Source organism: Trichomycterus rosablanca, chromosome 18 (assembly GCF_030014385.1).
Source record: "Trichomycterus rosablanca isolate fTriRos1 chromosome 18, fTriRos1.hap1, whole genome shotgun sequence".
NCBI lineage: Eukaryota > Metazoa > Chordata > Actinopteri > Siluriformes > Trichomycteridae > Trichomycterus > Trichomycterus rosablanca.
In genome coordinates this window covers 21312553-21373500 of record NC_086005.1, presented here as the reverse complement: position 1 = coordinate 21373500, position 60948 = coordinate 21312553, and the positions used below count along the sequence as shown (strand labels likewise).

The 60948-nt window shown below is 40.8% G+C and overlaps 2 protein-coding genes across 9 annotated transcripts in view; one reads left to right on the top strand and one right to left on the bottom strand.

The window, feature by feature from the left end:
• Positions 1–2057: 2057 nt before the first annotated feature.
• Positions 2058–29161, top strand: clip1b (CAP-GLY domain containing linker protein 1b). Of its 4 annotated transcripts, XM_063013831.1 has the most exons (22): positions 2058–2136; positions 3697–3833; positions 3922–4421; positions 7632–7756; positions 8218–8410; positions 8591–8788; positions 9591–9694; positions 10250–10310; positions 11216–11320; positions 11647–11772; positions 12583–12699; positions 13534–13591; positions 14022–14272; positions 14852–14914; positions 22110–22216; positions 26620–26740; positions 26834–26883; positions 27267–27327; positions 27687–27843; positions 27939–27991; positions 28151–28263; positions 28799–29161. In XM_063013831.1, the coding sequence occupies exons 2-22, from the start codon at positions 3728–3730 to the stop codon at positions 29025–29027; spliced, it is 2898 nt and encodes a 965-aa protein (XP_062869901.1). In that variant the 5' UTR covers positions 2058–2136; positions 3697–3727; the 3' UTR covers positions 29028–29161. The 4 variants fall into 4 exon arrangements, with proteins under 4 accessions (XP_062869901.1, XP_062869903.1, XP_062869904.1 ...); XM_063013833.1 differs by lacking the exon at positions 11216–11320; XM_063013834.1 differs by lacking the exon at positions 12583–12699.
• An 18225-nt stretch (positions 29162–47386) lies between these two features.
• LOC134332144 (membrane-associated phosphatidylinositol transfer protein 2) overlaps positions 47387–60948 on the bottom strand; it is a 98475-nt gene continuing 84913 nt past the window's right edge. For 3 of the 5 annotated variants that reach the window (XM_063013646.1, XM_063013647.1, XM_063013648.1), the window contains exons 15-26: positions 60242–60412; positions 58228–58353; positions 57025–57189; positions 56643–56861; positions 55435–55583; positions 55162–55278; positions 54407–54523; positions 54175–54323; positions 52477–52626; positions 52166–52349; positions 51241–51369; positions 47387–49804 (exon numbers count right to left, since the gene is read on the bottom strand). In XM_063013646.1, the coding sequence (XP_062869716.1) occupies positions 49454–49804; positions 51241–51369; positions 52166–52349; positions 52477–52626; positions 54175–54323; positions 54407–54523; positions 55162–55278; positions 55435–55583; positions 56643–56861; positions 57025–57189; positions 58228–58353; positions 60242–60412 (2027 nt within the window). In that variant the 3' untranslated portion in view covers positions 47387–49453. The remainder of the gene's footprint in view (positions 49805–51240; positions 51370–52165; positions 52350–52476; positions 52627–54174; positions 54324–54406; positions 54524–55161; positions 55279–55434; positions 55584–56642; positions 56862–57024; positions 57190–58227; positions 58354–60241; positions 60413–60948) is intronic. The other 2 variants (XM_063013649.1, XM_063013650.1) reach the window with 2 other exon arrangements.

The window sequence follows — 60948 nt, the reverse complement described above, 5'->3', positions numbered from 1 at the left end:
TACCCTGTTTTATTCTATTTTATAGTAACGTTAAATTACTGCACAAAAGCTAACCTGGTTAGCCAGCTCACTGGGCGTAAAATGATGGAGCCCAATAGCTAACGCAGGAGTTAGCCTGTTAGCTGCGGTCAAACCTTTAGCGTCAACGTCAACACATCAGCCTGGCAGCACGATGCCTAAGGGAGTCGATTCTTTACTTCAGGGGTCGACTCTAAAGATTAATAATCATTTAATAATTAATAATCAAAAAAGAAATCAAAGCAAATTATAAAGCATACCACAGACATCTCGATGATTCATGATTTGGTCAAGATTATCATATAAGCCAATGTATGAAACCAAATAAACAGATGTGACTGCGTACGTTTTAAATAAACATTTTATATGTGCTTTACATAATAACACATCATCTCAAGTTGTTATTGTGATATGACAAATGTTTGATAAGATCCTTGGATTTTATAAAAATATATTTTTTTCTTATATTATGAAAAAACAATGTCTTACTGCCTTATAAAAAAACCCTGTAGTGTTGTTTTAATGACATGAATCACAATAAAACAACTAAATTACATTGCTTTCAAAAAAGCTGTAATAATATCTGGGGCATAGAAACCAGTTGGATCAAGAGGGACGCTTCCCCCAAATAGGTTGTTTGAAGTGTCTTTCAGGTGTCTCAATAAAAATTACTGGCGTCCGGGGTAAGTTCATGTTTTGACCCTGACCACGATAAAATACATACATACATGCATACATAAATACATTCAACATACAACTTGGCCATTGAGAGGTGCACTTGTCAGTCGCAGTCCCCAGCCCAGATCTGTAAGGCATCTGTCATAAAACTGTGCCAAATTATAATAAACGATAATTATAAATCAAATGTAGCAAATAAACAATAAATGAAATTACATTTGGTCCCTTAATATTCAACTTTTTTTGACCCCCTGAATGATATTGTGGAGAGCAGTTAGATCATTGTACACCAAGACACAAACAGTCGGTCACCTTGACCCCCACTGGGATGCGATAATTTCCAGAATGCAGCACATTGCCGGCTGAATTAGTGATTAAGGATGTAAATATGTGTAAAAGTATGTGTTATGAAAATAAATGTGAGATTAATTTGTGATGTTTTTACTGTCATTTTAGTGTAATTTGTTTTATGATTGGTGTGTTTTTTTTATTCTTTTTGTGTGTAACGGTGATTTTAGTAGCCCTGGCCACTTGTAAGTGACCAGAGTATAGCCGTTTCCACTTTGATTTGGTTTCCCCCACTCCTTGTGGGTAGCACTGTTGCCTCACAGCAAGATGGTCCGGGTCCTTTCTGTGTGGAGTTTGCATGTTCTCCCTGTGTCTGCGTGGGTTTCCTCCGGGAGCTCCGGTTTCCTCCCACAGTCCAAAGACATGCAAGTGAGGTGAATTGGAGATATAAAATTGTCCATGACTGCACTGTGTTTGATATTAAACTTGTGAACTGATGAATCTTGTGTAACGAGTAACTACCATTCCTGTCATGAATGTAACAAAAGTGTGTAAAACATGACGTTAAAACCATAATAAACAAACAAACAAACAAACAAAGTCCACACGCCTTGATTTCACATCAATAGCAATTCCCTTAATAAAGGAGCACAGAATGTTTTTTAACCTTACCGACACCGCAATATGAATTATTAATTCAGTTGTAGCCTAGTGGCTAAGGTACTGTTCCAGTAATGAGAAGTTTGCCGGTTCAAGCCTCACCACTGCCAGGTTGCCACTGTTGGGCCCTTGAGCAAGGCCCTTAATCCTCAACTGCTCAGACTGTATACTGTAACTGTAATGTAAGTCGTGCTAAATGCCAAAAATGTAAATGTAAATTAATTGAGATAAATAATGTAATCTATTATGGATTAAATTAATAGTTTAGTGTTTATTTTAAAAATCTGTTTTTGTAATGTATTTGGAAGCAATTTTGTGTGAACGATTCCTACTCTAATGATTCCCAGTTTGTAGAATCGTTTATGGAATCGACTCCGAGTTTTCAGGGAATCGAACAGTGTGTGAGGAAACTAACGGATCAAACCACAGTGATGTAGCTGATGGCCATAACATTCTTTCGTTCTCGGGATGGGGTGGTGCCTGGCAGTAAAGGTTTGATATATAAGCTCTTCTTTCGAATAATATTGGCCATTTTATGTTTTATAAGTGTAAATAATCCAACATAGGTAGCTAGCGAACTTAAATTTTCATATGTTTACGAGACTTAGCCACAATGGCTTTAATAACAGTGTCGTTAGGGTAGATACGCTTATTGTGATGTTGCTTATGTGGCTAGCATGTAAAGTTGCAATAGAGAGCCTTAAATTGAACAATACAAATGAAACATGGTAGAATTTCATGTTAGTTTAAATGAATACGTTCTTTATCCAGTCGTTAGCAGGAACAAAGCTACAAGAAGAAATAAATGCGTCAGTTGTTTTGGTGTAACTATATGGAAGCAGCTATTTAAGTCTCGAATTAGCTTGTCCCTAGATGCACAGGGTGGACAGTGGACACAATAACAGAAACAGCAGATCAACTGTTGCAGATCAAGAAAAGCTTGATTTTGTACTGACTGTACTGGCAGCACGTATCATCTTAAGGAACGATTATTGCCAGTCAAAGCTCACTGCCAGAGATAGATGGACAGGATACAAGATTATAGGATGTTTGTTCAAAATCCCTAATGATAGGTTAGTGGCTTAAAAAGCAGCCATAAATGTAACTGTATTAAATCAGTTACCCCCCCCCCCCCCCCCCCCCCTACATATATAATTTATGTAGCCTAGTGGTTAGGGTACTGGACTAGTAATCAAAAGGTCACTGGTTCAAGCCTCACCACTGCCAGGTTTTTTGCCATATATATATTTACATTTTCAGCATTTAGCAGACACCTTTATCAAAAGGCTGCATACCAGACTGTCATTCGTAGAGCACTTATTTAACATACTATTACATTAAAATGAGGTTTGGGATACAGGCTGTCAAGTTATTCCTGGGGCACTGGTTTTAGGGCGGTCTTGGTTTGTTTGTTTGTTTGTTAGGATTTTAACGTCATGTTTTACACTTGGTCACATTTGCATTTTCGGCATTTAGCAGACGCCTTTATCCAAAGCGACTTACATTACAATTACAGTATGAGCAACTGAGGGTTAAGGGCCTTGCTCAAGGGCCCAACAGCAGCAACCTAGCAGTGGTGGGGCTTGAACCAGCAACCTTTAGATTACTAGTCCTGTGCCTTAACCACTAGGCTACGGCTTGCATTCATGACAGGAACGGTAGTTACTTATTACACAATGTTCATCAGTTCACAAGGTCACATCGAACACAGTCATGGACAATTTAGTATCTTAAATTCACTCAAACTGCACACAGAAAGGACCCAGACTGCCCCACCTGGGGATCAAACCCAGGACCTTCTTTTAGGGGGGTCTAGATTGGCTTGTATGTTAAACTGAGTTTGGTCCCATCCAAATAAGATTTCATTCCCAGTAACAACCTTTATCAACTAAAAGCCTTGCCATTTTAGAGATAAATTCTGACCAGGTGAGAATCTAAGGTGTTAGCAAACAATTTCAAACCACTGCAACAGAAACCACTTTAATAACGTAACAGCAAATTACATTGTAAATCTGTATACATCTTTTCTAATAAGAATTATTTTCTTTCAAGGAATAACATCCATCATTGTTGCGAAAGCTTAATGTCAGAGCATGCAAACATGAGTACAGGAAAGCCAAGTGGTCTCAAGCCACCTACTAAGATTGGTAAGCCTAGTGCTCTACCAACCAAGACACCCTCTTCCTCAGGTAAGAATATACGTTGATGTTTTTTGCATTAACCTGTGACATGACATGTACTAGCCCTAAACTGGTTCTCTTTATGTGTGCTTTACAGCTACACCAAAAGCTGTACCGTCCCCAGGTGCTGGCACCTCGGTTGGTAATGACTCAGTGACAGATTTCACTGTGGGCGAGCGCGTGTGGGTGAACGGAAACAAACCTGGATATGTTCAGTTCATTGGTGTGACCCAGTTTGCACCAGGCCAGTGGGCCGGCATAGTTCTGGATGAGCCTATTGGAAAAAATGATGGCTCTGTGACTGGAGTGCGCTATTTCCAGTGTGAGGACTTGCGAGGCATTTTTACCCGTCCCTCCAAACTATCTCGTGCTCCCACTGCAGAACCTGAGGCCAATGGGGCACAGACCTCCACCAGCCAAGCATCATCTGCTGTCAAATCTACTCCTGCTGCTACTGATGAACAAGCTGCTACTGCTGCTGCTACCAAGACAAAAACAAATCTAGCTAAAACAGCCAGCAGTTCTATCTCCAACCTTTCTGAGGCAGATTCGGCTATGAAGGCGAAACGGGAGCTGAAACTTGGTGATCGTGTGTTGGTGAGGATTATGTACCTGTATAAGACTATGGATGTGTTTAAAAATTTTCATTTTAAAATACATATTTTTACATGGTGAAGCAAAACTATATACTCGTCAATCTAATGTATAGTTTAGCATATTCTGCCATTCTCTGCCAGGTATTTTGGAGGAAACTATCATGAATTGCCCCTAGGTGTGTGTGAGTGTGTAATGCCCTGAGTGCCTGGACTGGTGCCTTGTTTGGGTGTGTTCTCACCTTTATCCTGTTGTTTCTCTGGACCCACCATGACCTTAACTAGGATAATGCAATTACAGAAAATAATTGAATGTGTAATGACGTATAGATTACTGCAGTGTTCCTCAGGAATACGTATAGAAAGACCACTAAGTGGTATAGCTGGTTAAGAGTTTGATGTAATATTAAATACCATGTCCACTCGCTGTCCACTCTATTAGACACTCCTATGTAGTTGGTCCACCTTGTAGATGTAAAGACATGGACGACCGCTCATATATTGCTGCTGTTTGAGTTGGTCATCTTCTAGACCACAGGGCGCTATTGGCTGGATATTTTTGGTTGGTGGACTATTCTCAGTCCAGCATTGACAGTGAGGTGTTTTAAAACGCTATCAGCATTGCTGTGTCTTATCCACTCATACCAGCACAACACACCACCACCGTGTCAGTGTCACTGCAGTGCTGCAAATGACCCACCACCCAGATAATACCTACTCTGTAGTGGGCCTGGGAGAGTCCTGACCATTAAAGAACAGCACGAAAAGGGGCTAACAAAGCATGCAGAGAAACAGATGGACTACAGTCAGTAATTGTTGAACTACAAAGTGCTTCTATTTGGATAGTGGAGCTGATAAAATGGACAAGGAGCGGTGTATGTACAGTGTATCACAAAAGTGAGTACACCCCTCATATTTCTGCAAATATTTCATTATATCTTTTCATGGATCAACACTATAGACATGAAACTTGGATATAACTTAGAGTAGTCCGTGTACAGCTTGTATAGCAGTGTAGATTTACTGTCTTCTGAAAATAACTCAACACACAGCCATTAATGTCTAAATAGCTGGCAACATAAGTGAGTACACACCACAGTGAACATGTCCAAATTGTGCCCAAATGTGTCGTTTTCCCTCCCTGGTGTCATGTGTCAAGGTCCCAGGTGTAAATGGGTAGCAGGGCTGTTAAATTTAATGTTTTGGGTACAATTCTCTCATACTGGCCACTGGATATTCAACATGGCACCTCATGGCAAAGAACTCTCTGAGGATGTGAGAAATAGAATTGTTGCTCTCCACAAAGATGGCCTGGGCTATAAGAAGATTGCTAACACCCTGAAACTGAGCTACAGCATGGTGGCCAAGGTCATACAACGGTTTTCCAGGACAGGTTCCACTCGGAACAGGCTTCGCCAGGGTCGACCAAAGAAGTCGAGTCCACGTGTTTGGCGTCATATCCAGAGGTTGGCTTTAAAAAATAGACACATGAGTGCTGCCAGCATTGCTGCAGAGGTTGAAGACGTGGGAGGTCAGCCTGTCAGTGCTCAGACCATACGCCGCACACTGCATCAACTCGGTCTGCATGGTCGTCATCCCAGAAGGAAGCTGACGCACAAGAAAGCCCGCAAACAGTTTGCTGAAGACAAGCAGTCCAAGAACATGGATTACTGGAATGCCCTGTGGTCTGACGAGACCAAGATAAACTTGTTTGGCTCAGATGGTGTCCAGCATGTGTGGCGGCGCCCTGGTGAGAAGTACCAAGACAACTGTATCTTGCCTACAGTCAAGCATGGTGGTGGTAGCATCATGGTCTTGGGCTGCATGAGTGTTGCTGGCACTGGGGAGCTGCGGTTCATTGAGGGAAACATGAATTCCAACATGTACTGTGACATTCTGAAACAGAGCATGATCCCCTCCCTTCGAAAACTGGATAACGACCCCAAACACAACCTCCAAGATGACAACTGCCTTGCTGAGGAAGCTGAAGGTATAGGTGATGGACTAAACCCAATTGAGCACCTGTGGCGCATCCTCAAGTGGAAGGTGGAGGAGTTCAAGGTGTCTAACATCCACCAGCTCTGTGATGTCATCATGGAGGAGTGGAAGAGGATTCCAGTAGCAACCTGTGCAGCTCTGGTGAATTCCATGCCCAGGAGGGTTAAGGCAGTGCTGGATAATAATGGTGGTCACACAAAATATTGACACATTTGGGCACAATTTGGACATGTTCACTGTGGGGTGTACTCACTTATGTTGCCAGCTATTTAGACATTAATGGCTGTGTGTTGAGTTATTTTCAGAAGACAGTAAATCTACACTGCTATACAAGTTGTACACTGACTACTCTAACTTATATCCAAGTTTTATTTCTATAGTGTTGTCCCATGAAAAGATATAATAAAATATTTGCAGAAATGTGAGGGGTGTACTCACTTTTGTGATACACTGTAGGTATGTATGTTTTAGACTATACCACCATCTAGTGTACAACTTTTCTAAGTGACACTTGCCTTCCAGCCTCAAACGCTGTAATAGTACAAATGGAGTACAAAAGGGCTGTTCAAGCTAAAGATTTCATCTAATTTTGTGTACGCTCCCAGATTTCTTACCAGAAACAAGTAGAGCAAATGATTGTGCTGGGATGTGCAGTTTTATATGGTAGACTCTAGTCCATAATTACACTTGTATTTCCTTCAATTTAAAATACTCACTCATGTTTAATATACTGTACATGTTTTAAAGCTCGGTCTGTGCTGGTATCTACCCTCACAACTGTGACTCATGATTACAGTTTTAAATCTCAGAAAATAATTTTTTTTTTGGGGGGGTTACTAAGTACTTTGTCTAGAAGGATAGGGTAGGGTGACCCTAAGATTACCAATATTGTTTCCACTGGTACAGTGTTGCCATTGGTTCTGCACTATGTTCATTAAAAAAAAAAATCATTTAATTTTCATCAACCACTTTATCCAGTCATGGTCATGGTGGGTCTGTAGACACAAGGCAGGTGTACTCTGGATAGGACACCAGTCCGTTGCAGGGCTTCCCCCCAACTTAGCCAATGCTACTTTACTACTGTTGCTGGGTGGGAAAGCTAACATAATGCCTTTTTCTATAATCAAAGCAGTGTGTATAGAAGGAGCATAGAGAAAATTACACTGTATTATTATGACCATGCAAAAACCTGTTGATGTTACATTTATTCTTTCAGATTAGTGGAACAAAAGCAGGTGTTGTGCGGTTTTTGGGGGAGACTGACTTTGCTAAGGGGGAATGGTGCGGAGTGGAGCTTGATGAGCCGCTTGGCAAGAATGATGGAGCAGTGGCTGGCTCAAGGTATGACACCACTACTAAATATCATAGCATATGCAATAAAGTCAAAAGTCTTAGACCACTCGTGAAAATGCTTCTATTTTTCATATTTCTTGAATATTTTATAATTTTGTATCAATACAAATATTCAACCTTTGCAACAACTACTAAAAAGATCAAAAAAGATAAAAGAGTGCTGACTGTCATGGACATTTCTTTTCAGTCACCTGACCTAAACACCATCAAGCATTTATGGTGGCATTTGAAGATGGGGAAAACTAAGCATTCAGTAAGATCACAAGATGCTCTTTGGGATATTTTAAAATAAAGCCGAGATTACATAGATGATCAGAGTTTGTATGCCCTTGCAGAATACCAGCTCGGCTTTTCAAGTCTGAGAAAAATGCAAAACTGAATCATTTTCACCGGTGGCCTCAGACGTTTGCTCTCACTGTGTCCATAATCCAATGTGGTATGTTTACTAGGTATTTCCAGTGTATGCCAAAGTATGGCCTGTTTGCTCCTACACACAAAGTGACCCGCATCGGCTTTCCCTCAACCACCAAAGCCAAAAGCTCGAGGCACAGGTCCACATCGCAGCAAAGCCCCAGTGCCTCTTCAGTCAGCTCCATGAGCTCCGTTACCTCTTCTGTAGGAAGACCCAGTCGTGCAGGCCTGGTAACGTTTTCAACATTTTAATACTGAAATTAAACAACTATGCTCTGCAAATATCGTTTTATTTTTGGACGAACTATTCCTGGAACTCCTACTAACAAACGACATTCATTTTAATCTTTCCTTTTTAGTAAAGTATCTTAAAAATATTCTGTTTCATTTACTTTCTTCTTGATGATCTAGCTGACCGAGACCTCATCCCGCTATGCACGAAAAATCTCAGGGACCACAGCCCTGCTGGAAGCTCTAAAGGAGAAGCAGCAGCACATTGAGCAGCTCCTGGCCGAGCGGGATATAGAGAGAACTGAGGTGGCCAAGGCTACATGCCATGCAGGAGAGGTGCAGCAGGAGTTGGCTTTGCTCAGGAAAGGCCAAGAGCAGGTTAGTTTTCATTTAAATGTTTATATTCTTAGTGTGCCATAATTTCCTCGTGCCACCTCCTTGTTTCTACACTCGCTGTCCATTTTATTAGCTCCACTAAACCATGTAGAAACACTTTGAAGTTCTACAATTATTGACTGTAGTCCATCTGTTTCTTTACATACCTTTTTAGCCTGCTTTCACCCTGTTCTTCAGTGGTCAGGACCCCCACAGGACCACCACAGAGTAGGTATTATTTGGGTTTTGGATCACTCTCAGTTAGTGTGTGTTGTGCTGGTATGAGCAGATCAGACAGGATGGAGTTTTTTGTAGATGTAAAGTCAGAGACGATCGCTCATCTATTGCTGCTGTTTGAGTTGGTCATCTGCTAGACCTTCATCAGTGGTCACAGGACGCTGCCCACGGGGCGCTGTTGGCTGGATATATTTTTGGTTGGTGGACTATTCTCAGTCCAGCAGTGACAGTGAGGTGTTTAAATACTCCATTAGCGCTGCTGTGTCTTATCCACTCATACCAGCACAACACACAACCATGTCATTGTCACTGCAGTGCTGAGAATGACCCACCACCCAAATAATACCTGCTCTGTGGGGGTCCTGACCATTAAAGAACAGCATGAAAGGGGGCTAACAAAGCATGCAGAGAAACAGATGGACTACAGTCAGTGATTGTAGAACTACAAAGTGCTTCTATATGGTAAGTGGAACTAATAAATTGGACAGTGAGTGTAGAAACAAGGAAGTGGTTTTAATGTTATGGCTGATCGGTGTATAAACATAACTGATATCCTGATATGTTCCAGTATGTTCTCGAGATGGAGGCTAAGCTGGACCAGTTACGCCGGCTTGTGGAGACTGCAGACAGAGAGAAAGTGGAGTTGTTAAATCAGCTTGAAGAGGAAAAAAGGTGAGGGTTTCCATAAGAACTGAAAAAGGGACAGTTGGAGAAGTAAGAACTGCTGTTTTAAGCACTACATAATGTAATGGGATCAGTTAAAACAGAAAAACACAATGTAAACAGAACTGTCCAATTCAACACTTCCCCCCTTTTCTCCCAGACTAGTCGTTGTACCAGTCTTATTCTGATCAAGGAGGTCTGCATTCTAGCTTGCACCTCCTACAGTACACATGCAGTTGGCGACTGCTTTTGTTCACCTACCAGAGATCTCCAAAAGTGGCCTCTCATACAGAGAGTCACGCTTTGCATTTTGCGAGTCATCCACCACTCGTGCAGGTGCCTCAGCCAGCTCGCAGAGGCTGCATTTGCAACAGCAACGAGGACCCCTGTCAGCCTCAGCCAGTTGTGCCTGTTCAACGCCTGTATAGGTCAATAGCACAACTGAGATTTGAACTTCAGTTTGAACTTGAGACCAGTGTGCCAGCAGCAGCATTCTTTTAAAATGTCTGATTAAAATAAATGCACACATTAATGCTGATTAAAATGCTTTACTATTTTATTCAGGAAAGTAGAAGATCTTCAGTTCAGTGTAGAAGAGGCTTGCATTACCAAAGGTGATCTGGAGGTAGGATGGGGCCTAATTACTCAATTACTAAAAACTAGTGGTAGTGGAGCTCAGAACATAATTCTCATAAAATCTTATATCAATCTCCAGCGCTTTTACTTGCTTTCTTGTGAAGCATTCATGGCCAAAAGTATGTGGACACTTGACCATAAGCTTGTTGTCCATTCAGTCAAAAGAGCATTTATGAGCTCAGGCATGAAGGTGTTAAAAGGGGTTGAAGTTAAATTACTTGACACCAAATTTGTCAAATTATGTCTTTATGGACCTCACTTTGTCGTGTTTATTAGTTATATAATATTATATTGATTTTATATGCCTGTTGGCAGTGACTGATACACTGACACTTAATGCTTATTAGGGGTGTTTAGATACTTATGGCCATATAGTGCATATTTGTTCTTGTAAATATGCATTTTCCTTTTTACTACTTTGACTTCTGATTAATTGCATATGCAAAAATGGCATACTAATGTTCTCTGTGGAATGTTTAAAAAGACATTTAACTCAGTTTCCTTGTATGCTAAATAATGCTATCATTTATGCTTGATGTTTTATTTATTTATTTATTTATTTATTTATTTATTTATTTATTCACTCATTCATTCCTTAATTCATCCCATTGTTTGTGTTTATACTTTTTTGCTTCTTCAAATATTCCTTTTTTTTTTAGTTCTTTTATTTTTTGGACTTTTTTTCCATGCCCACTTCTGCTGTCATTGTAGTCGTCTTCTTCTGTCGTGTCCAGCTGCACAAACGTAGCCATTGTGCCATCTCTCTCTTTGTCCTCATTCATAGAAGAAGCTGATGTCAAGGTCTGCGTGAGGCTCTCCGTACTTGGCTTTGAGCTTGCATGTGACCGCAGCACTGCTGTTCTTTCTTTTTTCCCCTTCTTTCTCTACTAATAGACGCAGACCAAACTGGAACATGCCCACATTAAGGAGCTCGAACAGAGCCTTCTCTTTGAAAAGACCAAAGCTGATAAACTCCAGAGGGAGTTAGAGGATACTAGGGTAATTCAGTCTTACACTATTGAATAAAGAAGGCATCATTATGAGCAAGTTTGCACAGTAGTAGTCTTTCGGGATTTCAGTGTCACTGCTGCATATTGGTGACGCTGTGGCTATTTTTGCAAGATGGAGCCAGGTAGGTTTGGATTTTACTTCAGAAAACCTCTTGACAGGACGACGCAGCATCATATTGAACACTAGATATCCATTCAGAATCTGCATATGCTAATTACAATGCTGCATAACTGTGATGAGAAACTTATATGGCCTCTTTTTTTGTTTGAGATTGTGCAAAATAACTAATAGTGGTGGGTAATGTCATGTTATAGCTGGCCACAGTGTCTGAGAGGTCCCGAATCATGGAGCTGGAAAAGGAAGTGTCGGAGCTGCAGCTACGCCTGCGATCTCAGCGAGCAGAAGCGGGGTTAGGTTCTCCCCCATTACAAGACAAAAAGGTCAGAGTCTTTTTCATGGTTCACAACTAAAGGATTACATTTAGTAACAGTCGCTAAATCAGAGTTTTTTATCATGAAACTTTTGTGTGCAATGTCAGCTATTATGTGGTGCCCTGGATATAATATCTATTACATATTCATGAGTGGGTTAAGGGCCTTGCCCATGAGCCCAGCAGTGGCTGCACGGAGCTATTGGAGAGGCTGTTGCTCGCGACGGCGCCTGGTGAATGAGCTGAATTATTTACCCTCAGAGCTGTTGTTTACCCACGTAACTTATTTGTTCCAATAGGCGATATAAGGTTAAATTTGTATTTGATCTTTACAGACACCCTGAAGTCCACCCATGGACATCAGGTTAAGAACCCCTTGTCTAGTTGTTGTCTACTATTTTGAGACCCATTGTGGCATAGAAGATAAAATGCTTAAAAACTGGGCCAAATGAATAAAACCCATCATAATCTGTATATTTGTTTATCTGTATAACACTGTATACATACACTATATGGAAAAAAGTGTTGGGACACTCCTAATTCTTGAATTCATGTGTTTCAGCCACAACGATCACTAACGTGTAATAAATCAGTTATATAGAAATATGCCTCCAACTTGCAGCAACAGATTAGTAAAGGCCCTAGGAACACTAATAATGAAAATAACAATTATAATAACAGTAACAATAACAAAACAATAACAATATCTAAAATAGTATTAATAATAATAATACTAATAATAGCAAGAAGAAGAAGAAATGATGACAGAAAGGATAATTTTACCCTTCCGCTGCTGTTTGCATCCTCTTTGATCTCACAGGTTAGGGAACTCAGCAGTGAGATAGAGGCCAGACAAAAGGAGGTGCTGCTCCTTCAGCAAAGACTCAGCTCCTCTGAGCAGGAGAACTCATCACTTCAACATCAGCTGGAGGAAGTGGTATGTTGCTTTTTTACAATAAATATACAACAATAGGCTGAGTCACAATACTTTATCATTTTGAATGATTTTGTTGTTATCTGTTATAAATTACATTTTTTAGACTTTTTAAGGCAATTTACGGCAGTTTACAGACACTTTTATTCAAAACGACTTACAGTTGTTACAGTATACGATCCAAGCAATAGAGGGTTAAGGGCCTTGCTCAAGGGCCCAACAATGGCAACCTGGCAAAGGTGGGGCTTGAACCGGCAACCTTCTGATTACTGGTCCAGTACCTTAACCACTAGGCTACAGCTGCCCATACATTATAATGTTGATTATAACATTTGCACCAATTATTGGGTTGTAAATAAATACAATTAAAATGCCAGGATGCAAGCCTAAAACAACACTATATGGCCAACATTTTTGGGCCCCCCTCCTAGTCCAGATGTTTTAACTTTTTGGCAATAGTATAACAAAGGCTCTTTGATGTTTGTGACCCTGTGCACAAAGAAAGGTACATAATGACATGGTTTAACAATTTTGGTGTTCAAAAGCTCCTGTGGCCTGCAAAGAGCCCTGACCTCAAACCCATGGAACACATTTGGGATGAACTGAAACCTGCACAGGTTTTAAAATGGGATGTTCAACAGACTCATGGTTAAGTGTTCACATACTTTTGGCCATGTAATGTCCAACCCCAATTTCCAGAAAAGTTGGGACGTCGTACAAATAAAGCGCTGTGACTTGTTAATTCTTTTGAATATAACTAATAAAAGCACGTGTTTTTACTGATCAACTTCATTGTATTTGGTATATAAACGTACTTGTATTTAATTTTTACTGCAGAAGCAAAAACTCGATACTGAAATGGAAGAAAATAAAAGGACAGCAGCGTCCATGCAAGGTAATTAAATTTTTATTTTTGTTTGCATTGCAGAGAGGTTGCAATGGTATTTGTATGTGTTGTGGTGGAACTCCGGTGCCCTGCACACGGTAACACCTTTGGAATGAATTGGAACGTTGATGATGAGCCAGGACTTCTCTTCCAACATTAGTGCCTGACCTCACTGATGCTTTTTTAAATGGGCACAAATTCCTATAGTCACACACAAAAATCTTAATAAAAGCCCTCTCAAAGAGTTGGGGGCAATGCTTTATTAATTACTATGTAGAATGCCCATGAATATTAATGTGATAGTTATTGATATTAATAGTTGTTGACAAGCTCATAGCCAGATGTCCACACATTTTTGACCATAATGTAGATTTTCAAGCCTAGTTTAAGTAAATATAATGAGTTTAGACTGAATTGTGTATTCCTTTTGTGTCTGTAGAGATGCAGTGTAGTATGCAGTCAGACAGAGAAAAACTGGAGCAGCTGCACAGTAAGAACCAGAAGCTGGAGCAGGAGATGGCCTCCAGGCAGCAACAGGAGGAGCAACGCAATAAGGAGCAGAAGCTTCAGGAGAGAGAACTGCAGGAAAAACTTGGACAAGCAGAGAAGGAACTAAGCAGGAAGCAGGAAAGAAACCTTGAACTTGAGCAGAAGGTGACAGAGCTTACGCTGCTCACAGACAAGGCACAGGTGAGAAATGACTGGAAAAAAATTGTATCTTGGTCAGTGATGCCTTTTATAACCATAAGCAACTAGATTCAGTTTCAGAAAACATGGGTCATGCTTTAGAATGAGTTTCTGAATGAGCTTTCTGAATGATTACAGGTAGCTCCCCTGTTTGGCTTAGTAATGGAAAATACTGTATAATGTCAGAGCATTGTGGTGCAGTGTGTGTGGTAGATCAGACTAGCCCGCCCCCTCTCATTATTGTTTCACAGACGCTCACCATCTTATGGAGCTTGAGAGTATCTGTCATGACAAATGGGATAAACTGCCTAAATCAAGGGGTGCAAAGCAGGCAGCACTTTTATATTTTACTCTTTGGCATAGCGTGACTTTTTAATGCGTACTGGCGTACTTCTCTCAAAAATTCTAGTAAAAGACAAGTAATGTTAAGGCTAGTCTAAGTAATGTTAAGTCAGAATGTAATACTGGCTCTAGGAGTGCACACTTTTTCCACTTCAAACAGGGTTTATATGATTCTATTATTTTTAATTTACTGTCAGATTGTGCTTTACCTCTAGTTACCTTTGTTTACCAAATTTCCAGAGTATTGAGTCAGCAGAAGCCCTACAATCATTCAAACAAAAAAATCAAGAGCTGCATCAAGAGGTAAGAACGTTTTTAAAGAATTTTTGTTTTTTTCAGATTGTGTCTAATGTTGGGTAAATATAAGTGGGGTACATCAATGGACGCTGTCCTGTCCAGGGTGTGTTTCCTGTTTTGCGCCCAGTGATTTCAGGGAATTCATGCCCACCACAACCCTAACCAGGGTAAAGCAGTGGCAAAACATGAAAATGAAATAAAATGACACAAAATCCATTATGTCTTATTGTTATATGATGAAAAGCTAACTTATAGTAAACATGTTTTAGCATGTACAGTATGTGTTAATATATAAGTGCACATATATAAGTATACATACACACACTCAAACATACACACACACTACATGGCCACTGTTTTGGACACCTTACCATAAGCTTGTTGGACACCCCCATTTCAACACAAAATGGTATTTAAAAAGTGTTTTCTATGTGATCTTTTTGGCTATAACTACTTCTCACAGGATTAAGAAGTGTGTCTGTGGTAACATGTGCCCATTTATTCAAAAGAGCATTTGTTTGGCTGGGTACTGATGCTGGTCAACTTCATTTTAAAGCTGTTCCGTGGGGCTGAGGTCAGGGACCTGTGCAGGCACCATGGAATTTCTTTAAATCAAGCTTTTCCTCATGTCTTGTTGTATAGAACTTGCTTTGTTCACAGAAGCACAGTCAAGGAACAGAAAAGGGCCTTCCCTATATTGTTGCTTCAAAGCTGAAAGCATATACAGTATATACAGTGCCTTGCAAAAGTATTCGGCCCCCTTGAACTTTTCAACCTTTTGCCACATTTCAGGCTTCAAACATAACGATATGAAATTTATATTTTTTGTGAAGAATCAACAACAAGTGGGGACACAATCGTGAAGTGGAACGAAATTTATTGGATATTTTAAACTTTTTTTAGAAATAAAAAACGAAAAAGTGGGGCGTGCAATATTATTCGGCCCCTTTACTTTCAGTGCAGCAAACTCACTCCAGAAGTTCAGTGAGGATCTCTGAATGATCCAATGTTGACCTAAATGACTGATGGTGATAAATAGAATCCACCTGTGTGTAATCAAGTCTCCGTATAAATGCACCTGCTCTGTGATAGTCTCAGAGTTCTGTTTAAAGCGCAGAGAGCATCATGAAGACCAAGGAACACACCAGGCAGGTCCGAGATACTGTTGTGGAGAAGTTTAAAGCCGGATTTGGATACAAAAAGATTTCCCAAGCTTTAAACATCTCAAGGAGCACTGTGCAAGCGATCATATTGAAATGGAAGGAGTATCAGACCACTGCAAATCTACCAAGACCCGGCCGTCCCTCTAAACTTTCAGCTCAAACAAGGAGAAGACTGATCAGAGATGCAGCCGAGAGGCCCATGATCACTCTGAATGAACTGCAGAGATCTACAGCTGAGGTGGGAGACTCTGTCCATAGGACACAATCAGTCGTACACTGCACAAATCTGGCCTTTATGGAAGAGTGGCAAGAAGAAAGCCATTTCTCAAAGATATCTATAAAAAGTCACCTGGGAGACACACCAAACATGTGGAAGAAGGTGCTCTGGTCAGATGAAACCAAAATCGAACTTTTTGGCCACAATGCAAAACGTTATGTTTGGCGTAAAAGCAACACAGCTCATCACCCTGAACACACCATCCCCACTGTCAAACATGGTGGTGGCAGCATCATGGTTTGGGCCTTTTCTTCAGCAGGGACAGGGAAGATGGTTAAAATTGATGGGAAGATGGATGGAGCCAAATACAGGACCATTCTGGAAGAAAACCTGTTGCAGTCTGCAAAAGACCTGAGACTGGGACGGAGATTTATCTTCCAACAAGACAATGAACCAAAACATAAAGCAAAATCTACAATGGAATGGTTCACAAATAAACGTATCCAGGTGTTAGAATGGCCAAGTCAAAGTCCAGACCTGAATCCCATCGAGAATCTTTGGAAAGAGCTGAAAACTGCTGTTCACAAACGCTCTCCATCCAACCTCACTGAGCTCGAGCTGTTTTGCAAGGAAGAATGGGCAAAAATTTCTGTCTCTTGATGTGCAAAACTGATAGAGACATACCCCAAGCGACTTGCAGCTGTAATCACAGCAAAAGGTGGCGCTACAAAGTATTAACGCAAGGGGGCCGAATAATATTGCACGCCCCACTTTTCAGTTTTTTATTTCTAAAAAAAGTTTAAAATATCCAATAAATTTCGTTCCACTTCACGATTGTGTCCCACTTGTTGTTGATTCTTCACAAAAAATTACAATTTCATATTGTTATGTTTGAAGCCTGAAATGTGGCAAAAGGTTGAAAAGTTCAAGGGGGCCGAATACTTTTGCAAGGCACTGTATCTATTATTTTAAAAAGAATATTTTTAAGGATTAAAATGACCAGTTATCTAAACAACAGTTTTATTATCAGCTATATGATAATAATGACAATCACAGTTCTCAGTATTATGAGATGAGTATTTAAATGACAAAAATCATGGTAACACTTGCGTGGTAAATAAGGTAACAGATCAAAGTGATTACGGGCTCAGCAATGCTTAAAAATCTATTTTTGCAAACCAGATTAGCAGTGTTTAGGTGAGTGTGACTGCTGCACTGCTTATAATGAGTTTTGTTTGGAAATATATACAGTGTATCACAAAAGTGAGTACACCCCTCACATTTCTGCAGATATTTAAGTATATCTTTTCATGGGACAACACTGACAAAATGACACTTTGACACAATGAAAAGTAGTCTGTGTGCAGCTTATATAACAGTGTAAATTTATTCTTCCCTCAAAATAACTCAATATACAGCCATTAATGTCTAAACCACCGGCAACAAAAGTGAGTACACCCCTTAGTGAAAGTTCCTGAAGTGTCAATATTTTGTGTGGCCACCATTATTTCCCAGAACTGCCTTAACTCTCCTGAGCATGGAGTTTACCAGAGCTTCACAGGTTGCCACTGGAATGCTTTTCCACTCCTCCATGACGACATCACGGAGCTGGCGGATATTCGAGACTTTGCACTCCTCCACCTTCCGCTTGAGGATGCCCCAAAGATGTTCTATTGGGTTTAGGTCTGGAGACATGCTTGGCCAGTCCATCACCTTTACCCTCAGCCTCTTCAATAAAGCAGTGGTCGTCTTAGAGGTGTGTTTGGGGTCATTATCATGCTGGAACACTGCCCTGCGACCCAGTTTCCGGAGGGAGGGGATCATGCTCTGCTTCAGTATTTCACAGTACATATTGGAGTTCATGTGTCCCTCAATGAAATGTAACTCCCCAACACCTGCTGCACTCATGCAGCCCCAGACCATGGCATTCCCACCACCATGCTTGACTGTAGGCATGACACACTTATCTTTGTACTCCTCACCTGATTGCCGCCACACATGCTTGAGACCATCTGAACCAAACAAATTAATCTTGGTCTCATCAGACCATAGGACATGGTTCCAGTAATCCATGTCCTTTGTTGACATGTCTTCAGCAAACAGTTTGTGGGCTTTCTTGTGTAGAGACTTCAGAAGAGGCTTCCTTCTGGGGTGACAGCCATGCAGACCAATTTGATGTAGTGTGCGGCGTATGGTCTAAGCACTGACAGGCTGACCCCCCACCTTTTCAATCTCTGCAGCAATGCTGACAGCACTCCTGCGCCTATCTTTCAAAGACAGCAGTTGGATGTGACGCTGAGCACGTGCACTCAGCTTCTTTGGACGACCAACGCGAGGTCTGTTCTGAGTGGACCCTGCTCTTTTAAAACGCTGGATGATCTTGGCCACTGTGCTGCAGCTCAGTTTCAGGGTGTTGGCAATCTTCTTGTAGCCTTGGCCATCTTCATGTAGCGCAACAATTCGTCTTTTAAGATCCTCAGAGAGTTCTTTGCCATGAGGTGCCATGTTGGAACTTTCAGTGACCAGTATGAGAGAGTGTGAGAGCTGTACTACTAAATTGAACACACCTGCTCCCTATGCACACCTGAGACCTAGTAACACTAACGAGTCACATGACATTTTGGAGGGAAAATGACAAGCAGTGCTCAATTTGGACATTTAGGGGTGTAGTCTCTTAGGGGTGTACTCACTTTTGTTGCCGGTGGTTTAGACATTAATGGCTGTATATTGAGTTATTTTGAGGGAAGAATAAATTTACACTGTTATATAAGCTGCACACAGACTACTTTTCATTGTGTCAAAGTGTCATTTTGTCAGTGTTGTCCCATGAAAAGATATACTTAAATATCTGCAGAAATGTGAGGGGTGTACTCACTTTTGTGATACACTGTATCTATCAGTCTTTGTCTGTGCCAGCTCTCTCTACATGATGTAATCACGTAGATACTGTTGTGAACCATGGCGGCTGGCTGCTTCTTTTCATCTGGCTGAGCAGATCATCAGCAGATAGAAGCTTTTATATGTGTGAAAGCAGCAAACACATGCTTAACTTCTGTGCCTCTTTCAATTAAATTCTGATTAGTGTAATTCCCTCATTAAAATGCCTTATGATGGGTTTTCCTTTTTATAAACACAGTTTTGCTCCTGAATATACTACACAAGGCATGTTAAAGTCTGCCAAATATGGCGGACTGTGGGATTAAAAAAGCACAGTGATGTGGTGCACAGACAGATTTTGTGAATCAGCTCCTAGTAAGATGATTGGTAGAGAACAGCTTCTGGATGCTGATGCAGGATCCCCATCTTTAAGGCTGTGGATGAAAAGGCAGGGATGGGATACAGAAGGGAGAGAGACACACAAGAGAGAGAGAATGAGGTAGATGGGGAGGAGCTTGGTAGCATTTGCGTAATGAAGCCACCCAGCGAAACATGTCAGAGAGGGTGGGAATGTGAGCGCTCGGGACAGCAGCCGTTGGAGAACGTGAGCTGCTCTCGCGTGCACATTCGCTCAGCAGGGGGGTCTGTGAGAATGCATTATTGATCTGGCTGATTTATCTGCATGAAGAGAGTCCAAGGATATCCACACATGGATGTGGCAGCCCTGCAGCAGAGCTACTCAGGAAGCATGTATACCTCTCATTTCCAGGTAGAGTGATCTCAGCATCATTGTGGAGTGTACTGTGCATTTTGTGTTGAATAGTTGTCAGATGGCTAGCAAATGGTACTGGATATGTGTTTCTTTACCTGATTGTTGGAGTTCAGTCTTGATAGTAAAAATACTTTTCTTTGTTGAATCTTGTGTTTTGCTCTTGCTGCATACATTAAGATTTGTAAACAGATTAATTGAAGAATTTCTGTGTGTTTGTGGTTGTAAGTGTATGAATGAAAAGTTCTTGTGGATCAACAACTTGTAGAAAAGTCTGGTCTGGCAAAACAGTTGTTTTAAATTAATTGTGATGATGTTTTTTTTGGTTTCTCAATTTAAAACAATCACCAGCTAATTTTATTTTCACCAACCACTTTATCCTGCATTATACCCTGTGATTCTAGGGAAGCCTGACCCACTGTGACCCTGACCAGGATAAAGCAGTGGTCAAACCAAATGAGTGAAATCAAATGAAATGACACCCTTACTAATGAATGAACTCAGGTGTTTCAACATTTGTAAATGTATAAATTAATTGTATAAAATAAATAACACTTCCAGATTTGCTGTAACAGTTTTTTCTATTTCACCAAGACATTGCCCCATGCATAATGTGATGTACACCGATCAGCCATAACATTAAAACCACCTCCTTGTTTCTACACTCACTGTCCATTTTATCAGCTCCGCTTACCATATAGGAGCACTTTGTAGTTCTACAATTACTGACTGTAGTCCATCTGTTTCTCTGCATGCTTTGTAACCCCCCTTTCATGCTGTTCTTCAATGGTCAGGACCCCCACAGGACCACTACAGAGTAGGTATTATTTAGGTGGTGGATGATTCTCAGCACTGCAGTGACACTGACATGGTGGTGGTGTGTTAGTGTGTGTTGTGCTGGTATGAGTGGATCAGACACAGCAGCACTGATAGAGCTTTTAAACACCTCACTTTCACTTCTGGACTGAGAATAGTCCACCAACCAAAAAAATATCCCCCCAACAGCACCCCGTGTGCAGTATCTTGTGATCACTGCTGAAGGTCTAAAAGATGACCAACTCAAACAGCAGCAATAGATGAGTGATCGTCTCTGACTTTACATCTACAAGGTGGACCAACTAGATAGGAGTGTCTAATAGAGTGGACAGTGAGTGGAACTCCAGCAGCGCTGCGGTGTCTGATCCACTCATACCAGCAGAACACACACTAACACACCACCACTTTGTCAGTGTCACTGCAGTGCTGAGAATGATCCACCACCAAAATAATACCTGCTCTGTGGTGGTCCTGTGGGGGTCCTGACCATTGAAGAACAGCATGAAAGCAGGCTAAAAAGTATGTAGAGAAACAGATGGACTACAGTCAGTAATTGTAGAACTACAAAGTGCTCATATATGGTAAGTGAAGCTGATAAAATGGACAGTGAGTGTAAAAACAAGGAGGTGGTTTTAATGTTATGCCTGATCAGTGTATTTCCACAGGTATACTCCAAAATTATGTTGAAAGCCTTCCCAGACACACATTTCATGTCTTGGGATTCCAATGATTTAATACAATAATTCCATTTTGGTCCAGATACCATTCATCAACTTCAGTTATTAATTTGTTGGTGTAAGTAATGAGGTATTAATGAGGGTGGTTTGAATAAAACCCAATAGAAACTATATGGTACAGTAGTTTTTTGCCAAGGTCAGAAAGAAAATCCAAAATCTGTGCTGTTCGAAAATTTGTCCAGCTGGTCAGATGTAATTCATGTATCACAAATGCTTTGACATTACTGTATTTATTACATATTATAATAAAATATAATAGTTGCTTCTGAAATAAATAACATGCAACATAATAATAATCCTTTATTGATTAAAATAACATTTATATCATTTATCAACATAGGCTGTTTTTACTAGTAACACTTTATCACTGTTATATAATGACCCAGTTGATTTGTCACAAAGAAATTGGATTAAACCAGGGATCTCAGAAGAAAAATGAAAACCATTACTAACTGAAGTAAAACCATTTGCTTGTGGCTTGAATCTGTCTCAGTTTTTATATCAGTTGTAAAACTGCTCCAGTTTCCTGTCCCACATCTGTGTCTGTTATGTTTGGCTAATTTTAACATTATGTCAGAGGTCAGTAGGATTAAGACAATCTGTTTTATCTATTTTCTTCCAGCTTGAAGCCCTGAAGAAGCAGAACTCCAACTATCAAGAAGAGCTTAGTTTGTCCAAGAAGCAGCTCAGCTCTGAGAGCCAGCACATCGGAAGCCTGTGCAAAGAAATGTGAGTAGATTTTTGATATTCACCCCATGCAGACATGCAGACAATCTTAACCGTGTTTTGGTCAGTGTGCTATTTTAAAGACGACCCCACCAAAAATAGCTTTTTATTCCGATGCATTATTGTAAAGAATCACAAATTAAACATCATGCTAATTAAGGACTTGCTTACTTCAAGATTAAAATCATAGCAATACATTTTAGTGCTGTTTTTTTTCACACACTGTATTCCAACACATGCATCACCAAATAAAATGTCATGGTTACAGGAAGCTTTAAATTCAGTAAACTGCTTAAGATAAAAAAAAAGATTAAAAGCAACTGTGACCTCATCTGCATCTTAGGTGATCCCACACGGGTTAACGATAATGCGCTGCAACTGGGAGAGCCCTTTAAATACCGGTCCTCATTGAGCTTTTGATTGCTGGTCACTTATTGTGATCTTATTGTTGTCTACCTTCCTTTGTGGTCATGTGTTCATCTGTGGGAGTGTCGCCAGTGTTCCTGGGGGTTTGAGCACATGGCTACTAGTTGACTACCAGTTTTCCTACATAAAAAGAGATGGATCATTAGGTATTTTTTAAAGCTTTGTTCTAGATTAAGTTAATGTTCAGTTTTTTTCCTACTCACTTAAGGTAATTTACTTAAGTTTTTCTAATTTCCAAACAGTCCAAACAGTGGGGCAGTGGTAGTTCAGTAGCTAGCAATCATCAGAACATTGCTGGTTCAAGCCCCACATCTGCCAGTTTGCCACTGCTGGGCCTTTGAGCAAGACCCTTAGCTCTCAATTGCTTGCAACATATGGGGTCACAATTGTAAGTGGCTTTGGATAAAAGCGTCTGCTAAATAGCGAAAATGTAAATGTAATGTAAATGTAGATATACCCAGTTCAGCCATAACATAAAAACCACCTCCTTGTTTCTACACTCACTGTCCATTTTATCAGCTCCACTTACCATATAGAAGCACTTTGTAGTTACTGACTGTAGTCCATCTGTTTCTCTTCATGCTTTGTTAGCCCCCTTTTACTCTGTTCTTCAATGGTCAGGACTCTCACAGGACCACTACAAAGCAGGTATTATTTGGGTGGTGGATCATTCTCAGCACTGCAGTGACACTGACATGGTGGTGGTGTGTTAGTGTGTGTTGTGCTGGTATGAGTGGATAAGACACAGCAGCACTGCTGGAGTTTTGAAACTCCTCACTGTCACTGCTGGACCATCAACCAAAAAATATCCAGCCAACAGCACCCCGTGGGCAGCGTCCTGTGACCACTGATGAAGGTCTAGAAGATGACCAACTCAAACAGCAGCAATAGATGAGCGATCGTCTCTGACTTTACATCTACAAGGTGGACCAATTAGGTAGGATTGTCTAATAGAGTGGAAAGTGAGTGGACACGGTATTTTAAAACTACATCAGCATTGCTGTGTCTGATCCACTTGTACCAGCACAACACACACTAACACACCACCAACTGAGAATGATCCACCACCTAAATAATACCTGCTCTGTGGTGGTCCTGACCATTGAAGAACAGGGTGAAAGCAGGTTAAAAAGTATGCAGAGAAACAGATGCGACTACAGTCAGTAATTGTAGAACTATAAAGTGCCTCTATATGGTAAGTGGAGCTGATAAAATGGACAGTGAGTGTAGAAACAAGGAGGTGGTTTTAATGTTATGGCTGATCAGTGTATATGTGATGTTTGCCAGTAAGCTGAATCAAGAAAAGTGTCACAGTATGTTTAATTAATTTAGGAATACAATAGTTATTATTACAGTTAAAACAGGATTAATCATGGAGAGATGTTTTGCCTTATAATAATGCATGGAATGCATGTTTATGACTGTGCTGCCAGTGAAGATCCTGTACGTCACAGAATGATGAAATGTTGACGTAAGTCAGATGGCCAAAGCATCTTTCATTTATGATTCATACCACATGGTTATTTCTCATAGTCTTCATTATATAGTTTAGCTATAAATTGTACAAGTCAGGTTTTATGAGAATGCATGTGCCACTTGCCACTTATATTGCAGAGCCTAAATTATACATGTTTGAAAGGCTTAGTTCTGTAGCAGATTGCTGTTCCAGGATGCTTTACGTAATCTCATTTCCTTCTGCTCCAGTGACTGTTTCCAAGCATATCTGCCAGTGTTTTAACAGTAGTTAACAGTAGTTCTCTAGTCTATAGCTGCTCTTGATTTCAGCTTATTTTTGAAAATATGTAATGAATTCAGTTGATGAATTCAGTGACTGTAATGAAGTCGGTTCAATTTAGACTTGGTGTTTTATTTATTTTAATGATGCACAGATGGTAAAAATAGAACAGCACATTTGCTGCACATGAAGGGCAATAATGACTCGAATGGCTAGATTCAGTACAATTAGAATAAGGCTACAAGTATTAGTGACCATTCGATAGTGTTTTTAATATGTCATATTACAGTTTTTTGTTATTGTCAGAGCAAGAATCTTCTAAGAATCTTCTCCTGCCTTGCAATCAGTGTTTCTGGGTGACCAGAATAAAGCAGTTAGTGAAAATAAATGAATCTGCTTGGGGAATTGTGAAGCCCATCAGTTTTTGATGGGGTTAAGGTCAACACAATCTTGGAAACTGAAGACCTTATTTTTCAAACCAAGCCAGTATTTTGTTTTCATTGTTCTTTAAGTCGGGCGGCATGGTGGCTCGGTGGGTAGCACCGTCGCCTCAGAGCAAGAAGGTCCTGGGTTCGATCCCCAGGCGGGGCGGTCCGGGTCCTTTTTGTGCAGAGTCTGCATGTTCTCCCCGTGTCTGCGTGGGTTTCCTCCGGGAGTCCAAAAACATGCAGTCAGATTAATTGGAGACACTGAATTGCCCTATAGGTGAATGGGTGTGTCTGCCCTGCGATGGACTGGTGTCCAGGGTGTTACTGTGTGCCTTGCTCCCATTGAAAAGCTGGGATAGGCTCCAGCACCCCCGCTTAGATAAGCGGTTAAGACAGTGAGTGAGTGAAAGAGTGTTCTTTGAGTCAGTGTGCATAAACATGCTTTCCAGTTTGGGACGGATATCTTGTTTTGTGCAACATTTTCATGCCAGTTAAACACTGAAAGCTACAAAATTCTACTTTCTATCAGCACACAATTTTATCTAAGACAAAGATGAAAAGTAGTTTAAATGAATTCTCAAAATGTTACGACTTGATCTGTGCCTTGACACAATATTGTTTCTGAGGTCTGCAGATAATTCCTTTGATAATTCCATGGCTTGGAGTTTGCTCTGATATGCACTGTCAACTGTGGGACCGTATCCTTATATAGGCAGGTGTTGGCAATCCCCAATCATGTCCAATCAATTGAATTTACCACAGGTGGACTCCAATTAAATTGTAGAAACATCTAAAGCAGTATCAGTGAAAACAAAATGCACCTCACCTCACTCTTGGGTGTCATATCAAAGGGTGTGCACACTTGTGTACATATGATATTTTACATTTTGATTTTTAATAAATTAACACAAATGTCTAAAAACCTGCTTTGACTTTGTCATTGTGGGCTATTTTGTGTAGAACTTTGTGGGGAAAAAATTAACTCAACCTATTATAAAATTAGTCTGTAATGTAATAAAGTGTGTAGAAGGTGAAAGGGGTGTGCAGACTTTCCGGCTTGACTGCAATTGGCCTGAAAACGGCCGTTGTAGTCCTCTTTTTAAGTTCTATAAAAGGTAATGAACAAAAATAAAGATGATAGGTCCACCTTAGCAGCCAGCAAACAGCACAGAGAGGGTTATCACTAAGCTAAATGCAAATCATCTTTACAAATAATCGCTTTATCACACAAGCTATGTGTACAATACAATGTGCTCGATGTTTTATTCTCTCCTCTGATACTCTACTTGGGTTACACCTAAACATATCCATGAAGAACCAATATTAACTATTTTGAATTACAATATTGAATATTCTATATTTTCAAAACTGTGTAACTTGAATATTCAGTAAACTTTTTACTCTTACCCAACATTTGAGTGTTCTGCAGGTATTACATTTTAACATTAGTTTATATTTACAAAAAAATAACCAAGCTGGTCAGCCAAAACATTAAAAGTCGTTTCTTTTAGTTTTGTCAGTTAGATGATTTTATTAGAGTTAGGTTTAATTTTACAAAATGATTCACTTCATGTCCTTTATTACAGCACTATAATGAATACTAGCAGCACATGCCATCATTGCAAACATTTGATTAGATTTTTTTATCAGGGCACGAGGGAAAAAGGCAGCAGATTATTTGCACTTATTGCAGCTGTGTGTGCTGGAGTGAACATTAAACCCAGCCAATCATTCTTATTCCTGTATCTGTTGTACTGTACAGTATGCGTTCGATCACCAAAGTGTTCACTACAGAAACGTGTACTGTCATCCTGCAGTGAGGAGCTGAAGCTGGCAGCCAGTCAGAAGTCACTTAAGCTGGTGGCGCTCCAGGAAGAGAATGGGAAGCTGTCTCAGGAGCTGGACAGCAGCCGGCTGGAAGGCCATAAGCAACGGGCAGTCAGTATTAACTACATAGTGTCCTCAGATGTCTTAACAACATCTTTGTTAGGTCAGATATGAATTAAACAGGGTTTTGTCTTTGCTTTCCAGTTTGAGGGCGAGAATCTGCATCACAGCAACCAGTCAGAGATCAAAGAGAGGTACAAGACTATACACACCCCCATCAGCATTATTCCTCAGCTCTGTGCAGGCGCCATCAGTCAGCCAGCAGGGGCCGCAGTTGCACCAGTTATGAGGACCTATGATCCGACTTTTTACCCCTAACCCTGAACAACAGCCAACCGTTGTTCTTGCAGCCGCCCAGCCCAGTCGGAAAGGCAGAGTTGAGATTCGATAAGATGTATTCGAAACCCCAACTCTGGTGTGCTAGCGTACTTTTACTGCTGCGCCACCTGAGCAGCCATCTATTTATTTTTTAACATATAAAATAAAGATATGTATCAAAATTATATAATATGTTTACAAATATATAAAAGCCTATTTTTTACTAGCTGAGTATTAACAGTATGGTCTGCTCTTGCAGTGAAAACTTCAATATGTTAATATCTGAGAAGGACAAAGAATTGGAAGCATTAAGAAAGGAGGTGAGTGCAAATAATTTTACTGTTCTGGCATAACTGAGTGAGGTCCATAAGGACATTAAGAATGGTGTCAAGAAACTCCAGTGTGCTGCACATTTCCCTGACCTCAACCCAACTAACCACATTTAGGACGAATTAGAATGTTGATTGTGAGCCAAGTCTTGTGGAAAGGCTTCTTAAAGAGCAAAGGCTGTTATAGCTGCAATAGTGTGGGTGGGGCACAACTCAATTTTATGGTTTTGACTTGTCCAACCAGCTCATAGGAAGAAATCCACATACTCTGGGCCATATAGTTTATATATTTGTTGTTGCATTGTGCACGTGTATTGTCATAGCCAGTGTTAAAAGTGCTGTTCTCTCAGATTGCGGTGTTGCGTGGAGAGAATGCCATGGCTAAAACCCTGCAGGCAGCGGTGGAATCTCTGGAGCAGGACAAGGTGCAGCTACAGAGCAAAGTGCAAATCCTTGAACTGAAGCTGGAGGGCAGACTGAACAATGATCAGGTGGAAAATTCCTCAGGTAAGTCAGGGTGCTAAAGCTGTGATGAGAATGCATAATAATGCTATCATGGTTTCTGTTGTTGCTAATGTAATATATACATTATCTGTTCATAGGTGATACAGCCATGAACGAGCTCAAAAAAGAGAAAGAGTTTGCAGAGGGACAGGTATAACACAACACGATGTACAATTTGGTGGTTTCTTACATAATAATACATTATATAGTATCTAATTGCAGAAAATCTGGGACGTTTTGTAAAAATATATATATATAAATATATATATATATGTGTGTGTGTGTGTGTGTGTGTTCTCTTTTTTATCAGGTCAATTTCCTCAACTCGGTCATTGTGGACCTTCAGAGGAAAAATGAAGAGCTAAGGGTGAAGCTAAAGAAAATGGCTTTAGCTGAGTTTAATGGAAACGATGGGAATGATGGGTAAGATGACTTAATTATAACGGCTCAACTAGTATATTTGTTTAACTGTTAAAATCAGGACCAGTGGGCCGCTCAGGTGGTGCAGCGGTAAAAACACACACTAGCACACCAGAGCTGGGATCTCGAATACATCGTACCGAACCTCGGCTCTGCTATCCGGCTGGGTTGAGCGGCTACATGAACAGCGATTGGCCTGTTGTTCATATAGGGGTGGGGTATTAAGCCGGATAGGGACTCCTCGTGATACAGCTGCGACCTCTGCTGGCTGATTGATGCCGCCTGCACAGAGGCGGCGAAAAAGTGCGTTGATCAGGGTGTGTTTCTCCGTACACAAGGCTGATTCGCATATACAGTATGCACTCGCCTAGTGTTGGTGAACAGATGCATATGGCTGCTGCACATGTGTCGGAGGGGGCGGAAAACTGAAAACATGGTCATGATCGTGATGCTGTATTATGAATGTCCATATATACATATACACATACATACATAAACATATAGATGTTTATGCTTCTCTTTATTTACCCTGATATAGTTTGGATGAGGGCAAGAAGAAAAAGAAAGCTCCACCACGGGTTTTCTGTTACATTTGTGACTGTTTTGACCTGCACGACACGGAAGACTGTCCCACCCAAATGCAATCTCCAGACTCACCACCCCACAGCACCCACCGTGGCAGCCGCGTGAAAGAACGGCCCTACTGCGACATCTGCGAGGCCTTCGGCCACTGGACAGACTCCTGCAACGATGACCAAACGTTTTAAATCTCTTTTTTTCCCCTCAATTTACAAAACAACAAAAAATGCACAAAAGATCTGTAAGTAAGCTCTTATTTTTGTATGCTGTTTGTAGAAAGATGTAGATTACTTTTACTGAAGACTATGATGACACTGCTTTATTGGAACTGCGCAGAAGATATGAGATATCCTCGTCATGTGTTCAGTATTGATTGTGTGTAGTGTAGATAGATACACTATATTGACAAAAGTATTCACTCATCTGCCTTCACACGCAAATGAATATTCTTAATCCATAGGGTTTAATATGATGTCGGCCCACCCTTTGCAGCTATAACAGCTTAAACTCCTCTGTTAAGGCTTTCCACAATGTTTAGGAGTGTGTTTATGGAAATTTTTGACCATCCTTCCAGAAGCGCATTTGTGAGGTCAGACACTGATGTTGGACGAGAAGGCCTGGCTCGCAGTCTCCACTCTAATTCATCCCAAAGGTGTTCTGTCGGGTGGAGGTCAGGACTCTGTGCAGGCCAGTCAAGTTCTTCCACACCAAACTCGCTCATCCATGTATTTATGGACCTTGCTTTGTGCACTGGTGCACAGTCATGCAAATCCAAAATCTCTTGGTATGCTGAATCATTAAGAGTTCCTTTCACTGGAACTAAGGGGCCAAGCCCGACTCCTAAAAAACAACCCCACACCATAATCCCCCCTCCACCAAACTTGGCACAAAGCAGTCAGACAAGTACCGTTCTCCTGGCAACCACCAAACCCAGACTCGTCCATCGGATTGCCAGACGAAGAAGCGCGATTCGTCACTCCAGAGAACACGTCTCCACTGCTCCGAGTCCAGTGGCGGTGTGCTTTACACCACTGCATTTGACTCTTTGCATTGCACTTGGTGATGTAAAGCTTGGATGCAGCTGCTCGGCCATGGAAACCCATTCCATGAAGCTCTACACACTGTTCTTGAGCTAATCTGAAGGCCACGTGAAGTTTGGAGGTCTGTAGCGATTGACTTCGTGGTTGAGTTGCTGTCGTTCCCAATCGCTTCCACTTTGTTATAATACCACTGACAGTTGGCTGTGGAATATTTAGTAGTGAGGAAATTTCACGACTGGACTTGTTGCACAGGTGGCATCCTATCACGGTACCACGCTGGAATTCACTGAGCTCCTGAGAGCGACCCATTCTTTCACTAATGTTTGTAGAAGCAGTCTGCATGCCTAGGTGCTTGGTTTTATACACCTGTGGCCATGGAAGTGATTGGAACACCTGAATTCAATGATTTGGATGGGTGAGTGAATACTTTTGGCAATATAGTGTAACACGACATGACTGCCCTGACTAAAAGGACTGTGTTGACACAGGCACCAGTGCTGCACTCAAAAAGAGGTTTAAGCTGAACAATATTAACTTATTGCACTGCTCACTTTAAATGCATTCCTTACACAATAAGCACATACTTTTAACTGCCGTTCCTCTTAACTCTTGTGTAACTTATTCTTTTATAATGTCAAAAATTGTAGTCATCATACTTTGTCTTATTGATGACTTTTTAAATGTTTTACAGCTTGTCTACTAGGAGTATTGAAACATAGATTTGCTTTCTATTCTGTCAACTTGTATAGTTGTAATATTTACTGGCTAATAATGATAATGTTTACAAGTTATGTAATACACTCCAAAATGACATTCGGGTTTCTGCAATTAAATCATGCGAATTATGCAAAGATTCTTCATACACTAAAGGTCAAAAGTATGGATATGAACAGACATTCCAATCGAAATGCTCATATTTTATACTTCAGTCAATTTACCAGCAAACAATGCAGCATGTTTAGTGACGTGTCACTGTATGTGTACTGCAGGACAGGATTTACAAGCTTCTGTTGTCCTGCTTGAACATGTGTCCTGCCACTAAGAAAACAATAGGTCCAAAAAGCACACCTGCCGTCCTCAAATAGTCCAACTGACTTCATACACAGTGCACAAAGTTAGTTTTGAGAAAAAGTTATTTAATATTTTTATACTGTGCAGCACACACACCATCCACGTTTTGAAATGACAATATTTGCGAATAGAACAACTGGCAAGCCTTGAATAATTCAGTCATGGCTTGCCAAGGTTACGAGTAGTAGCAGGTATGATGACCACACTACTCTCATTTTATTTTTCCACTGCTTGTGTCGGGACTTTAACCAAACAGTGTTAGTCCCTGTTGCAGCAGCAAGGAGAAAATTGCCCTTCCTTCCCTCAGACATTTGTCTGTACCCAGCCAGGCAGGTGCACTAGTGTATTAGACCAGCGTTTCCCAACCTTTTTTGGTTAGATCCCATAAATAGCCATCCCCAGGTTTCACTGGCCTGGCTGGGGGCTTGACAGACATAATTTTCTGTGTCTGAGGGAAGGACTGTCCATTTCTCTCCACTAGTCGTGGAGTAATATTGACAGCATAGCATGTTGCAGAGCAGAGTTAATGCATGCTGTGTTTACAATAATGTCATCTGTGTATGTGATGTGAAGGAGTGGGAAATTAAATGACCGTGTTCAAAATATAAATTAGGTGTACACATGATTTTCTGCTGTTGGGGGATTGGGGTGGGTTGGGGTGGGGGGCTCAAACACTATTTACTTTGCAAGAAAAAGGTGCCAGTTGAAATCTATGCACATTCATGTGTGCTGCATCCAACACATACTGTATATACTGATGCAATACAGGGAATTTTAGGATTGACAGGAACATAGAACTCCCCCTTGTGCTATTGACTGAACATGACCTGTTATTTCTATTTATGAAGAAATTTTCAGAATTAAAATAAAATAAATAAAAAGGCTGTTTGCACATTAGCTGCATTTATGTGAATCTTTTGGTACTGTTAAACATTTTTCTAAAAATGTATTTTTGCAAAGTTAGACTCGCTTCCATACTTTTGACCTGTTGTATCATTGTACAGGTACATCTATGTGCAATTATGAATAGATTTGTAATAACAGCGTAATATGGTTAAATTATATCTAGACAGAATGAAGATCTGTAATTACTGTACTGTTTGTGGTGTGTACACAATAACTTAATATAAATCCTTCTGAAGAAAGCTTTTGCATTATTTTGTTTTATAGTGATGTTTTACCAATGGTTTACAGCCAATGTCATGGCACGGTCGACAATGATCAGAAAAACAGTGTTCTAATTTGTATTGCATGTTTATACATAGTATGTAGTGTTGATCTAGAATATAATTTTTTGAAGGCTCTTTTTTGAAAATTAATTTGGCTCAAGTCAGTCAATGAACAGAATGACAAACTCAAACAGCAGCAATAGATGAGCGATCGTCTCTGACTTTACATCTACAAGGTGGACCGACTAGGTAGCAGCATCTAATAGAGTGTTGTTTTACAACCCCAAATCAGAAAAAGTTGGGACAGTATGGAAAATACAAATAAAATAAAAATACAGTGCTCCTTACATTTACTTTGACTTTTCAGATCTGCAACACATTCCAAAAAAAGTTGGGACAGGGCAATTTAGGACTAAAAGGACCATCCAGACTGTTATCAGCAACAAGTCCAAAAGCCAGGGGCTGTGTCAGTACCCTTGGCAAAGGTCATTTACACTTCTGTGATGGCAACATTAATGCAAAAAAAGTACATTGAGATCTTGGAGCAACATATGCTTCCTTTGAGACGTCATCTTTTCCAGGGATGACTGCTGTGTCTTATCCACTCATACCGGCACAACACACACTCACACACCACCATCATGTCAGTGTCACTGCAGTGCTGAGAATGACCCACCACCCAAATAATAACTGCTCTGTAGTGGTCCTGTGGGGGTCATGCAGTGAAACAGATGGACTACAGTCAGTAATTGTAGAACTACAAAGTGCTTCTATGTGGTAAGTGGAGCTGATAAAATGGACAGTGTAGAAACAAGGAGGTGGTTTTAATGTTATGGCTGATCAGTGTATTGACGTATACCTACTAAACACATTATTAGTTTTAATTTACCAGTTCATCAGCATAGTGATCAAGCATTTTTTATTTCTGCCATTAACAATATTCTTTAAAACACAGCTGCACAAAAAGCCTGCTCAATTTTTTATGAAAACTTATTCAGTGGAGTGAAACAGAACAAGAGCTGAACAAAGCAATATTCAGGTTATGAAAAATGCATGGAACTGAATACAAAAGGATGTTAAAGAATGAAAGCATAGACACACACTAGTTCCACTTAATGCTAATCTTTCATCTTTTATTTTTAATTTCGATTACAAGTCATTTATCATGGTGTAGAAATACTTTCTCTTGATTTCTATTTTCATGAACTGCTTTTTCCTGGTCAGGGTTGCTGTGGGGTGGCACAGTGGCTCAGTGGGTAGCACGGTCACCTCACAGCAAGAAGGTCCTGGGTTCGATCCCCTCCTCCTTTCTGTGTGGAGTTTGCATGTTCTCCCCGTGTCTGCGTGGGTTTCCTCCGGGAGCTCCGGTTTCCTCCCACAGACCAAAAACATGCAGTCAAGTTAATTGGAGACACTGAATTGCCCCGTCCAGGCTGACTGCGGTCAAGCCAGCCACCACTTGGAAATGCTCAGTCAAATCAGCCCCCACGTTGTTTCTAAGGATGTGCGTATACTAAACATTACGGTAATAGCGTCTGGTAAAACTGATAAAAAAAAGTCACTGACGACCTAAAAATATATAAATATATAACTTAAAAAATATGAATATATCAGTTAAAAGATATATAAAAATATCAGTTAAAAATATGAATATCAGTTAAAATATAAATATATCAGTTAAAAATATGAATATATAATCTAAAAAAAATACATAAATATATCAGTTAAAAATATATAAATATATCAGTTAAAAATATATAAATGTATCAGTTAAAAAAAATGTAAATATATCAGTTAAAAAAATATATAAATGTATCAGTTAAAAATATATAAATGTATCAGTTAAAAAAATGTAAATACATCAGTTAAAAAAATATATAAATATATCAGTTAAAAATTGAATAATTAAATAAACCAATTTCTTCCTGCAAACTGTATTTGGGATAAAATTTCAAGCTTTAAAAAAAAAGTTGCTAATAACCTGATATTATGATTTTACTTTAAATTTAAAGTCAACTAAAATTTTATCTTAGCTCTTTCATTTTTATTGTTATTAAAAGGAATCTACTTGTTTCCACACAACAATTCCAGTTTATAATGATAGTACACCATCTGTAGATGTCACTCAGTTAATATCAAGCAATTCTGATGTATCATTTCTAAATAAAGGCCTTTATATTGTCACATTTCTATTATTTTAACTCTAGACTGTAATTAAAAATAATTCTCTAGTTTCCACAAAACAATTCCACTTCATAATGATAGTACACCATCTGTAGATGTCACTGTTAATATAAAAAAATTCTGATGTATCATTTCTAAATAAAGGCCTTTATATTGTCAAATTTCTATTATTTTCAGACTGTTATTAAAAGGAATTCTCTAGCTTTCACAGGACAATTCCACTTTTTTAATGACAGTACACCATCTGTAGTTTACACTACTAAAGACCTTTATTTGAAAATGATACATCAGAATTGCTTGATATTAACTGAGTTACATCTACAGATGGTGTCCTGTCATTATGAAGTGGAATTATTGTGTGGAAACTAGAGAATTCTTTTTAATAACAGTCTAGAGTTAAAAGAATGGAAATTTGACAATATAAAGGCCTTTATTTAGAAATGACACATCAGAATTGCTGTCAGGTTATTACCAACTCTTTTTTTCAAAGCTTGAAATTGTATCCCTAATACAGTTTGCAGGAAGAAATGGGTTTATTTATTTTTTCATTTTTAACTGATATATGTACAGTGTATCACAAAAGTGAGTACACCCCTCACATTTCTGCAGATATTTAAGTATATCTTTTCATGGGACAACACTGACAAAATGACACTTTGACACAATGAAAAGTAGTCTGTGTGCAGCTTATATAACAGTGTAAATTTATTCTTCCCTCAAAATAACTCAATATACAGCCATTAATGTCTAAACCACCGGCAACAAAAGTGAGTACACCCCTAAGAGACTACACCCCTAAATGTCCAAATTGAGCACTGCTTGTCATTTTCCCTCCAAAATGTCATGTGACTCGTTAGTGTTACTAGGTCTCAGGTGTGCATAGGGAGCAGGTGTGTTCAATTTAGTAGTACAGCTCTCACACTCTCTCATACTGGTCACTGAAAGTTCCAACATGGCACCTCATGGCAAAGAACTCTCTGAGGATCTTAAAAGACGAATTGTTGCACTACATGAAGATGGCCAAGGCTACAAGAAGATTGCCAACACCCTGAAACTGAGCTGCAGCACAGTGGCCAAGATCATCCAGCGTTTTAAAAGAGCAGGGTCCACTTAGAACAGACCTCGCATTGGTCGTCCAAAGAAGCTGAGTGCACGTGCTCAGCGTCACATCCAACTGCTGTCTTTGAAAGATAGGCGCAGGAGTGCTGTCAGCATTGCTGCAGAGATTGAAAAGGTGGGGGGTCAGCCTGTCAGTGCTCAGACCATACGCCGCACACTACATCAAATTGGTCTGCATGGCTGTCACCCCAGAAGGAAGCCTCTTCTGAAGTCTCTACACAAGAAAGCCCGCAAACAGTTTGCTGAAGACATGTCAACAAAGGACATGGATTACTGGAACCATGTCCTATGGTCTGATGAGACCGAGATTTATTTGTTCGGTTCAGATGGTCTCAAGCATGTGTGGCGGCAATCAGGTGAGGAGTACAAAGATAAGTGTGTCATGCCTACAGTCAAGCATGGTGGTGGGAATGCCATGGTCTGGGGCTGCATGAGTGCAGCAGGTGTTGGGGAGTTACATTTCATTGAGGGACACATGAACTCCAATATGTACTGTAAAATACTGAAGCAGAGCATGATCCCCTCCCTCCGGAAACTGGGTCGCAGGGCAGTGTTCCAGCATGATAATGACCCCAAACACACCTCTAAGACGACCACTGCTTTATTGAAGAGGCTGAGGGTAAAGGTGATGGACTTGCCAAGCATGTCTCCAGACCTAAACCCAATAGAACATCTTTGGGGCATCCTCAAGCGGAAGGTGGAGGAGCGCAAAGTCTCGAATATCCGCCAGCTCCGTGATGTTGTCATGGAGGAGTGGAAAAGCATTCCAGTGGCAACCTGTGAAGCTCTGGTAAACTCCATGCCCAGGAGAGTTAAGGCAGTTCTGGGAAATAATGGTGGCCACACAAAATATTGACACTTCAGGAACTTTCACTAAGGGGTGTACTCACTTTTGTTGCCGGTGGTTTAGACATTAATGGCTGTATATTGAGTAATTTTGAGGGAAGAATAAATTTACACTGTTATATAAGCTGCACACAGACTACTTTTCATTGTGTCAAAGTGTCATTTTGTCAGTGTTGTCCCATGAAAAGATATACTTAAATATCTGCAGAAATGTGAGGGGTGTACTCACTTTTGTGATACACTGTATATATATTTTTAGTTTTTTTTAACTGATACATTTATATATTTTTAACTGATATATTTATATATTTTTTAACTGATACATTTATATATTTTCACTGATATATCTATATATTTTTAACTGTTTTCTATATTTTTAACTGATATATTTTTGTATTTTTAAGTGATATTTATATATTTTAACTAAAACATTTATATATTTTTTAACTGATATATTTCTATATTTATGATTTAGTAACCGATATATTTTTAGCTGATATATTTATAACTGATGGTCACGTTCAGGTCGCTATTACCGTAATGTTTAGTATACACACATCCTTATGCCTAGTTCACACTACACGATTTTTGCCCTGATTTTCGCTCGGCGGCTGGTCGGCGATTGATTTTCCGGGTCGGGAGCAACTCAGCGTTCACTCGGCGATCAAAACTCGGCTCTCAGTCGCTAAGTGTGAACTATCCAACAACTCGACCAGACCGGCTCGCCGACCGGATCGAGTTTTCTAGCACGTCAGATATCTGATCTCAGATGGGCAACTGGGAATGAGTGACATGTCGAACAGCCAATGAGAACGCAGGATACAGCGTGAAGGGAAATGCAGAAGAGGATATAGTTTATATCAGGATACACCGGCACACACACGTAGTATTTCTGATTTGATCGTCCTCTACAAAACATAACACCCACGCTGCATTACAAAGTTATTAATTAACATCCACTTTACTACAGAACAAGCCATATACTGTTCGTGTGGCCAAATCCACTCAGATTCATTTATTTCCTCTTTGATTTTACGCTGCACATCAGACCACAAAAACTTTGATCTCTCGCTACTTGTTGACGTGCATTTTTGGACGTGGTGTCATTAAAACCCTCGTGACTTCTCACGTGTGTTTTTGTAAAGAAGAAAAAAAAGGAGACCAGAGAAGCTCGCCTGCGATTCCAGTTGCTGATGGATCGTGTAGTGTGAAACCCCCTGTCGCCGATCAGTCGTGTAGTGTGAAATATACACCGACTGAAAGACTCCCGAGTGCAGGAGATTCAGTCGTGTAGTGTGAACTGTACAGCGACCTGACGACTTGGAAAGTCGTGTAGTGTGAACTTGGCATTAGAAACAACGTGGGTGCTGATTTGACTGAGCATTATGAAGTGGAGGCTGACTTGACCGCAGTTCAGGCTGTTACTGTGTGACTTGGGCTAGGGCTGGGCGATATGGCTAAAAAAAACTCATATCTCGATATGCTTTTGAGAAGTGGTGATATACGATACGATATGATACAATGTAAACTTGAAGTACAGTGGCAGGAGACCACCCGTATTTTACCTTATATTGTTTATAAGTTATCTTAAGTACACAAAACATTGTAGTTCTGATACATTCTGACTAATTACAGTGTGTATTATTATAATGAGTCATTCTATAATTTGGGGTACATTCCATGTCCAATGATAATAATTATATTTATTCTAACTATTTTCTTTAAAAATGTCATATTTTACCTATTAATGGAAAACATGTTGTAATATCACAAAAACATTATGTGCATCCTATGCTTCATTTAGCTTGAAATTTGTCATGATGTTCCTAAATGAACAGTTTTTGCTGTGTCCGTTTTTTAAGTTGAGGGTGCCTTGGTTTCAAAATAATGAATAAAATTATTAAGGGCAACAACATCTATTTTTTTATTTATTTCAATAGTTTAAATACTAAAGAAAATTAATATTTTTTAAATTGAGTTTCTCTTTTAAATAATTTAAATATATTTATTTATTATTGTCCGCAAAAGTTCTGTCAACTATGTTACTAACAGAACTCCACTCAGCAACTCAAAAATGGTTTGTTCTAAAACTATGTGAGCAGCATTACATGATATCATTTATCTCTGTAGAGGGCATATTGAACAAACTGTGGTGAATGTTCTCTTATTTTTAAAAATATTTTATCTATAATAGAACATTGTCAATGAGTATATTAATTGACCGTCAACTATGTTACATACATTGTTATGGTTACAATTTTTTTTATAATTTTAATTCAAATGTATGTTCAAATTAGACATTATTCTGTTCAAGAAATGACATGTGGTCAGCCAGGCAAGGTCTACCACTGAAGTTATGGGTCAAAATAGGGAAATTGTCAACTATGTTACCTGTCAACTAAGTTACCTAGTAGTCTACATCTACTTGCCCTTTAAAATAAAATAAAAAAATAATAATGTTTAAGCTTTGCAACTAGTGGATATGTTACACTAAAGGAATATATTAACTTAAACCACTGATTGTTTTATTGAGAAGGAACATTGTTTTTGTACTTTTTGGTGATGTGAAATGTACCCCAAATTATAGAATGACCCATGTATTATTATAAGGCTGTATTTGTATTAATATTGACAATAATTATATTAAACAAACCAGTAGAATCTCACAATCACATTCATGCTGTTCGTTTTACTTCAAATTAATGAGCATCGAAAACATCCCGAAAACGTTTAATACAGTATTTGATAATGCTTTGCTATCATTGCAAAATGAAATCACAGGGTAAACAGCAGCACTGCGACCCAGATCAACCACAGCAGCATAAAATCATAACCGCTGCTTACCTTGGAGCCCATCTTGTATATTTCCAGAATATTTCCAGAAAGTAAAAATCCATATTTAACTGTGTTTATCCACCTAACTAAAGAAAACCGTCTTAGATCGTTTAACTTAATTGGTTCTCTCAGCTGAAACTGGTAATTCGTTCACTTATCTATCAATTATACATTAACCAATGAGGAGAGAGATTAAAATTCCACCCAAAATTTAAATTAGGAAGCTCTGATTGGTTTATACATCTGAATCTCTTGAATCAGAGTCGTTTTGCCCACAGAGTGAGCCAAATGAATGAATCTTTACCGTAGATAGGACCGCATTTTTTAAAATTCGATTCCAATAAATAAGTCGTCTGAAAAGAGTCGTTTGTGACTCATGGACTCAGTGATTCAGTTTCCATGCTCATACATGAAGGAAAGCGTTCCGCTTAGTGCTTTTGTGTTTTACATGTTCTCAAATGGTAAACCTGTGTATTCTATACATACTCGATATATCGAATATGGTCATCGTGTAAAAAAGTGTAATAGAATATATCAATATTTACGATATTGCCCTACCTTGCACCCATTGAAAAAGCTGGGATGGGCTCCAGGAGGGTTGCAAGTTGGACAGGGTGCCAATTTATCACAGGGCTGAATACATTTAGAGTATTTATGAATAAAGCGAGTTTATAAATACATAAATGAATAAATGAATTTAAACCTGCTGTATGTACAGATGGTTGACGTTAACCTGCAGATGTTAATACGGCCACTAGAGGGCATCAACATTCACTTATTAAAACAGCTCTTTCCGTCTGATGCTTCTGATCTATAAATGGTTGCATTGACGCGTTTAGTCATGTCATGTGGATGGAAGTAGTGATGGGAATTATGGCTCTTTAAAGGGAGCCGGATCTTTTGGCTCTGTTCCTTTTAAAAGAGCCGTTCAAAAATGGCTCTTCGTTCTTTTTTCAGGCAGCGGGAGGCGCTACTGGGTAACTATAAGACACCCCCCCCCCCCGATATTAATATCAATGATGAACAATCATGAAAATGTTGCTACCTTGCCTTAAATGTAGCTCTAATTCAAACAACACTTACATGAGAAAAAACAGTTATTTCAAAAGTATACAAATTGGCAACAAGTATATTTTAATAACAATAGTTAAAAATAGGTTTAAATAATTGCAAATAACTAAAGTTTGTATCATCTGTTGTATAACCTGTAGCCAAACTGGGCTTACATTTCAAGCATAAAAAAACAATTAGAAACACAAAAATAATTTTAGTAAAATTTACAAAAAAAAGTGCACAACTTTAGGGCATTTAGGGCAAGTTTGCGTAAAAAAAAAAAACTACAGGGAAGAGACATACTGTTTGTATATTACGGCTCCCAGAGGTGCGACTCGGTTCCTTTCGTTCATTTTAAAGAGCCGTTCAATAGAATCAGATCGTTTTTCAGTTTAAAAAAAGGACTGTTGGCCAGCAAAACTTAAAAAACAGGGCTAACAGTGAAGATAAATCGGTGATAAAAACAATGACTGCTGTTAGAGGACATCAGTGTGTAGTGCCGTAACTAGGAGCTCATAGGCCCCAGAGCAAAACAAAATTTGGGGCCCCCTCAACAAATGTCATATACTGTATATATACAGTGTATCACAAAAGTGAGTACAACCCTCACATTTCTGCAGATATTTAAGTATATCTTTTCATGGGACAACACTGACAAAATGACACTTTGACACAATGAAAAGTAGTCTGTGTGCAGCTTATATAACAGTGTAAATTTATTCTTCCCTCAAAATAACTCAATATACAGCCATTAATGTCTAAACCACTGGCAACAAAAGTGAGTACACCCCTAAGAGACTACACCCCTAAATGTCCAAATTGAGCACTGCTTGTCATTTTCCCTCCAAAATGTCATGTGACTCGTTAGTGTTACTAGGTCTCAGGTGTGCATAGAGAGCAGGTGTGTTCAATTTAGTAGTACAGCTCTCACACTCTCTCATACTGGTCACTGAAAGTTCCAACATGGCACCTCATGGCAAAGAACTCTCTGAGGATCTTAAAAGACGAATTGTTGCGCTACATGAAGATGGCCAAGGCTACAAGAAGATTGCCAACACCCTGAAACTGAGCTGCAGCACAGTGGCCAAGATCATCCAGCGTTTTAAAAGAGCAGGGTCCACTCAGAACAGACCTCGCGTTGGTCGTTCAAAGAAGCTGAGTGCACGTGCTCAGCGTCACATCCAATTGCTGTCTTTGAAAGATAGGCGCAGGAGTGCTGTCAGCATTGCTGCAGAGATTGAAAAGGTGGGGGGTCAGCCTGTCAGTGCTCAGACCATACGCCGCACACTACATCAAATTGGTCTGCATGGCTGTCACCCCAGAAGGAAGCCTCTTCTGAAGTCTCTACACAAGAAAGCCCGCAAACAGTTTGCTGAAGACATGTCAACAAAGGACATGGATTACTGGAACCATGTCCTATGGTCTGATGAGACCAAGATTAATTTGTTTGGTTCAGATGGTCTCAAGCATGTGTGGCGGCAATCAGGTGAGGAGTACAAAGATAAGTGTGTCATGCCTACAGTCAAGCATGGTTGTGGGAATGCCATGGTCTGGGGCTGCATGAGTGCAGCAGGTGTTGGGGAGTTACATTTCATTGAGGGACACATGAACTCCAATATGTACTGTGAAATACTGAAGCAGAGCATGATCCCCTCCCTCCGGAAACTGGGTCGCAGGGCAGTGTTCCAGCATGATAATGACCCCAAACACACCTCTAAGACGACCACTGCTTTATTGAAGAGGCTGAGGGTAAAGGTGATGGACTGGCCAAGCATGTCTCCAGACCTAAACCCAATAGAACATCTTTGGGGCATCCTCAAGCGGAAGGTGGAGGAGCGCAAAGTCTCGAATATCCGCCAGCTCCGTGATGTCGTCATGGAGGAGTGGAAAAGCATTCCAGTGGCAACCTGTGAAGCTCTGGTAAACTCCATGCCCAGGAGAGTTAAGGCAGTTCTGGGAAATAATGGTGGCCACACAAAATATTGACACTTCAGGAACTTTCACTAAGGGGTGTACTCACTTTTGTATATAACAGTGTAAATTTATTCTTCCCTCAAAATAACTCAATATACAGCCATTAATGTCTAAACCACCGGCAACAAAAGTGAGTACACCCCTTAGTGAAAGTTCCTGAAGTGTCAATATTTTGTGTGGCCACCATTATTTCCCAGAACTGCCTTAACTCTCCTGGGCATGGAGTTTACCAGAGCTTCACAGGTTGCCACTGGAATGCTTTTTCACTCCTCCATGACGACATCACGGAGCTGGCGGATATTCGAGACTTTGCGCTCCTCCACCTTCCGCTTGAGGATGCCCCAAAGATGTTCTATTGGGTTTAGGTCTGGAGACATGCTTGGCCAGTCCATCACCTTTACCCTCAGCCTCTTCAATAAAGCAGTGGTCGTCTTAGAGGTGTGTTTGGGGTCATTATCATGCTGGAACACTGCCCTGCGACCCAGTTTCCGGAGGGAGGGGATCATGCTCTGCTTCAGTATTTCACAGTACATATTGGAGTTCATGTGTCCCTCAATGAAATGTAACTGCCCAACACCTGCTGCACTCATGCAGCCCCAGACCATGGCATTCCCACCACCATGCTTGACTGTAGGCATGACACACTTATCTTTGTACTCCTCACCTGATTGCCGCCACACATGCTTGAGACCATCTGAACCAAACAAATGAATCTTGGTCTCATCAGACCATAGGACATGGTTCCAGTAATCCATGTCCTTTGTTGACATGTCTTCAGCAAACTGTTTGCAGGCTTTCTTGTGTAGAGACTTCAGAAGAGGCTTCCTTCTGGGGTGACAGCCATGCAGACCAATTTGATGTAGTGTGCGGCGTATGGTCTGAGCACTGACAGGCTGACCCCCCACCTTTTCAATCTCTGCAGCAATGCTGACAGCACTCCTGCGCCTATCTATCAAAGACAGCAGTTGGATGTGACGCTGAGCACATGCACTCAGCTTCTTTGGACGACCAACGCGAGGTCTGTTCTGAGTGGACCCTGCTCTTTTAAAACGCTGGATGATCTTGGCCACTGTGCTGCAGCTCAGTTTCAGGGTGTTGGCAATCTTCTTGTAGCCTTGGCCATCTTCATGTAGCGCAACAATTCGTCTTTTAAGATCCTCAGAGAGTTCTTTGCCATGAGGTGCCATGTTGGAACTTTCAGTGACCAGTATGAGAGAGTGTGAGAGCTGTACTACTAAATTGAACACACCTGCTCCCTATGCACACCTGAGACCTAGTAACACTAACAAATCACATGACATTTTGGAGGGAAAATGACAAGCAGTGCTCAATTTGGACATTTAGGGGTGTAGTCTCTTAGGGGTGTACTCACTTTTGTTGCCGGTGGTTTAGACATTAATGGGTGTATATTGAGTTATTTTGAGGGAAGAATAAATTTCCACTGTTATATAAGCTGCACACAGACTACTTTTCATTGTGTCAAAGTGTCATCTTGTCAGTGTTGTCCCATGAAAAGATATACTTAAATATCTGCAGAAATGTGAGGGGTGTACTCACTTTTGTGATACACTGTATATACATTTTTGACACCTGCCCCCCCTGTAGTTACGCCCCTGTTGGTGTGTGTGCATCTTTAAGAGGTTTAGATTTGCTGTGATTCGGAACCAGGAGTCGATTCTTATTAATCAAACCGTAAGTTTCTCTTCTCAGGTCATCTCTCTGTTTTTACTGTTATTAATGAATGTGATTTGGTTCACTTGAGTCACTTGTTCTGATATCTTGATTGCGATTGATTTACTGCATGAAAATGCATCCAAATATCACTTGTCTTGCATGCACTCATCTTCTGTAAATAAATCCTTCTCTCTTCATTCTCTCGGCACCTCACACTTCTCTTATCAGTGACAAGTTGACACTTTTTTTTAAGTGGAATCTTGATCATGGGGGATAGGGACACGGAGGGGGGAGAGGGGGTGGACTCACCTACCAATCAGATGGGTATATTAATGGGTCAAAGGTTCAAGAGGGATGGTCAACAACAAATTGACATGGTAACTTCACCCAGTCAGGCAGCCACAGTGGCACCAAAACAAACAGTCAATAAATTACCATGGGAAGGGCTATGATACTCCTTAAGTGGTACAATCCTAAAGTAGCCTGTAAGCATTTGCATTTTAATAATAATATAACTATATTTTGTTGTTGTTTTGCTGCCGTGCCAACAATGCTGCTCCTGCCGGATGTGACGGACACCTGCCATGTTTGCACCAAGAATGTCAAGAACTCACTACAGACTTTATTGCTAGTTATAACTTTTAGTTCATTTTAATTCTGTGTTTGTATGATTTGTGTAAATCCTGTTTATTTAAAGTATCCTCCAGGCTACCCAAGAAGGATGGGCCCTGCTGAGTCTGGTTCCTCTCAAGGTTTCTTCCTGTAATTTTAAGGGAGTTTTTCCTTGCCACTGTCGCCCTCGGGTTGCTCAAAAGGGGTTTTTGTATCTGTTGGTCCTGGATTTTGTAAAGTTGCTTTGAGACAATGTCTATTGTAAAAAGCGCTATATAAATAAAGTTGACTTGACTTGACTTACAAGAAAAATGCTGCTTTACTAATCTATAACAGTACTGATAATAATAATAATAATAATAATAATAGCATGTGCATAAAATCAGCCACATAACAAACACCAGTGTGTTTAACTACTTGTTTAAAATAAATGAACATTTCTCATTCGACTGGAGACTCTGTTTGAACTCTAATGCCAACGCATGACATGAAGATATCAGAGAACAATCATAAGCTGTCCAACTGTATTTATTCCACAGTACGTACAATAATACAGAATCGAGCACAAGTGAGTGAAAAAGAGCTACGTATTCCTTTGCTCCAGATTCAAGTTGCTTACAGTATTACAGCCAGATTTAGAGGACGTTTTGAGAAATATAATACACATGAACACCAGCTGAAAAGTAAAGAGAAATAAAAATGTAAAAAAACAATAGGATACTCCTGGATAATTACCTGTTTATCTGTTTATCAGAAATGTGAAAGTCGAGCATGTATGTTAAATACACTCATTTATTCATTCACTTGAGTTGGAGCCACGTCTTTACTATAGTACAGTGTCTAACAGCAGTACATCCTCAATGCTTTTACAATGTCACATTGTGCCACTTTTAAACCTGTGCGAATGAATTAGATATTGAACACATGCTGATGCATGATGCCGTTTCAAAACAGAGGACAGTGTTTAGGATTTATGGTTGAAAAATGAAACCGGACACTTGAAACCTGGACTGTTGTTTTATATAAATCTGCAATATACTGTAGAAATGAAGCAATTTTATATATACAGCATAGCGGACATGCTCTTAAATGTGAGGTCCCATATTTTTAGGCAGGTAGGATCAAAGGTGTGTGATAAAATTTGCTCAGTTCTACGGATTTCTTTTAATCTATGGGTACAGGAAAATGGCTTGCTTTCCTGTGGTTCCCAGCATTATTTATCTAATTTGATCACTGAATACTTCGAAACTACAATGAACGGAGGACAGCAGTTTTTGAACTATAATCCAATTCGGAAGAAAAATAGACCAAAAATAATAGAAACAATTCTGCAGACTGTTTAACTGGTTGTAATATCATTGATAGCTGCATCATCAGAAAGTGCTTCCAGCAGATGTCTTGTTTCATTAAAAAATCATGTTAAGGAAATAAAAAAAAACCGAATAATTTATGTATTTGCATTCAAAACATAAACCACAAGCAAGTACTGCACATTTATTTTCAGAAAATCTAAAAAAAGAAGATAATTGAGTATAAAACTTACTGAACAAGCTTACTGAGCTGTGGCTGCATACACCAGCCCTGCTGGACAAAACGTCTGCTGGATAACACCTTCAGCTGGACAACTTTAATCCCTAGCAAAGTGGCAACTGCAAACGCAATTTAGCTTTACCACACTAACACTTGCAAAACTAACACTAATTTTGGCTAAAACTCGTCATGTTGGCATCAAGTTAGATCACCCACCACCCTAAATTCTCTACTATAAGAACAATTAGTGAGAAATTGAAGATCATTCCCTTGAGCATGTTCATTTCACTACTTAAAACTAATAAAACCTTGTATGATGTATTTTACCAGTGTATGCTAAAATAACTATAATTAAAACTCGAATCAAATAATTCTTTGGAGAAACGTAGTTGAGAAGGGGAGGGTCAGTAATAATTGTAACAAATTTAAATCAGCCACTTCTTAACAACAACCTCTTAAAGATCAAACTAGATCATGGACTTTCCTCCACAAACACCTGACCTAAACTGCATCAAGCGTTTATGGGGGCACCAATCATTCAGTAAGATCATAAGGTGTTCTGTGGAATTTTGTGAAATCACATGGATTATCAGAGTCCATACCAGCTCAAGGGTATGCTGTCAATACAGCAAAAGAGAAACATAAAAAATTCCTAAGAAATTTGGCTTCCCACTGTACATTCAAGTTGTCAAAAATGATAAGGCCTAACATTAAAACCACCTCCTTGTTTCTACACTCACTGTCCATTTTATCAGTTCCACTTACCATATAGAAGCACTTTGTAGTTCTACAATTACTGACTGTAGTCCATCTGTTTTTCCTCATGCTTTGTTAGCCCCCTTTCATGCTGTTCTTCAATGCTCAGGACCCCCACAGGACAACTACAGAGCAGGTATTATTTGTGTGTTGTGCTGGTATGAATGGATCAGACACAGCAGTGCTGCTGGAGTTTTTAAATACCGTGTCCACTCACTGTCCACTCTATTAGACACTCCTACCTAGTTGGTCCACCTTGTAGATGTAAAGTAAGGTCATCTTCTAAATGTAATGTCATCTTCATCAGTGGTCACAGGACGCTGCCCACGGGGCGCTGTTGGCTCAATATTTTTGGTTGGTGGACTATTCTCAGTCCAGCAGTGACATTGAGGTGTTTAAAAACTCCATCAGCGCTGCTGTGTCTTATCCACTCATACCAGCACAACACACACTAACACACCACCACCATGTCAGTGTCACTGCAGTGCTGAGAATGATCCACCACCTAAATAATACCTGCTCTGTAGTGGTCCTGTGGGGTCCTGACCATTGAAGAACAGCATGAAAAGGGGCTAACAAAGCATGTCAGTAATTGTAGAACTACAAAGTGCTTCTATGTGGTAAGTGGAGCTGATAAAATAAACAGTGAGTGTAGACACAAGAAGGTGGTTTTAATGTTATGGTTGATCAGTGTATATTCAATGCTTTGCTTCCAAACATGAGAGGAACATCACCAAATGTCATAAGAAGTATCTGACACAAAAACCACCGATCCCCCTCTTTAAGTCCTTGGTGAGAGTTTTCTGTGTGTAAATTTTCTTTCTTTATGGATCTTTGTTCCCCCAAAATACAAATTCACAGGATGTTGTTAGTGTGCCCGAGACTGATTGTCTGTGCGGTGGTGTCTTGCGGTTTGGTTGTACATAACTACAATGGCATCTATGTTGTAATTCCTTAAATAATCCGTCTTCATTCTATGCGACCATGAATACATTAAAGTTTGACTTATACAATACTCCAATCTACATAAATAATTCCTGACCATATTTCCTATGTAGTAAAATGTACATCTTTACAATATCTACACTTTCTTTATTCCCGTACAGACATCGCTTCTCTACGATCCCCTGCACCGCCGATTTGGTAACAAAAACCCTGCAGCATTCAATGAAAACGCACAGCTCACACAGAACCCCAACGAAACATGACACACATTCCCATTCAGGATCTTTCCGACACAAGAGCTACCAAATAAAATCTTTATACAGTATTTGGCTACAACTGATCATGCCATAGAATTTTTAAAACAAGTAAAATCACAGCTTATGAATAAAACAATAACCTGCAATAGTTCTGTACATCTCACTTCTAAATGAACAGTAAACTTGAGCACTGACTTCATGTTGACCTGAAATGATCCAAATCTTCTAAACAATATATGTGTGCCATCAAAACGGAAGTCTTTACATCTTAAAAGCGTAGTTTGGATACGTATACTCCCAGCTGAAATACTCAGTAGTACATTACAAAGAAAATATTGAATAAAGTCTAAGTTGTTTTTCCTGTTCCTATGATCAGCCTAGTTTTGGCACGTTTCTGTTTAATCCTGCCATTAGGTATAAATACTAGCATTTGCGCACACACACACACTTACATCCTGCAATATATTAATAATATCATGCACTACACAGGAACAATATGTAGCCACATGAGATGGTAACAAAGTCCTCCACTATCGTCTAGTGCAAAAAAGAACAATGAGGTCATACAGGTAAGGAACTACAGCTTTACAGAAAGTGAAATGATTTTGGCCATCGGTTGTAGCATCAAGTGTTGCCATTGGTCTGTACACCTCGTGATTTGTCATAATGGTAGAAATAAAAGTGCAGAGCGCTTGGCGAGCGCTGCCTGTCACCATCGGAACCGTTCAGCGTTCTTTCAAAGCTACTTGATCGATCGCAGAAAAAGAAGCAGCACGGTTTTTACTCCAGAACAGACAGAAGAAGAATGCTGGGTTAAAGTGAAAGCGTGGAGGATCGTCACTCGGCTGTCGCCAAGTTGCACATGGCATGCTGCACCAGAGAGAGACTGGACGGTTTCAGGAGCAGTAGGCGCCCTAGTGGCACCCAAGAGGTATTGCAAGCAGATGGCCAGATAAAGGGATCGTTGCTCATTTACAGGTTAAGTGTCAAAAAAGAAGGTCGAGGTCCTCGGATTCGGCCTGAGAGCAGCGCTCGTTCCGTGTCATGTGGTTAGTTCTCCGATTGCCTGTCGGCCATGGCGAACTCCAGATACAACGTGGTGGGTTCGTACGTCCAAATGCTGCAGAGACTAAAGGCTAGCATTGGCTAAGAGTAAGTGTGGCTAACAGTGGCGCCTGGCATTGACCATGGCCAACACGTATGTCCATGCTGCCCTGAGAGTGGAAGGGGGCACGTATTTACAGATGGAAAGTCAGTAAATGAGGTGCGTAAGAGAGTCAATATCAACCCAAATGCCCGTTTCATCATACATTCAAGCTAATCGAGAAGCAAGGACCAGTGTTTCAGGACACAGAGCGCTGCTTAAGGCATTAAACTTCCTAGAGCACCCAGCAGAAACTAAACCTCCTTCCACAATGCCACTTCTGCTACATGAAAACATCTGTGCCAGTCTCCTCGCGCCCCCTCATTCTTTACATTCTAAATCCACCCACTTCAACCACCCCAGGGCCTGCAGACTCCCAGTTCTTCGCCTTGTACTGACAGAAGTCTACTTGGGGCTCAGCGCGCCCCCATCCAGCTTCCCAGAGCGTCCGAAACAGCCAGCCGCAATGCTCATGCTCCTCTGTGCCCGCTCAGCACGATCACGGTCAAACTCCGACTGGCTCTGGGCGCGCTCAGGACGGCCCCCGTGACCGCCCGACGTGACGGAAGGGGATGAGGTCGGTTGGGAGGAAATGGTGCGCAGCAGGTGGTTGCGCTTTCGCAAGAAGTCGCCGCTGGCTCCCAGGCCGAAACTGCCCTTGCGGAGGGTCACGCGTGTGCTGCCGGTCTTGGCTGGCCGCGAACGCTGGCTGTACTCCAGGTGCGAAAGGTGAGACGCGTAGCCGTCTGAGATGAACTGGGGGACAAAGGAGGTGAAAACAAGTAGTTAGCACAACGATACTTCTTTACATAATGCCAGATGATAACATTGTCAGCCAATATAGACATATCCAATTCCCACATTGGTCAAAAAGGGTGGCAAGCTAGCACACGTCTCCTTCAACATGTGCATCTGCCAGCCACTGCCAGTATGTGAATAAAACCTTCAACAGCTATTTTTAATAACTATTTAGTGTAAGGCATGATGATCGAAATGTTATTCCAATTCATCTCAAAAGTGGTTAAATGAGGTTAGGGTTAGGACTCTGAAGTCCCTTAACAACAAACTATATTAAACCATGTCTGTATAGACCCCTTCATTTGTGCAGAGCGCTGTCAAACTAAAACAGGACGAAGCCATTATCACAGTCTAAAATGATGTACACCGATCAGCCATAACATTGTTTCAACACACATTGTCCATTAAATCAGCTCCACTTACCATATAGAAGCACTTTGTAGTTCTACAATTACTGACTGTAGTCCATCTGTTTCTCTGCATACTTTGTTACCCCCTTTCATGCTGCTCTTCAATGGTCAGGACCACCACAGAGCAGGTATTATTTAGGTGGTGGACCATTTTCAGCACTGCAGTGACACTGACGTGGTGGTGGTGTGTTAGTGTGTGTTGTGCAGGTGCTCAGTCACTGCTGGACTGAGAATAGTCCACCAACCAAAAATATATCCAGCCAACAGCGCCCCGTGGGCAGCGTCCTGTGACCACTGATGAAGGTCTTGAAGATGACCAACTCAAACAGCAGCAATAGATGAGCGATCATCTCTGACCTTACATCTACAAGGTGGACCAACTAGGTAGGAGTGTCTAATAGAGTGGACAGTGAGTGGACACGGTATTTAAAAACTCCAGCAGCGCTGCTGTGTCTGATCCACTCATACCAGCACAACACACACTAACACACCACCACCATCATGTCAGTGTCAGTGCAGTGCTGAGAATGGTCCACCACCTAAATAATACCTACTCTGTGGTGGTCCTGTGGGGGTCCTGACCATTGAAGAACAGGGAAATAGAGACTACAGTCAGTAATTGTAGAACTACAAAATGCTTCTATATGGTAAGTGGAGCTGATAAAATGGACATAATGTATTTTTGGTTTATTACTTATATTGGGGTCTATATTGTGTATCTTACTGTTTGTGTTTAATTCAAGCTGCCATTTATTTTTAATGTAGTCATTTATGACGAGTTTAATGTCCGTTGGTAAAAGCTTGAGATGAATATTTTTTTCCCCACCTGCCAAGTGGTCAGCTTTTTCATTCCCTGATACTTCCCAATGCCCTGGTATCAACTTTTCGTCTGCAAGTTCTTTTATAATGCTCTGTATTTTGATTATCGTTGGGTGTTTGCCAAGGTGAATAAATAAGAAGAAAATAGCATACTTAATAGCATACCTGACACTGGTGCTGCATTTTCTTTGTTGGTCTGCCAACTATGTAGATCTGAGAGGAAGGCAGGCCGAGTGATGTGTACACTGAGATGTCCTTTGTGGAGCCATATGCAGCAAAGATCTTCATATGTGCCTTTTGTGAGATAAGAACAAAACATAGTGACATACACAGATTAGCCACTTTTTAGTTCATTTTATCAGCTCCACTTACCATATAAAAGCCCTTTCATGCTGTTCTTCAATGGTCAGGACCCCCACAGGACCACCACAGAGTTATTATTTGGGTGGCTGGTCATTCTCAGCACTGCAGTGACACTGACATAGTGTGTTAGTGTGTGTTGTGCTGGTATGAGTGGATAAGACACAGCAGCGCTGCTGGAGTTTTTAAAACCCTCACTGTCACTGCCAACCAACAGCACCCTGTGGGCAGCATCCTGTGACCACTGATGAAGGTCTAGAAGATGACCAACTCAAACAGCAGCAATAGATGAGCGATCGTCTCCGACTTTACATCTACAAGGTGGACCAACTAGGTAGGAGTGTGTAATAGAGTGGACAGTGAGTGGACATGGTATTTACAAACTCCAGCAGCGCTGCTGTGTCTGATCCACTCATAGCAGCACGACACACACTAACACACCACCACCATCAGTGTCACTGCAGTGCTGATATTGATCCACCACTAAATAATACCTGCTTTGTGGTGGCCCTGTGGGGGTCCTGACCACTGAAGAAAAAAGGTATGTAGTGAAATAGATGGACTACAGTCAGTAATTGTAGAACTACAAAGTGCATCTATATGGTAAGTAGAGCTGATAAAATGGACAGTGAGTATAGAAACAAGGAAGTGGTCATAATGTTATGCCTGACCGCAGTATGTATCAATATAGTATACATGTTTAAACACCTCGTTTTCACTTGCTTCATACCTCAGTAATAAGAGACTTGAGGAAGTTAGCTTTGTGTCGGAGGGGGTCATGCACCAATCCGTCACAGAAGGACACGATGCCATGAGGAAAATTGTGCTGCGAGAGCCAGGCTACTACCCGTTGCTTCTGCATGTCTGGACGACCAGTCACGTACACGATCAGGTATCCCAAGTCCTGCCAGTGCCTGTTAAAGAAAACAATGCCAAAATGTTTTGTCAGCAGGAATACTAGCCAAGCCTAACTCGAGGCTAAATGCAGCACAACATCATCTGAAAAATCAAGTACAACAATAATAAGACACCGGGATGTACCTGACCACATCCACTGCCCCTGCTCTCACTTTAGGATCACTGCCCATAATGGACACGCTGGCAGCAAATGAGCCATCGATGCTGAACACCACAAACTCTGTTGCCCGGGGCAGCACGGTAAGATAGCTGTCTGCAGACGTGTGGTCTCCTCTGTTGAAAAATATGAGCGTGCAGATTTAACTCAAGTCTTCAATATACTCAACATGCATAGAGAAACAGCCCTGAAGTGGCTAGATACAGCTCAAGGAAGGTCTCAGAAAGTATTCAGACCCCCTGACTTGTTTTCACACTTTATTCTAAGGATTTAATTTGAAATGGACACGATTGCTGATTTTACACATCAAGCTACACTTAATTACCCATAATGACTAAATAAGTACATATTTTTATTATTTATCCGAATTTAAGTTCGTATTTACAAACATTTTACACTCCTTTTCAATAACATGTAGAAGCCTCTTTGACAGCAATTACAGCTGCAAGTCTACTTGCAGTTTATTCCATTCTTTATGGCAGATAATCTCAAGCTTAGTCAGATTGATTGAATGCTAACAATCTGTAAACTGCAATCCTTAGGTCTTTCCACAGATACATAAATATTTTTTTATGCATTTTCTCCCCATTTTTCTCCCAATTTAGTGCACTCAATTTGTCTTCCGCTGATGAGGGATACCCAATTGCATCCGAGGAGAGCACGTCGGATTCTCGCCCCTATATTCTACACAGGCGTCTCTTCCGCCACTCATGGTCCTTACACAGCGTATGAAGACCCACCTTCCCACACATAGTCCGGCCCCCACCCTGCAGATATGGTGGCCAATTAGTATCTGCTACAGGCACTGCCAGTTATGCCCGCCAGATGGCGCCCAGCTGACCGGTGGCAACACCGAGTTTCAAACCGAGGAGTTCAGAATCTCAGAGCTCGTGTGCTACTGAAATATCCCGCTGCGCCACCTGGGCGCCCCTTTCCACAGATATTTGATGGACTTGCCCCAAAGCCACTTCAGTATTGTTTTTGCTGTATGCTTTGGGTTACTGTCGACCCAGAGCTTGTGTGTGCTCTAGCCTTTCGAAGGCTGCATTTATTCGTCTTTCAATTCTTACCAGTCTCACAATCACTTCTGCTGAGAAGCCTGCCTGTGTTTTACCCATCACAGTGCTTGGTGTTCTGCTTAAAGAGTTACATTTTATCTCCTTAGACTCTCATAAAGAATTCCTTTTCATTACATTGCCATATGCCTTTAAATGACAAACTCCAAGTGGCCTTTTATATGCCACTCTACCATAAAGGCCTGATTTATTCAGAATCAACTGTATTTCAGAAAATCAATAAATGCTATATTAAAGTTTGTGGTCAAGCAATAAATCCAGCTTACTGATATATCGGCTTTAACTTTTGACAGCAAAACAAGTAACAAGATCCTTTAAAACAACAATGTGAATTGTTCTAACAGAACATATTGCACTTTCTTGCTAGCCTCTTAGGCTGCTCACTTTATTCACGGCTCAGAGCATTGATGTTACATAAAGCTCGGAGCTACACGTCTGCAAAGCAGACATAAGGGCACTAAGATAACAGAACACTATTTCCCCTGTATTACATAGTGCACTACGACTAGCCAGCAGACATTCAACCACTAATTAAAATACACAAAGCAATACACAATACATACTTCAATAGCCAAAACATTAACATACCTGACCACCATTTTGACTGGGTACACACCAATCCCCAGTCGCTTGCTCTCAGGAATCGTATAGTAAACCCGACCACTGCTATTGGTCAGCTCAGTGTGAAAGTACACCCACTCACCCGATGGGGGCTGTGTCATTATATGGATGTCAACCTTTGTAAACACAACAACACATCAAACACGACAGTCATTGTCTATGAATTCTAAACATCATAACGTTGTAGTTTTTGTTGTACCTTTTCTCCAGTTAAAGTGACCATATCCAGCGGCCCATACATGAAGCGCCCAGTGACCACCTGCAAACCGTCCTCTGTGAAGACTCCATCATTTACACGATGGTTCGCTGTGACATTCTACAACACAAGTCAAATTTTGCACTGAACTGAAGGAATGCATGTAAACAAACAAGTTGCTCCAACAGTTAATGGCATTAGGTTTAAGTCTCACCAAGAAAATATTTCTAGTATTTAGACTTAAAGTAAGCTCAACCAAATGGTTGAACAGACCATTAAAGGGTTGAGATAAAGATATCTGGAACGGAAATACATGGTACAGTGTTGTGTTTCTATACGGAGCAAAATTTACATCTATTTTTTACATCTAAAGGAAGGCAGGATGAGCTGAATGTTATGATGGAGTGACTTGAATGACTTTAGATGGGTCATAGCCCCCTGCCGAAATAGTCAATCACATCTGTGTAGATGCCCGGCTGGCCCAAGAATTACTGGCTAGCATAATCCCAGCACCCTTAAACGTTGTTTATTTTAAATAATTAAAAATACTTCTTTGTGTTGAATGGTTTAGAAGTAATATACCACAGAATTAAAGTGCTCCTACTTCTGTTAGTCTGATTAAAATGCATTAAAATGCAAATGAATTGTTTATGCAATATTTAACCAAAAAAGCTACAACCATGCGTGGAATATTCAAGAAGTAAAGGCTATTTTCAGACAAGCTATCACAGCAATGCAGAGAATGAGTAACAGCTGACCCTGATCTTAACATGTGTCCTCTTCCTCAGCCATTTCTCCCGTGGTTTTGATGGTGTGAATTCAGAAACCTCCTTCCCATCCAGCTCCAGTATACTGGAGTTCTCGTGCCTCATTACCTTAGAATAACAGAGACAAATACTTAAAATCAGAGAAAACAAAAGCAGATCCATACAAAAATGTAGGCACGATGCAAATGTATTTTTTCATGTGATTCAAATAACATCAAGCACTGGTTCTCACTCACTGATTTCCAAAAGCAAAGCTAAAAGTACCTGTCTGAGCAGAAAGGACACGACGTCTGTGGACTCCCAGTACGAGGCATGGAACAGGTGAGGTAGGGCCACAGTGGGAAAGGCAGTCAGAGCATCAGGGCAGTACAAGGCAAAGTCAATACGTTTTGTTCCCCACCAACGAGAAGCAACTGTAAAAACGCAACAATTAAATGCAACAAATTAGGGTCCAGTAGTGATCAGCTCCAATTGAGCAGGGCTTTTATCTAATCTAACAAAACAGAACCTAAACTAGTGGTTTACACAGAGTAACGTCTACAACATTTACACATTTTTTATTTGATCTAGGTAAAAGGTAAGAAGATATGAAACAGGTACATGTGGAAAACAGATAAAAGACAGGAAGTGGAAACACTAGAGTGCACATAGCTGTGCAATGAGAAAGATCTCATAAAGCACGTTCCCCATAACCTCAAGCCATGTAATTTACTGTTAAAATAACATAAGTTTACCAGTAACATTCAGGCATTGTGGTTCTTACATTTATATCAATAATACAACAGGATGCACACATTCAAAATCACAACAGGTCCTGTTACACATGATTTTATGTATTTTGGTATGTTTCTCTACTTGCTGCATTTCAAGTCTAGATAGATAGACATACAGCGACTTTAGACTCGACTCATTTCAAGACTAGTTTCAAATGACTCAGACTCGACTCATGACTCACAGAAAGGACCCGGACCGCCCCGCCTGGGGATCAAACCCAGGACCTTCTTGCTGTGAGGCGACTGTGCTACCCACCGAGCCATTGTGCTGCCAAAAAGTCTAAGGCCACTAGGAAAATGCTTCTATTTTGCATTTTCTGGAATTTATTACTATGTTTATCACTACTTGGGAATTAAATAAGCTCAAGGATTGCGGACTGTCATGGATTTTGGGGTCAGACATTTGTTACCCAAAATGGGCCTCTGTATTTCATCTCTCTCATTTTTCCTTTAAATAGACACAGAGAAAGCTTGGAGATGAAGACTCTTGGTGTATGTTAGTGACATGAGTGACAGTGAGGTAAAGACTAGAGAAAAAGAGCAGCTACAGCATAGCCTAAATATACAGAGAGCTACTGTGGGCCTAGGAAAAGTTAACAGGGCAGGACAGTGGGGTTCGGTTTGACAGGCACATGGAACAGACAGCAATGGAGGGAGACAGAGGAGGGCCTATATTCCTCCATGCTCTGGCTGCAGTACCTTGCTCTATATCCAGCTGCATGCTTGGTGAGGGAGCCCTGGAGTCGAAGAATGCGGAGGACTCGAAGCAGCTCGCCTCGTCTGAGCTCGCCACGCTGCTACTGAGCAACCTGTGGCGAGCTTTCGGGGACGGGCTTCTCGAGTACATTTTGTTATAAGGAAGGGCCAGCTGGGACAAAAGGCTAAGCTTTTTGGACTGATAGAGATGGCATGCTTGTGCTACGAGATAAAACAAAACATAAAAGGAGTAAAGCTGTGAAGAAAGGACTGCATATGCATTTCAAACTGGCCATTGTACACGTTTTTTAAAACAAATGTAGATATATTAATTGTCTGAGGATTCTTATTAGTGAAAGGTTTATGAGCATGTGTGTAGACTTACTGTTGGCAATATTGGAGGCAGTGTAGCTGTCAGCCAGTCCTGAAACCTGGCTGGCGATGCTGACCTCGCTGGGTCTTCGGATTATGCGGGACGCAGGGGCTGAGGCAGGAGATGAGGGGTATGAATTCTCTATGAACAGCCCTCCGTGAGATTGTATTACATCGGCTAGAAACACCAAGACAAAATTCCATTACAAATAAAGTTTCCTTTATGTAACAATAGCAAATGTTTAGTATTTTTAAAGTTCATTTGGTTGAAGGACACAAATCATTTACAAATTCTCTATGTTCAACACAGTGTAAAGTGGGAGGTTAAACAGATAAGTATCGTGCACCACCTAAATGGCCACAGGTTTAGAATCACTGGCAATTATGTAATCCCCCCACCCCCACCTAATAACACTGCTGGGGATTTGAACCACAGATCGCAGCAGTAGTGCCTAGTGTAATTTCCTGCTGCACCAATTATAAATTATTCAACAATTTTTTACTGCTAATGTGGGCCGAGTTGGCTTAGCCTGCAAATGTCGACTCAGATAGGTGAAGCAGAATGCACGCTTTCTCTACACTAATGCCGATCGCCGTTCTGATTTGAAGAGAACGAAGCTAACCCACGCCCCCTCCGACACGTGGGCAGCAGCCGTATGCATTTTGTCACCCACACTAGGTTATTGTCACCCACACAGAATTATGCGAATCAGCCTTGTGTACGGAGAGACACACCCTGATCAACACACTCTGTGCAGGCGCCATCAATCAGCCAGCAGAAGTTGTAGTGAAGTTGTAGTGCATCAGTTACGAGGAGTCCCTATCCGGCTTAATACCCCACCCCTATCTGAACAACAGGCCAGTCGTTGTTCATGTGGCCGCTCAGCCCAGCCGGATGGCAGAGCCCGAGATTCGATACGATGTATTCGAGATCCCAGCTCTGGTGTGCTAGCGTGCGTTTTTACCGCTGCGCCACCTGAGCGGCCCAAAATCCTTTTAAACTTTTAACATTTAGAACCTGATTTGGTCCCCTGATGCCAAGTCATTACATATGAGCCCACTTCACTTAGACAACCAAACAGGAAGATTCTGGTGTGACCCGGCCCTTGTGTTATTACAGGGAATGCCACTTTCAACAGGAACATGTGGATACAAACATTGAGTGGGGACTACACACACTTAGCAGGTGAAGAACAAAACCAGAATGGGTACACACACTCAGGTGTGGCTGGCGCAGCCTGCCAGTTGAGCACAGGCACAGGAATGGAGGTCTCGCCTAGGCTGTCGTGGTAGCGGCCTCCACTCTCCAGCAGGAGGTGAGGGTTGCTCTGGAGAGTCTCCACTACACGCCAGGCGCGGCATGAGAGCACATGAGTAGACGGCACGAGGGGGGAGAGACGAAGAAAGACAAAACAAGACAGAAAGAAAGACAGACAGAAAAATGGTATGAACAGATGTCGAAACAACAGGTACGAACAAGAGAGTAACAAGGGCTGTAATGGGTAACGCTCGACTCAACTGAGACAAAAGGTGAGAACTCTGATGCTTTATGGAATGGAACACTCCATGGACATCTCCATTCGTAAAATTTGTAGTGTATGAGCAACTGCGTATAGCAATGCGTATTACCACCGATCAGCCATAACATTAAAACCATCTCCTTGTTTCTACACTCATGGTCCATTTTATCAGCTCCACTTACCATACTGAAGCACTTTGTAGTTCTACAATTACTGACTGTAGTCCATCTGTTTCTCTGCATACTTTTTTTTTTTGCTTTCACCCTGTTCTTCAATGGTCAGGACTCCCACAGGACCACCACAGAGCAGGTATTATTTAGGTGGTGGATCATTCTCAGAACTGCAGTGACACTGACATGGTGGTGGTGTGTTAGTGTGTGTTGTAGCGCTGCTGGAGTTTTTAAATACCGTGTCCACTCACTGTCCACTCTATTAGACACTCCTACCTGGTTGGTCCACCTTGTAGATGTAAAGTCAGAGACGATCGCCCATCTATTGCTGCTCTTTAAGTTGGTCATCTTCTAGACCTTCATCAGTGGTCACAAGACACTACCTACAGGGTGCTGTTGGCTGGATGTTTTTGGTCGGTGGACTATTCTCAGTCCAGCAAGGACAGTGAGGTGTTTAAAAACTCCAGCAGCGCTGCTGTGTCTGATCCACTCATACCAGCACAACACACACTAACACACCACCACTATGTCAGTGTCACTGCAGTGCTGAGAATGACCCACCACCTAAATAATACCTGCTCTGTGGTGGTCCTGGGAGAGTCCTGACCATTGAAGAACAGCATGAAAGGGGGCTAACAAAGCATGCAGAGAAACAGTTATTGTAGAACTACAAAGTGCTTCTTTATGGTAAGTGGAGCTGATAAAATGGACAGTGAGTGTAGAAACAAGGAGGTGGTTTTAATGTTATGTCTGATCGGTCTATATTAATGTGTTTAATTCAGCAGATATGATCAGGTGTAAAGACCTGAGTTACTTTGTGCTTACAGGCAGCGATGGTGAGTACCGAGTGAGAGTGGCCTAAAAAGGGACAAGGCAGAACAAAATCAAACTTAAACCTCTCACAATGATCTGTGAAAAGTAACAAACCCAGACTTCCAGGATGCAGAGGCTGTAAGGCATCCACACCACCTGCTGTGCCATTGTGCTACTCTTGACAAATGTATACATTTTTTTCCATTGCAATCACTCATAACCTACAAATTTGGTGGATAGAGATTACAGTGGAGTGTTCCTTTCACTTAAACAATTCTGACACAACACTTATGTAACACAACTGTCTTTAATATACAATGTCATATAAATAGTCCTCAGGCTTTTAAGTGGACGTCTGGAGGTCTTTAGTTTCAGTACAATACCACAAGCCATTAATAGCCAGAATATACTGGCCCTTCTGTTATAGTGGACGAGATGGCATTTATTGCAGCATTAGGCAATCTTGGGCATTTGTGAGCTAAACTATATAAACAAGTAAACAACTATATAAACACAAACAAAAATATGTCTTGGTGAAAGCACATGCTTGCCTCACCATCTTAAACCAATAACTGTCTACTATATTACTAGATAACTATAGAAGAGAATGAGGTACAAACATTACAGAAAGGTTCTGGAACAGTGTGTTTACAGTCTACAAGTATGTAAAACAAGACAGAACAAGTATAATGAATACGTCCTATATAGCACAGGGACCCAGACTTACCCAGCAGTGCAGAGTTCCCATCACCCAAAGGAAAACGCTGGTAGCGAGGCACACTGAAAGGCGCCAGTAGGTGAAACTTTTTCTCCAACAGAGGCTCAAGGCGAGAGGCTGACGGGTCTGCGGGGTGGAACAGGTTATACACCTGCTGGCAGGCTGGGCGAAGATGAGCAACTGAAGAAGAGGAGAGATTCATTAGGTTCCCATCAAAACAATATAAATATGATTCATACATAAAAAGAAAAGCTATATTTATTACATTATATAAATATATTTATATTTATATTTATTACAATGATTTTCAACAAATCACATTTTGATAGTACACAAAGGAAACGCAGAAAGCAATAGGCAATAGGCTAAATGAAATATCCATGACAGAAACTATTTCTAATTGGCAGAACTGAATAAGGGCGGCACAGTGGCTCGGTGGGTAGCACTGTTGCCTCACAGCAAGAAGGTCCTGGGTTCGATCCCCAGGCGGGGCGATCCGGGTCCTTTCTGTGTGGAGTTTGCATGTTCTCCCCGTGTCTGTGTGGGTTTCCTCCGGGAGATCCGGGTTGCTCCCACAGTTCAAAAACATGCAGTCAGGTTAATTGGAGACACTGAATTGCCCTATAGGTGAATGGGTGTGTGTATGTGTGTCTGCCCTGCGATGGACTGGCGCCCCGTCCAGGGTGTTACTGTGTGCCTTGCGCTTATGGAAAAGC

Excerpts from the sequence above, each read along its gene's own strand:
- clip1b (XM_063013831.1), top strand. The coding sequence starts at position 3,728 with ATGTCAGAGCATGCAAACATGAGTACAGGAAAGCCAAGTGGTCTCAAG. Across the intron at positions 14,273-14,851 it reads TGCTCACAGACAAGGCACAG|AGTATTGAGTCAGCAGAAGC; the intron begins GTGAGAAATGAC and ends CCAAATTTCCAG. Across the intron at positions 27,992-28,150 it reads AAGAGTTTGCAGAGGGACAG|GTCAATTTCCTCAACTCGGT; the intron begins GTATAACACAAC and ends CTTTTTTATCAG.